The sequence below is a fragment of the Triplophysa rosa genome, linkage group LG7 (genome assembly GCF_024868665.1).
Source record: "Triplophysa rosa linkage group LG7, Trosa_1v2, whole genome shotgun sequence".
NCBI classification, from domain to species: Eukaryota; Metazoa; Chordata; class Actinopteri; order Cypriniformes; family Nemacheilidae; genus Triplophysa; species Triplophysa rosa.
In genome coordinates, this window is record NC_079896.1 from 18,877,912 (window position 1) to 18,950,000 (window position 72,089).

At 38.6% G+C, this 72,089-nt stretch overlaps 3 protein-coding genes across 7 annotated transcripts; 1 reads left to right on the forward strand and 2 right to left on the reverse strand.

Moving 5' to 3' along the window:
• Positions 1-10,489: 10,489 nt before the first annotated feature.
• On the reverse strand, positions 10,490-37,255 carry srp68 (signal recognition particle 68). Its single transcript, XM_057338217.1, has 16 exons — positions 37,114-37,255; positions 36,708-36,774; positions 29,097-29,210; positions 28,671-28,866; positions 26,855-26,937; positions 23,806-23,915; positions 23,615-23,697; positions 23,349-23,489; positions 21,520-21,618; positions 19,742-19,809; positions 18,047-18,200; positions 15,868-15,962; positions 15,649-15,778; positions 14,051-14,126; positions 13,879-13,934; positions 10,490-11,953 (listed from the first exon to the last, which is right to left on the reverse strand). Exons 1-16 carry the CDS (start codon positions 37,199-37,201, stop codon positions 11,726-11,728), a joined length of 1,788 nt encoding a protein of 595 aa, XP_057194200.1. The 5' UTR covers positions 37,202-37,255; the 3' UTR covers positions 10,490-11,725.
• Positions 37,256-38,109: 854 nt separating this feature from the next.
• Positions 38,110-47,202, forward strand: polg2 (polymerase (DNA directed), gamma 2, accessory subunit). 4 transcript variants are annotated; one of them, XM_057338714.1, is made up of 9 exons: positions 38,110-38,158; positions 38,388-38,845; positions 39,457-39,577; positions 39,706-39,838; positions 42,035-42,220; positions 42,523-42,657; positions 46,471-46,551; positions 46,680-46,780; positions 46,888-47,202. In XM_057338714.1, the coding sequence occupies exons 2-9, from the start codon at positions 38,413-38,415 to the stop codon at positions 47,051-47,053; spliced, it is 1,356 nt and encodes a 451-aa protein (XP_057194697.1). In that variant the 5' UTR covers positions 38,110-38,158; positions 38,388-38,412; the 3' UTR covers positions 47,054-47,202. The 4 variants fall into 4 exon arrangements, with proteins under 4 accessions (XP_057194697.1, XP_057194696.1, XP_057194698.1 ...); XM_057338713.1 differs by having other exon boundaries at positions 38,129-38,845; XM_057338715.1 differs by having other exon boundaries at positions 38,129-38,845; positions 39,706-39,811.
• Positions 47,203-64,841: 17,639 nt separating this feature from the next.
• znf648 (zinc finger protein 648) lies at positions 64,842-68,029 on the reverse strand. Of its 2 annotated transcripts, none has more exons than XM_057338542.1 (2): positions 67,916-68,029; positions 64,842-67,445 (listed from the first exon to the last, which is right to left on the reverse strand). In XM_057338542.1, the coding sequence occupies exon 2, from the start codon at positions 67,426-67,428 to the stop codon at positions 65,959-65,961; it is 1,470 nt and encodes a 489-aa protein (XP_057194525.1). In that variant the 5' UTR covers positions 67,429-67,445; positions 67,916-68,029; the 3' UTR covers positions 64,842-65,958. The 2 variants fall into 2 exon arrangements, with proteins under 2 accessions (XP_057194525.1, XP_057194527.1); XM_057338544.1 differs by lacking the exon at positions 67,916-68,029 and adding an exon at positions 67,754-67,855.
• Between the last annotated feature and the right edge of the window lie 4,060 nt (positions 68,030-72,089).

Genomic DNA, 72,089 nt, shown 5'->3' on the forward strand with positions numbered 1-72,089 from the left:
AGCGAAAATACGTTTAATTTCATCTTCTTTCCTCCGTTTATATCATCTGCACTGTGATTGGCTGGATTAGTTCCACGTGGTCGTTCAATCGCGCACACAACGAGATCACTAGGCGATAATATCAAACAGGTTTAAAAATATCGTAGCGTCTGGGATAGCTCGAGACAGGTCCAGATCACGTTGCACACCTGCATATACTTAACAAGCTTCGGCGACCGAAACGAGCACCGATTTGGTCGCGATCTGAAGGTTTTATCGTAGACCTTGGAAATCTGTACGCGACAGCAAAATCCAGCCAAAAGTTACGTAGTGTGAGCTTGCCATTACCGAACTGTATTGCAGCTCATTGATAATAAAAAAAGGACGCTTCCGTTCTGCGGTAGAATTTGAATTACGGACTTCCGGTTCTTCTAGTGAGAGGAAGCATTCTGTGAAATAAAGTCCTTTTCATAGGGCGCATTTAACGCTGAATTCGCAAATCGACTACAACTTCCAAGATGCATGGCAAACTAATCGTATCTGCAAAGACATCAGGGCTGCGTTCAGCCCCGACAAAACGTTGCTAAATGTTTTTTAAATGGAAACGGCGGTGCGGTTGAACACCCTGTTGTGATGACGCAAGAGTTGAACTATGGCAGCTGAGAAGCCATTCTTTGTGTTCTTTTTGAAGACTTTTCGGAGCCTGATGAAATCGGTATAAATACGTGTTGAATACTGCAAAATACATCTCTTCCAATATCTTCAATTGTTGCGTATACCGAGCTGCAGCGGACACATAACGACTTTAGTTGGACACATTGTGCGAGCTGTCTCTTTAATACCGTGTGGGTTATATACATGTTGCTGCTGATTGGGCTGACATTCTTGACACACCCACCAAACAAGAGAAAACGTATCTCAAACCCTGTTGCACACCGTTGCAAACCGTTTCCAGGAAATGTGTCGTTCAACCCGGAAACTGTAGCAAAACGTTGCGCACCGGTTTGAGCTTGAACATGCCCCAGGCTTGCTGGATTTCATGAAGCGCTTCGAATACCGGATCATTGATTAAAAAGCAGGCAAAGCAGTCGGCTCTCAATGCTCAAACTATACCATTCAGTGACAAAAAAACACCCATACAAATAATATAAAAAAATAATCTACAATCGTTCTTAATGATATACATTTTTATATAATATAATATCATATAAATATTTGCCTTCTTAAAATTAGTTGTTGTATTGCTCATTTGATATAAATTGGTTTTGATGTGTCTGCTAAGGGTTTTCGTGATAGTAATAATAGTATCATATTATAAGATATTATTATTGGCAGTTTTTGTTGGTTTTAACTTTGTGGCTAACCAAAACCGACCCAAATCTTAACCGAACTACGTTCTTTTTATGGCAAGCCTAACTCAAGCCAAGATATAGCCAAATTAATGCTTGGTTTTTTGTTTCTTCTGGCTGACCAGCCAGCCACAAAAGTTACCGTTTGGTCTGGTTTTGTTTTCGTTGTAAACACACGTGATATTTACGTTTTTAAACTAATTTAAGAAAACATACCACTTTGGTATTTTTTAACGTTTTAAAAACGTTTTATTTTGGTTGCATATTTTTTAAATATATGGTGTGGTTTTTAAAACGTTGTACTGCAACATTACCTAATTGTAACCAAAATGCAACGTTGTTAAAAGTTGTAAAAACTTTTGTGTTTGCTGGGAAAAGACCATTCAGTATCTCTACACTTCACTTCATCACTAGATGAATCCACTGCGTATTAACACATCTAAATCAACATAATTCTGTGCTTCACTACACGTGTGTCCTCGGCGTGGTGTCCAGTGTCTCGCGAAGCTTTGCCACACAGATTTACCCGTGGAGCCAGCTAGAAAGATGCGAAATACATTCATATTTGTGATATAAATATTTATATGAAATACGTTTTGGTTGCACAGAAGAAAGTGCCATCTAGGACCTGCCCTGTACACTTTGTGTACTGTTGTTTAATGAGAGAAATGAATCGTACTTTAAGATTCCGTACTGTAATGGCAGCGGAGGACTATTATTCTTTTCATTCACTGAACTGAGAGGGACAACCAAAGACTTATCGCGTGGTGGAAGCAGGGCTGCATAAACGCACGGGCTTACCGGAGCTTAAGGCCAGGGCCCGTCACTGCAAGGGGGCCTTTACACAAACAAAGATTTTTTTTAAATTACGTATTTAAAATAAATATCTTCGTCTCTGAGTTGTGACGCGCAGCCATCGGCGCAGTAGATCGTATGAAAAAAAAGTGCTGGCTCCAGGAGCAACCCAAATTGCGAAAAGAGTGGAGGTGACTGGTGGATGCGGACATCCTTAGCACGGCAATCATCCCATAGGTTTATAAGCAAGTCATTCAAAAATTAAAGCCATTTGATTGGTGAGATCAGATTGATCAGATTTCCAATGATTATGCGTCAAATTTACATTTCATTATCTTCACACATTATCTTCCTTACAAGTTCGTCAGTAGCATCTTTAGCAAGGAGAAAACTGGGACCCTTAAAGTACCTATAACAGATCTTGAGGAACACCTACGGAAAATGTATTCTGACAATCAGAGGCATGAGCCAAACTCCATTCCAGAGGACATGCCACCAATTCAGCTACCAGAACACCAGATGGACACAAGGCCACCAAAATGGAGCGAAGTTGAGAGTGCAGTAAAATGGGCAAGATCAGCTTCAGCTCCTGGACCCAACGGTATACCATACAGGCTCTACAAGAAAGCCCCTGGGGTGTTGAGGTACCTTTGGAGATTAATGGCTGGGGCATGGAAAAAGCAGGTGATACCAAAGGTCTGGAGAAGGGCAGGAGGCATAATGATCCCCAAGGAGAAAAACTCCTCAACTATTGACCAGTTTCGTCAAATTAGCCTCTTGAACATGTAAGGTAAGATTTTCTTCAGCGTTGTGACCAATAGACTCTCAGAATTTCTGAAGAGAAACAACTTAATTGACACTTCAGTGTAGAAGGCAGGTATAGGGGGTTTCTCTGGATGTTTGGAACATGCTAACATCATCTGGCACCAGTTGCAAATGGCAAAAAAGGAGAAGAAAGACCTGCATGTGGTTTTTCTAGATCTTGCCAATGCCTTTGGATCAGTGCCACATGAGCTGCTGTGGACAGCCTTTGACTTCTTTCACGTTCCAGAGCAGGTAACAAAGCTGATTAAAGCATATTGTCAGGATCTCCAATTCTGTATTACCACACAGGATAGTACCACCGCGTGGCAACAGCTGGAGGTTGGCATAATGGCAGGTTGCACAATTTCACCACTTCCTTTCACAATGGCAATGGAAATAATAATCCGGCATCGCGCTGGGTGGTTGGAGGAGAGCGTTTGAAAAATGGGTTGCGCCAACCTCCAATCAGGGCATACATGGATAACATGACAACCATTATAACAACCAAAGCATGTACAAAGCGGCTGCTGGATAAGCTCCAGGAGAACATTAGTTGGGCACAAATGGAGGTCAAACCCAGCAAATCCCGCAGCATTTCTATTGTCAAGGGCCGGGTTACCAATGACAAGTTCTGTATAAAGGGTGAGCCCATACCAACGGTCACGGAAAAGCCCATCAAAAGCCTTGGACGGTGGTACACTGCAGACCTTAAAGACGCCGAACAGGTGGAACAACTCAGGCAAGAGACAGTCAGTGGACTTAAGAAAATCAATAATACAGCTCTTCCTAGGAAGCTGAAACTCTGGTACGGGAATGGAGCTCTCTCTTTTCCCATTTCAAGCCTTGTGAAGGAATATTAAATGCACCAAAACAAGGTTAGAGATGACGCTTAAAGAATCCTGTGATCCCTGTGTAAGAGATGCTGCTCCAACAGTAGCGACAGGGAGGAAATGGAACCCAACAACAGCGGTAGGAGATGCAAAGGCAGCCCTCAGACATAAGGACATCATGGGACAAGTGCAACATGGCAGAGTGGGACTTGGTTTGGCATCAACCACACCCACGTGGCGAAATGCGACATCAAAGGAACAGCGTCACCTGGTAGTGGAGGAGGTTCGGCGTAGCAAGTAGATGCGCCAGAGCGGTCTCTCAAGCCCAGCAAGGCCGGTGGATGAGGTGGGAAGGCATTGAACGGCGCAAAATCACTTGGAGTGAGCTGTGGAGTATGGAAACAAACAGTCTAAGTTTTATCATAAGAGCTACATATGATGTGCTGCCCTCACCAACAAACCTGCATGTTTGGTGTGGACAGGATCCAGCCTGTAAGAAGAGCTTGACACAGGGGAGATACACATGGCGCCACAATCAAGTACTAAAGTGCTTGACTGCAGCAGTAGAGACCAAGAGAGTGGCAGCAAATGCCATCCCCAAAATGCCAAGGCTAACTCGCTAAAAAGGCAACCCTTTATTCGGGAGGGGCAGAAACCGCGGGCCAAGCCCTTAACCCCAGATTCAGGTCTGCTGAGTATAGCCAGGGATTGGGAAATGCGAGTTGATTTAAACCACAGACTTACTTTCCCCTTGGAAACTGCAGCAACCAACCTGTGGCCGGACATGGTCCTATGGAGCAGCTCCAATAGGACAGTCCTCATAGTTGAGTTGACTGTACCTTGGGAAGACGCCATTAACAAAGCATTTGAAAGAAAGAATCTCCGGTGTGCCAACTTGGCAGCGGAGGCTGATGATCGGGGATGGACAGCGAAAGTGTTCCCGGTGGAAGTGGGCTGCAGGGGCTTTGTTTCCAATTCCACTACAAGGCTGCTTAAGAAAGTGGGGATCAGAGGACAGGCCTAACGGAAGGTAGTCAACTTGCCACTGTCGCTGAGAGAAGTAGCCACTGGCTGTGGTTGAAACGGAAGGACGCAATATGGGCTGCCAAGTGACCACGTAATAAAATGGTGTTTGTGTTGTATTGTTATGCCATACGGGACCGGGGGAACTGAGCTTGCATTAATGGAGCCAGTGGGGCTATAACAGCCTTAGCCAACGAGTTGGTGAGTATGGTTGCGTTGATTTTTGGTAATGTGTTGTAATGTTATGCCATACAGGACCGGGGGAACTGAGCATGCATTAACGGTGCCAGTGGGGCTAGATCAGCCTTAGCCAACGGGGTGGCATGTATGGTTGCGATGAGGTTATGGTAATGCGTTGTAATGTTATGCCATACGAGACCGGGGGCACTGAGCTTGCATTCATGGAGCCAGTGGGGCTATAACAGCCTTAGCCAACGGGTTGGCGCGTATGGTTGCATTGATTTTGGTAATGTGTTGTAATGGCATGCCATACGGAACCGGGGGCACTGAGCGCGCATTAACGTGTGGGTAGTCGTGGCCTAATGGATAGAGTCGGACTCGTGACCAGAAGGTTGCTGGTTCGATTCTCAGGGCTGGCAGGTAACGACTGAGATGCCTTTGAGCTGCAGTGATAGCTGCCCACTGCTTCTGGTGTATATGTGTTGCAGTGCGTGTGTTCAATACTCACTGGACGGGTTAAATGCAGAGGTCACCATAGCTGACAAATAGGTCACTCTCAGAGGACAGGTCCAGTGGAGGATTGTCAAGAACTGGCCAGTGGTACAGAAAGAAGAAGCCAATGGCTGTGGTTTTGGCGGATGGACACAGCATGGGCTGCCATATTACCCTGTAACAATGCGACACACACCCAGGTCTGATCAACCTGCGGTGGGCCTCCCTTGGCTGAGGGTGTCTTGTGATAAAGGGCCGAAACACCCAATGAGACTGAGGTGCACAACTGACGATGTGTCGCATTGATGGGAACCATACAAAGGGCATTATCAGCAGCACCTCACCAAAAGGCATCTTTCACCCAGGATAATGGATGTGATGAAAGTGGGACACACAGCTCATGAGATGTCTCTCTGATAATGGCAAGGAAAGGTAAGTATGCTATGTATTTCTATAATCATTTAACACAGAGGATGCCTACCCAACAAACCCAGTGAAACCTCAGACCTCCTTTCCTCTATTCATGTTCTTGACTGCTTCCCCCTCTCATGCATAAGAAGTGGGAAATGTCCTATTGGGCAATTCAACTGTGCTTAAATAGTGGGATTATAACACCTAGCCCTATTAAGCGAATCACCGTGGGATGATTATGCTGTAAAGTTGAAGAGCTGCTTAAATCTGCTAAAATGTCGGGTTTTCTGCTAAATCTGCTAAAAAGTGGGGCTCAAAAAAGAAAAAACAAGACAGGAATTACTTAGTACGATTCCAAAGTTATCAAGATATTTTACAAAAGGTGATGAAGACGGAGTTGACCGGGCCCATGAAGGGTCATCCTGCCCCCCAATTTTAGGTTAGTTTGGTTGTTAACTTAATGCATTCTAATTTTGTGTTTAAACAAACTCTATTTTATATATATTCGCTATAAACAAGCCAAATTGACAGGTTAATGTCTTAATGAAATGGCTAATGCGTTGTTTTTATGGGTGCTTTTTAACGCAGATGGCCACAATGAAGCGCATTTAACTGTTTCTGGAGTTATTGAGACTGAGCAAGGAGGTACCGTTTCAGTTGAGGCTAATGAACCTGAACTCGGATCGCCTTCTGCAGTTCACTCCGAGACCAGCGGCGGCCTCCTCACTACCTGCCCTGCCGCATGCCGTTGACCTCCCACTGTTTACAAGCACTGACCCTGGGACTTCGGTAGAGATCAAAGACAAGGTTCGGGACTACTGGATTGACAGAGGACCGCAGTCTTGTCAGAATCCGACAGATGATTTCTCCGCATCAGAACAACAATATAAAAATCAAAAGAGAAGATTTTCAAAGACAATTTTTATTCGTAGACTAGAAAATGGTTAAAATGTGCAACAAAACTGGCTGCTCTATTCCCCATCTAAAGGCGCCGTGTATTTTTTTTTATTGATTTTTTTAAGATAAACAGATTTTTTTATTGGAATATTATAGAATTGATAGCTGTTATTTTGAATGCTTGAAGTAAGGTTTTGTCACTACTCATGTTGATCTCTTTGTGTAACTCGTAATTATTTTATCTTGCCATGTAGTTCGTACGGCAACTGTTTTGTTATAAAAAGCACGTCTCGAGACCCTCGCGTTCTGCGTTGCACCTTTAAAAGACATCCCTGAGCACTGAATCTTGCAGTGGTGTAAAGTATTGGAGTAAATGTTATTAGTTACTGTACTTAAGTATCTTTTTGGCTACTTTGTAGTTGTACTGAGTATTAAAGATATTAGCAACTTTTACTCTCTACTTGACTACATTTTTGAACAAGTATATGTACTCTTTACTCCACTACATTTGTAATGACTAATGCAATTGCACATTACATTTTGCATGGCACCTATCTATTTTTTGCAGCAGTTTATTTTTGCTACAGAAGAATTAATATTGCCATTTAAAGGGCATTGAAGGTACTTCTTGTGAATTTTGCCCTTACTTCTTTATGTGAATACGAGTGCATTATCAGGTAGTTGACAATCGCTGGCTTTGACTTTTTAATTTTACCTAACATTATTTTATTTATCCGTTATATTGAAGAGACATTTTTGAAGAATGTTGGCTTACTTATGAGCACTTGAGCTTAAATGAGACTTGGGTGTTTGTAATAGATGTGGGTTATGGTGTCGACCATGATTTGTTGCAATTTTGAGGTGTTCAGTCTTATTATGATTTAAGAAAATAAATGCGATTGCTCTCCTCACGAATCGACTGTTTCTTGTTTTTCACTGACAAGTCTCTTAAGTGTTGAGGACTAGTGCTGCTTTGAGCCTACATTCAGTATGAGTAAAATACTCAAGTACTGTTAAAATCAGATACTCGAAGACTTTTACTGAAGTCGTTTTGGAATTGGTGACTTGTAACTTGTAATGGAGTAATTTTCACTGCAAGGTATCTGTACTTTTACTTAAGTATGGTTTTCAGGTACTCTTTACACCTCTGGAATCTTGCATTTTTAAGCGGAGACGCGTTCCACGTTCTATGGGGGGCCTGTGGTAATTCATAGCCCTGGGGCCCATGGAGGTCTTAACACGGCCCTGGGTGGAAGGGGGGCGTTCATACCGCCCACATGTGGAAAACAAGTATTCAAGCTTTTTATTCTTTTTATTTTACCCATGAAGTTAAAAACGAAAAATCAATACGAACTCTAGTTTTCCCGTTTTTTTTAATAAACGAAAATGGCGCCATTTCTCACTCCCCTTCCCTGATAGCACACGTACATCTGGCAGACATCTATTTTTATCTGCAAGACATCTGGCAGATGCTGTTTGCTCATCTGCCCTACATCTCTGAGACGTCTGCTGTCAGATGTCATATAGACCTCTAGATGTCTGTAAGATGTGTATGATTTAGAATGGATGTACAACAGCTCTTTCTAAGATGTTTAGCAGATGTTTTTACACAGCAGATGTTTTCCAGATCTCCAGATCTTTAGCAGACATCTTACAGATGTACCTGTGCTATCTGGGTTTGTTCAATTTCAAACTGAAAAACAAATGACCAGTGGCCTGTATCACGCAGCCGGTTTCTGTTTTTACCCAGGTAAATTCGCGTTTATTTTGAGCATACTCCGAGTTTTCGGGCTCAAGAATGTGAATTGGTTTTGAGCGGGTTTCGTCGTCATGGTAACTCAGGCTACACCGCTAACCTGCTCCGGAGCAGGTTTTATTCTGGGTTAGAGACCGCAAAACCAAAAATGGACCAATCAGCTGTGAGAAAGTGACGTATATCCGACGCAGTGAAGTATCTCTTGCTCCAAATAAAAAAAAACCTTTTAAGTGAGAAGATGTTAGAGGGAAAATCTTTTGCTGCTAGGTGTTTATTTGTATTGTATATTTACATGTATTCAGAGGCGTTTAGTACTCAAGTATTTTACTCAAGTACATTTATTGAGTATCTTTATATATTTTACTGTTTTTCCTTTGGGGAAATTTTACTTTACTACATTATGAAGCATATATATAGTTTACTCCACTACATTTCATTAAAAAAAATTGTATATGTTTTTTTATCTTTAATACTTAAGTACATTAAAAATCTACTATCTTACTTTTACTCAAGTAAAACGATTGTTGAGTAAATTACTTGAGTAAAAGTAAGAAAGTAGATTTTTAATGTACTTAAGAATTAAAGATAAAAATTGCCATTTAGTTTTCAAAGGTAGTTGAGTAAAAAGCATGGCATATTGCTTTATAATGTATGGTAGTAAAACATTTCCAAAGTAAAAACACTAGTAAACAAAAGTAAAGATACTTGATCCCTGAGAGTAAAATACTCAAGTACTATACACCTCTGCATGTATTGAATATAATTATTATGAGTTGATAATATGAATTAATTAATATTAAACTTAGCATTTAAATGAATATTACTATATTCGTATAAAAGCAAACTTTTTAAAGCATTTTAAAGTAATGAAGCATACATATTATCTCTAGATATTATTGTAAACCCTACAAAATAATTTAAATTCAGTTGATTCTGTATTCATAATGATCTCATCATCTTCAACAGAAAAGTGAATTGTGCTGATACTTGCGAGAAGTCAATCAAACTGATGATGCTCTCCATGTTCCGTGTGATTGGCAGTTTGCCGCACGTCACACTTGCAGGTGCACGCGCCTCACGAACTCTGGATCAAACCGGAGTTGACAAAGTTTATACCAAACGTTGTGCTACAGCTGAACCTGATGTAATCCAGGTTGGGTTTGTCTGGTTTTGTCAACTCAAAACTTACTCTGCAACTCGGTGTTTGTTCACCTCGCTTCGTGATACAGGCCACAGAAGGTACACGGACTCATCAGGGATAGACAGATTAATAACATGGCTGATACTAATAAACTCAAACATTGCAGGCCGTGAATCATATTCATCATCACATTTCATGAATCACAATCACATCAAGGTTCAATTTAAAGGTTAAAAATTAAGGGCATAAACAAACAACTTAATTTCTATCGTTTTAACTTGAAATTAGTATCAAATTGCATTCAATTATACATTAACAGTTCATGTTTACACCCATTACAGAATATTGCTGCTTGTTTAATCCTGTAGCAACATAATAGATATTTGAACATTACATAAGACAAAATATTTCATACACTGCATTTTTTTTAAAGTACATGTTGACTTTAATTTTAACTTGCTATTTTACATTACTCCAAATCATTCAAATTAATCACTTTAAACCCAAAAGTTACAGAAACTGACCACTGGCCAAAATTAGAAAAATGAAATTTGATCGCACTTAATTTAAGGCAGCAAAAATGTTTACAGATTATTTTTTAAATATCGTGTCTCTTCAAGCATTTAAGCTTTGCCTAATAGTGCACTCATAGCACTAGGAACAGACCTCAATTGTCTTGAGTGGCAAAGCTCCATTACAGCACTGAGCCGAGTTCCTAACTGTTGCTAGTATTATGAACACACACGCACACAAAAAAGTCATACAATTTTTTCAGGGAAGTATAAAAAGCCAAACATGCAATAAACAAACTGCAAATTTTGTAAGGGGTAAGTCAACTTATAAGCACAACAGTTTATTTGTAGGGTCCATGCAAGCTGACAGAAACCATCCTATTTGTAGAGGTCAGGGTTTAGGGTAGTAAGTGTTACTTAAATCTACACAACTAAAACAACACAAACAGCAAAAAGGCTGATTCTCGTGGTCGGTTTAACATTTGATCATTCAAGTGAATATATCTACATCAATGGCAGTATCACAATGGCAGGTCTTACATCAATTCATGAAAAAGAAAATCTGACCACTGAAGTTAAAACCTTTAAAGAAATAAAATTCTGATGCGGGAAATATAATAACTCATCTGTACTGACAATGTTTTACCTGTTCAATATAATAAAGTAACCACTTTTATAATGTGGTGATATGAGATGATCTAGGAATTTATTTTTCAGACTGTAATTTGGGATTAAACAAATCACATTTCCCCTGCAATGATAGGGTGTATGGACTGTTGTGCCCCTAGCAAGATGAAAGAAACTTAAGGTTTATATTACACCCAGTTGTAGAAATAAAGATAATGGATAAACTTTATATTTCATTTCAGCGACTTAAATTTTCCACATTGCATTTATTTTTCTCAAATCTGTAATAGAAAGTTCTCAGAAATGGTATGGAACATAATAAAATTGAATAAAGCAGGGGTTATTTCACCCAAAAAAGAAAATGTTGTCATTAATTACTTGCCCTTGTGTCGTTCAAACCCATATGGATTTCTTTGTTCTTCTAAGAATTTTTAAAACTCTTTTATTCTTACATTAGTCTTATCAAGCTACATAAAAACTACTGAGTGTTCTGAAAGCATACAGATGTATTTGGTGAAAATTATATACATATTAACCCATTGTTTAAATCTTGACCTGTGCCTTTTCTGTGCAAGATTCCAATCTCAATTTACTGTTGTAACAAAACACATTAGCGATATCCACAATGCATCTGCACAGAAACGAGAATGCAACAGAAATGGCTAAAGACCTTGATATTCAAGAGGATGCCCACATCTGTATGCCATAGACCATAAGTCGTTGTTGTAATGTCATTTTTGTGTCCTGAAGTTTGAGAAGAGCTGGTCCCATTAAAAAGACAAAGGTTAAAGATAAAAAACATTGGGTTTGAACAACACAAGTGTGAATAAATAATGACTACATTTACATATTTGGTTGAATTTACCCTTCAAACTAAGAATGCTACATGGACTACAGATGCAGCCAAACAGGCCCAAATTAAACTGGAATTAGTTTCCAAAGCCAAAGAAGCCCTTGAAGTAGCCAGTGATGCCCCCTTTGCCCTTCTGCTCAACCTTGTCATCAAGAGGTGGAAAAGCAACATGGTTAAGTGCTAGGTCAAAGAAGAGAGGCTTGAATGGGACTGGATGAAATTCTGGAGGGAATTGCACTAGATTGGGCTGCTTGCTCAGGAGGATGGGGTCATGACGGAAAGTTTCCAAATGCTCAGACAGAGGCTGTGGATCAAAGAAAAAGAGATTTTATAAAGTTTAACAATATACCTGCTACCTTGCATGTTCATTCTACTCTAAAATATATTATTTGGCATGAGTGCAAATAAACAAACCACATCTGATCCTTTACGCAGGGCATTTTTGCAGGGTGTCAAATTAACAAAATTGGTAGTTTGCAGCAACTATTTTGATTTGCATTTAAAGAATCTGTGAGGACGAATTTAGAACCAAGGGGAAGCCCAGAGCTAAAGCAGAAATGAATGAATGAACATAACAGCAACAACACTGTCTTTCAGCCAATGAGTGAGGGCTAGCGTGGCAGAATACCATTATTATTAATAAGCTAGCCACATAATGAATGCAGATAGGGGATTTACATGATTTAAGTTAAAAATGTGTGTTGAGCACAGTATGATCATGAACTGTTGTTGTGAGGATAATGTCCCTGGCAACACAATTTCTATTTCAGAGTTAGAAGTCTGGAATTTTTGGGGTTGCTACATTTGCCATAGGGCTGAACGATTAATCGAAATCGAATCGCAATCGCGATGTGAGACGTTGCGATTTGCTAATCACAAGAGGCTGCGATGTGGAAACGATGTGAAATATAGGAAACGCGTCTGTTCCAAGCCTGCTTTGAGTGGCATTCTTGCTAACCAACAGAGTGAGCGCACCTCCGTTATGCCTAATGAAAAAAAACAAAGCGGGAGAGAGAGAGTGTGTGTTATTATGGCATCTGCAGAGTCAGATCGATCATATTAGGCAAATAAATACTAAAGAACCATCCAATTCAGAAGACCGCACACACAGCCTGTGTTATACTCGCTCTCTTCCCCACGTTGCGCGTCTTGCGGACGAGCCGTTTAAACTTGACGCGCACACATAGCCCGTTTCATACTCGCTCGTCTCGCGGACGAGCCGTTTAAACTTTATGCACACACAGCCTGTTTCACACTCGCGCGACTCTTCCCCGTGTTGCGCGTCTAGCGGACGAGCCGTTTAAACTTGATGCGCACACAGCCTGTTTCATACTCGCGCGACTCTTCCCCGTGTTGCGCGTCTCGCGGACGAGCCGTTTAAACTTGATGCGCACACATAGCCTGTTTCATACTCGCGCGACTCTTCCCCGCGTTGCGCGTCTCGCGGACGAGCCGTTTAAACTTGATGCGCACACATAGCCTGTTTCATACTCGCACATCTCTGCCCCGCGTTGCGCGTCTCGTGGACGAGCCATTTAAACTTGATGCGCACACACAGCCTGTTGCCTTGACGCACGCGCGCACCCTGTGTCAACTCACGCCTAGCTCCACGTTTCAAACAAATGTAAATTCTATCTAACTGTTTTGCTAATTTCACTTGGATGAAATTAAACATTCAGCACATTTTCTACTTGTTTTAAAAAATCCCACATACTTAAACAATAATAAATCAGCCTATGTAACCTATGAACTATTTTAATAATTCACTAACACAATAGAAAAGGGTTACAATGGGAGTTGTATTTGTTTTAATGGAACTATAATAGTGTACACTGGTATTTGGATTCTATTGGGGTGATGTAATCTTGAAGCTGGGAACCAATTGAACAACAGTAAGCCCGATTTGAATAATGCCCAAAACACACTACAAAAATGAATTTTGTAATGGTTTAAATGGAAACAATTAGAATTTCTGTAATGTTTTTTTTGTTGTTTTCTTTCAGCAGGGTAATTATACCCATACTGTGCTCCACACAACAATACTGAGCTGAAGCTTGAATTAGAAAAGTTAAAATCGCAAATCAAATCGCAATGTCTGTCAAAAAAAATCGCAATTAGATATTTTCCCCAAATCGCACAGCCCTAATTTGCCAAGTAAAAAAATTCCTGATTCTAAGTCTAAAATAGAAAGACCTTTACCAAATATTTCCTAACTACTCCCTCTCTTACCGAAATGTCTTTAAACTGCTGTTGTGCGGGCAACTCATCTGCAACATCGTCTTTGTCTGAAACACAAATACAATCATAATTAGTCGCTTTCAGGTAAGAGTAGGTTAACTGGTCCATTGTGAATGACTGAACTCTTTGTAACCGATACTAAATGGTATCCTTGATGACCCACCTAAGATTGCTGCGGCCTGAACGGAGAACTTTTCAGCATTGACCACAGTAATCAGCTCCTGGACATCTGGAAGATCCTGAAAAAAAGGCCAGAATAAGAGCCAAATACATTCTTTACCTAGAACACCCTCATAAGCCCTTTCACTGGTAAACTACCAGCAAATTGAGCACATTTGACCAGAGACGACATACAACGCAGGACTTGCCGACTGCTTTGGGTTAGGGGTGTGAATCGTCATTGGTCTCACAATTCGATATCCCGTTGCATCATCAATTTGAAACATTACTGCACAAGTAAGCCTGTCTGTCTCACACTTTAACAATCTGTCTACACCACACATGAGCAGCGCGATGCGACAAAAGAAACCATTAAGAACAAGTAGTTTGTCGTAGTAGTGGAGACGGAATTGCTGTGTTTACAATAAAGCAGTAACAACTGGCACATACGATGTTTAATTGCACGTTTTAATAATCGATGATTTGTTTTAATCCAGCGATGCAGCAAACGTTTACATCTGCATCGCATCGTAAAAACTATTATTTTTGACAGCCCTACTTTGGGCCAATCATCACATTAATGCATGCATACTCCGGACTGTGTATCTCTTCACTTCTCTGCATAGAAGCTGTTCAAAACACACTTCCAAACACTTTCTCATGTATTCGCCAAACTGCTCAACTTTCACACATTTTCTGTGTATCTGTATATGTAAACATTACTGTTTTAGCGTCAACATTTGTCTCTGGAAGTTCAGTAGGTCAGTTTGAAGCTTTTTAGTACAGCAGTGCTCATTTGAATCTGCATCTTATAAGCATTTAAGTATTTCAAAAGACGAAAACACTGATTATTATTCATTCTATTTATAGGTGCCTTTCATGGCACACACCCTAAATAAATTAATAGACTTCTTTCTCATCCTATCATATGCTTTCTGAACACATTGAATATACAGAGTTGCCTGGAATTATTTGAATACTTTTGCATTGTTTTTTATAGCTTGGGCAGTTTACTTCCACTGTTAAGTTTTAGTGAGAAGTTCAAATGCACAAATAATATCATTAAGAAACTCGATTCATGTGAAGTTTGGAGGCTATGACTGTTTTCTAACTCCTCCTAGACTATCACATTAAACGTGGCATAAATCATTTAATCACTAAAAAAGTTCACTCACTCATCAGATACATGACAACACAAATGTTTGTGGGGCCAATATTGTCAAATCTTTTTACCCAAACTTGAGAACTTGGCACATCTTAGCAACGTCAGGATTTTTTGTTTTTACCTACAAAACATTTTTATTAAAAAAAATTATTCACACTATCTGTTCCACAAAATGTTCTAAATCAGGAAGTTTTCCCTATTTGTCTGAAACTGCTTGGTGCCTGATAATCGCTGCTTGTGGCTATATTTAAATTTGTATAATACTTTTCGTAGTAACCACTGTTACAAAGCAGCTTTGCTTATTACCTGAACATCCTTATGTTGCCATTCCTTTTTATTGGTTATGTATTATAGCAATACAATGCTGTTTTTTGATACCTTTGTAGTCACATTACTCTTTTGTAAGGAAAGACGTGTTGATGAGTGGTGTAGGCTACCTCAAGGCTGTCATTGAGGCTCTTGGCTTTCAGTTGGACCTCTCTGGCATATTTCAGAACCCTTTCATACAGGACAAGACCTTCACTCCATTTCTTCACAAGAACATAAGACTGAGCTATATAGAAACACCTGACCAGAATAAAAGAACAGACAAACAGATTTAAACAGATTAAACAGACTGATTAAAAAAAGGCTGACAAAAGGGACTGAAAACTCACCTGTAAGCCTTGTACACCACAGTCTTAAGTGCCACCTCTTTCTGAAAGGTTTGATCCCCTTCTAGACCTTGCAAGGATGACAGCTCAGCAAGACTCTGGATAAAGAATAAATAAAACACAAACACCGTTAAACTTTGTTTCATACTCTAGGTCAGGGGTCTTCAACTACTTTTCTTTGAGGGCCAGATTCCAAAAGTATAAATAGGATGCGGGCCAGTTTTTTTTTACCATATTCTCATTTCTTCTGTTATTTTGTTTTTCTGTTATTTATTGCGTTTTGTTCCTTTTATACTGTTTTTGCTGCTGTTACTTATGGGCTATGATTAAAACATGCACACAAATATTGCATCCAGTATTTGTGCCTTTTCATGATATTAAATTAAAAGGGATATTGTCTTTTTAATTGTATTTTATATTCCTTAATGCGTTACTTTACCCAAAAATTGCTACTAATTTACACACCCACAGTCCTTCAGTACATCGAGATGTGGGTGGCATTGCTTTTTCAAGAAGATATTTATGAAGATATTTGGTTGAATTAATTAAAGTTAAATCAATAAAAGTAAAAAACGCAAATACATTCGACACAAAAGTAATCCCTGCCCCTTGTGACGTTAAATTCGCGTCTTATAAATCAGTCAATTAATCTGTTCAAAAACTGAAACTGAACGCTATTATCACATCTTCGGGTGAATTCCGATCGCATTCATGTGCCCCACGCACTTATAGGGCAGAGCCTTTGTATAGTGCGAGTTCTGGGGGGAGATTAACAGCTGTTTTTCGTAAATATAGCCGTTATACATAATGAATGCAGTAATAAAAACAACACCGTTTCCCCCTTATCGGAGACTACCGTTCACGTGGTGTGCCCTTCCTACAGTTAGCCTACTTTCAAGGGCAGAAAACGCGTTTTAGAACACAACCTATCGCGACCAAACCGATTGCCTGTGGCTGTGCAATGCATTGCTGATTATAACGTTTTAAATAACATTAAGTTTCTTGGACTGACCAATCAAATCGCTTTATAAGACGTAAATCATTATGAGCAGCGGGAATTACTTTCGTTTTGAATGTAGCAGCGTTTTGGACTTTTAAAGATGTGGCGTCTCAGGAGGACGTGCATTTAAAGCACACCGTTCTTAAAGTCTCTCAACTTATTTGAAATGTTAAGGTGGGCCAGGTAAAGATGATTGACGGGCCGCATTTGGCCCGCGGGCCACCAGTTGACTAGCCCTGCTCTAGGTACTCTCTATGTTTACTGGTAGGGCTGTCACAATTATTAAATAATCGTCTCATCGCGATTGTTTGACCTCATCGCGATGGTTTCAGATCATCGCGATTATTGCACATCTCTATAGAAGACACTAGGGGGAGCTGTAGTGTATCTGCATATTGCATATTTTAGTGTATATATTGTTACTTAAGCATGGTAATACTTGTAAAATGTACCACCACAACACAATCACTTAAAAAAAAAAAAAAAACATATACAAATTACCTGCAGTACAATTTGATATTATTTAAGCAAATCTCAGTGTGAAAACCAGTCTACCAAAATTTCACTAACACACAAGTTAAATTTTATTGTAGTCTTGCAAGTGAGAAAAAAACAGACTAGAAGCTTTTCTATGACTGATAGTATTTTAATGGTGGCTTCAATTCACACCTGATAAATTTACTTAATTTACAAGTATTTGTCGGTTGTATTATTGACAGGTAAAAGCCTAAACCTTAAATATATGATGACCCAATTTTTTCCGATGTATTTCCAAGAAAAAAACATAGTCTTGTATTCAGAACAATATGGTCGTTTCAATCGCTGAATCAAAAATGCATGAGAATTAATTGTCAAAGCTCAAAAACAGACAATTAATCATCAGAACCGGCAAAGCCCTAAAACAGACAATTAATCGCCATAACCGCAATGATTTATTAGACAATTAATTGTCAATCAAATTTCATAATCGTGACAGCCCTATTTACTGGTGTGTGAAATTCCTGCTTAGTCCTTTGACTGTTAAAAGGAGAGGTTTTAGGAAACCACTTTTTTCATTTAAAAATGTACATACAGTATAACAACAGCCTTGATTTATCTTTATTCTGTGATCTTACGTTATCTGAGATCACATCAAAGAAACTAAGGTAAATGTTCAAGGTTAAGACTGTGTGCAATCAGAACCTGCAAGATGATGTCGTAGAGTCGTATGAGGTCTTGTGGTCGTGGTCCTCTTTTGTTCTCATCTGTCTGTGGTTCTTTCAGTTTTGCCTGCAGCATGTGAGCCATGCTCTCATTTCTCTTCACTACAGTCCACAGTTTGATATATGTCAGGTAGCTGTGTAAAGATAAGCATAAAAAAAACATGTGCATGCTTGAGTGTCAAATACTACACAGCAGATCATCTATATCAACAATTTAAAGATTTGCACAAATAGCACTGATAATACATTTATAAGGTGTGTAGACCAGGGTTGTCCAATGCTGCTCCTGGGGGATCGGCTGTCTGGGAGTCAGTAGCTTCAACCCAATGAAATACACCTGAACCAGCTAATTGAGGTCTTCATGATTACACAGTAGCTGTGTCTCGTTTTGTAAGGCTGCGTCCTTGTGTCCTCCAGAGGTATCATCCTCTAAAGCAGTGGTCACCAACCCTGCTCCTGGAGATCGACCGTCCTGCAGACTGCAGCTCCAACCCTGCTTCAGCACACCTGTCTGTAATTATCAAGCAAACCTAAACACCTTGATTAGATAGTTCAGGTGTGTTTGATTGGGGTTGGAGCTGAAATCTTCAGGACGGTCGATCTCCAGGAGCAGGGTTGGTGACCACTGCTCTAAAGGATGCGGTATATGGAGGATTCTCAACTAAGAATTAAACGAGACGTCCTTCGTAGGACACACTGGCAGAAAAGGAAACAGGAAGTACCATGTTGCTATGACAGCACTTTGCACTCGAACACCTGTCAAATTAATTAAAATGATTTCTACATGATTTTAAGAGGTAAAACATTGGTTACTTTCTACCCTAAACAATGCCAAAAGAGTTAAACAAATTGTATATACTTAAATACCGTTTTAAAACATTTAAAAATCACTAAACACGTGTAAACCTATTTACTACATATGCCTGCTAAGATTAAAAAAACGTGACAAATTATAAATTGTTCACATTTAAACATCACATATTTGATTGAATGTGCAGCTGCTGCCGTTTATTCAACACACGTTTATTTAACAGACTTGGCCGACGCAAAGAATTGTGGGTTATCTCTAGCAACTAAGGATACACCTCATGTGTCCTCCGAATTCTTGTGAAAGTAGGTCGCACTAGAAGGGTGCCTACAGAGTGTCCTACCTGCTTTTACGAAACGAGACAGCCTCGATGACGTAACAAGCTTCAAATGAGACCTCCGGAGGACGCAGCCTTCCAAAACGAGACACAGCCAGTGTCATGTCCACAACAGACGCGACTCGGAAAATTTACAAAAAACAACCATAACTAATATAGCATCTATTGTAGCTCACCACATTTCACCGTCGCTGCAGGTGTGAACAAAACTTGACATAAAATATAGCTTTTCGAATGTGTTGCGACAAAAGGTCAACACCTGACACGGTGAAAAATAACAGGCAGGTGTATTTCATAAGGGTTAGAGCTGAACTTGGTCAGACAGTCGATCTCCATTAGTCACGACTGTTATACACAAAAAAGAACTGGACATATTTTAAGGCATAACTACTCAAGCCTTAAACAGAACCTTACATCAGATTTTACAATACTTGCAACCTCTGGGAATCAAACATATGACTTTGGCATTGCAAGATCTTGCTTTGCAATGCAAGAGAACAAGTGTTTTGTGAATTGAACTTGTTGCTTACCTATGCAGGTATTGAATATTGGACACCTTGCCACTTTCAGCATTCTCTGTAGCCCTCTCCCTTTGCTTCTGTTGAGGTAAAACACACATTTTAAGACAGACAGTCTTTGATACATCAGTTAGATGTTTCACAGTGAGTAAAATGTGTCAAAATAAAGTAAAGGTACATGATGTTACATTTGTGTGTCATTTTAGCATCAAAGTTGGACAATATCAGAAAATGTTAGCAACACGCTAACAACTTGCGTAAATGTGCAAAAATATGCAAACATTGTTATAACTTGTTAACAACAAGCTAAAGCACGTTGGAACATGATGTTAATTTCATTATAATATACAGTATAATGCTGTTAAATTTCTGGTTCCTATGAACACTAAATTTCTTTCTGTGTTTTGGATCACCAGTACAATCAAATCATAAATAGGTTGGATGTTGTGAGAGAATTCTTCTGCAGATCTGGGAGCACAAAAACAAGACACAGAGAGGCATCAAGCTTTTGAACTCATTTATTTTAGAAACTACAAGTCTTTATATACACGGTGCCAAAAGACATCTGGCAGGTTTCATATGTCCAGGGATTCACAGAATGACCAAATAAGGTATAGCAGTTCGGACAAAGAATGTTTAGCTTAGAAGGAATCCCCTCCTTCCATGAATAGCCAGAAGGCACCCCTTCCTCCTACCCTATATATATATAGCCGACAATGTATAGTGAGCTTAACACTTCACAATTCTTGATTTTGTGGGCTTGTATTTATTTATGCGGAAATTAAATCTAACAAATGCTAATATCATGTTTTTGACTTTCAAGTAGGGATGCACCGAATGTTCGGCCACCGAAAATGTTCGGCCGAAAATAGCAAAAAACGCAAGTTCAGTGTTCAGCCGAATATGTGAAGTGGCCACTTAAATTTTATCGAACATGACTCGTGATACGATCGAGAGAGAGAGAGAGAGAGAGAGAGAGAGAGAGAGAGAGAGAGAGAAAGAGAGAGAGATGCCGCTCGCGACATCCTTTGACATCATACAGTGGTAAACTAAACTAAACTAAACAACTTGTCAAAGTATGTTCTGTGCATCCCGGCCACGAGTGCACCTTCTGAGGGAACAGTCAGCTTTTGTGGGCGGAGTTTGGAGGAGAGACGTGAACTGAAATGGTTGTCAGTCAGTATCAGTCAGAATTGCTTGCATTGGATGTTTTTTTTTCTCAAATCATTTTGCAATGTAGCCTATAATAATCCAACAGTTTTAGTTTATTCGTATTTTTAGCTTATAGGCCTAATGTGGAATGACAGTTTTTAATGAAGTGTTTTGTTGTAGGGGTACAGAGTAACTTACATTACATTCTTTTAGCAGTCAGTTAAAGGCCTAATTAATATAGGCTATTCATGAAGGGAGAGGGCTCAATTTTTTGTTTGAATTTACTTTGTTTTGCTCAATTTTATATTAAGTTGTATTGTATTTTATTGAAAAGCGAGACAAATTATAAAAAGCACATTTTGACTATTCAGTTTGTGCAATAGTGAAAAAAAATGGGTTAATAAATAGAAGAAATGCAAAAAAACATGTTCGGTGTTCGGTATTATTCAGCCTTCGGCCAAGTGTTTCACATCATGTTCGGCTTCGGCCAAGAATTTTCGTTTCGGTGCATCCCTACTTTCAAGTCAATAATAATACTGTACAATAATGTATATATGCACACTCCTAGTAATTATTTTATATCCAGGAACTCATACAGGTAGGTAGGTAAGGTGTAAAAGATGTCAATAGTCTCTTACCACATCAGTCCTGAGTTCTTCTCTGACAGCCTGGATGGTGTCTCTACACTCCACCAACAGACTCTCATACAAACGCTCTTTTGTCTCCTCATTATCTGCCTGTAAACAGTAAGACATAGTGTATGGTAAAATAAGCAACTCTAAACATTCCTTCAAGCCTTTTATAACATTAACAGTGTTGTCACACTAAACCTCACGATAGGAGCTCAAGTTATGTTGACACACAATTTTAATTCATTTGGTTGCCAGGAATAATTGAGCAGACATGGATCACTATATAATATAGTGAAACTATCATAACTAACATTTGGTAGGGATGAAAGAACAGCGTGAAAGCAAAGAAAGAAAAAAATACGATTGTTTGTTAGCTATGCAACAGAGCAGGTTTCTGAGGCATTCTTGCTGTGGCAGAGACTCCCTATCTGAGATGTATTCTTTTATCCTAGCTTTTGCCACACTAAGTAGCAAAAACATGCATAAAGATTTTCAAAACACTAAAAAGCAGTAGATTGTAATAAGCCAGAGATAAAAAAATGATACCAAACAAGAGAAACAAACCCAAATCTAAAGATTTCACTCCATAATCCCAGAAACTGGCATTTGCCAATTTGTTTTACAGATTGTTCTCTTGTAAGAAAAAAGCTACCTGAACACAAAAGGAATAACAGACTTAACAAAAAAGGAACAGCAAACATGAACACAGACATAGACGCTGCAGTCACACCTAGACAACACCTTGCATAATTACAACTGGGTGAACCACATTTCCGAAAGAGACAGAGCAAAGCAGAAACAAAGTGTGTTCAAGTCTTAGGCCGTGTGTGTACCGGAGCATATAAAACCCCCATTAAATCAAAAATGACTATTTCTACTTTTTCATGGAATATTGCAGTGTTTATTAAAATCAGTGTGGGTCATTCTTTTTTAGAATTTACGTGCCCTCATGAACTTTAATAAAAATCTGCCAATGCACTTCCGCCCTCTAGTGGCTATCCACCTCTTATAACATCAGACAGCTTGGGCAGAATATCTGTTAAAGAAATACTTCACCAAAAAATTAAAATTCTGTCATCATTTACTCACCTTCAAGTTGTTCCAAATCTGCATAAATTTCTTTGTTCTGATGAACACAGAGAACGATATTTGGAAGAATGCTTATAACCAGACAGATTCTGCCGCCCATTGACTACCATAGTAGAGGTTATCCTCTTAGTAAATTGAATTGCATAGTAGGAAAAAATACAATGGTAGCCCAAAGTGCCTCAGAACGGTTTGCTGTCCCATATTCTTCCAAATATCTTCTTTTGTGTTCAACAGAACAAATAAATTTATAAGGGAAATTGTCACCAAGGGTAGTCTACTATGGTAGTCAATGGGGTCCAAGATCTGTTTGGTTATAAGCGTTCCTCCAAATATCTTTCTCTGTGTTCATCAGAACAAAGAAATTTATACAGATTTGAAACAACTCGAAGGGGAGTGAATGATGACAGAATTTTCATTTTTGGGTGAAGTATCCCTTTAACTCCTCCCAACTACCAGTCTGCTGCCAGTCCCAGGTCTTTACGTTGCCACAAAGTAATTTGCATTTATTCACTCAGCAAACACTTTCATCTAAGTAACTTAAAAATGAGAAAGCATTCAACATTTTGTCTAAGAGATAAACAGTAATTGCAGTTTGTTCATAATGTTTGCTACTAGGATAATAGCTGAGGCGAGGGAAAAAATGCACAACATGAAAGAAACAGACGTAGAAGTTTTGTAACCACATCAACAGAGCTAGAATGTAGACAGTTAGTCCGATCAACCCAGAGGTGAGCTTGTTTATAGACCTGTGCAATAGCAGTTTCGTTGTCCGCCAAACCCAACAGGAAAATTCTGGCTTTGTCGATTTTAACAGGAACTGTACGACCCCTCCACTCAACCTCACTCATCATAGCTGCCTGCTTGGCTCTTGTCTGAGTGATCAACGCCTGACAGACAGACAGACAGACAAAAGAACAAAGAGAGAGACACCAAGTTTACAAATCAATTTATGCTGCAGTTAAAAGCATACAAGGACCAGCACTTAAACAGCTGTGAAGGCATGACCCCTGACCTCCAATTTTTCAGCCATCATGCCACCCCCTCCTCCTGCACTCAGTCTCATCTGCATGAGGTCATTTATAGCATTCTGATCACCTACAAACCAAACACAGAAACAGGATTTAAGCAAGAAAAATAAGGTAAACAAAGACAAACGTGTGTTTGTATGTTTCGGGGAAAAAATCTGTGTATTCCATTTCTCACCAATGTTATATGCACAGTATCGGATGTTAGGTGAGATCTCCTCCACTCTCTGATGATAAAGCACTGCTTGCTCCTCAGTAAAAGCACTTGCAAGTTTTTCATATATGGTCCTGAGAAAAATAGCCAAAAAGATTATATAAGCATAGCTAAATATACAAGTAAACTAAGTAAGTGGGTAACATAAAATACTGATGCATTTGACAAAAACATGAAAAAGAAAAAAACTAAGTATTGAAACTAGATTTGTAGACAAAAGCTGATGTTGCTTGACAACACCTAGCCTAAAATTTTTGAAAGCTGTAAGTTTGAAGAAATGTTAGATTGTAGTAGTTTTTAAAAGCTTGCATCTTATAGGTATTCATGGCACCAGCTTAGAAGGACATAAAAACACAGATTTTATAAGAAGTTATTTAAACTTCACAGGAAGCATGACAATGGCCATGTATAGTCAGGTGGCTAGTTTTCACCTCAGTGTGACAGAAGGAGGTGTATTGTGGAGCGACAGAGATAAAACCCGATAACCGATATATTGGCCGATATACAGTATCTAAATATTAATATAAAATTCTCTAAGACTGACTAGTGGACAACTGCTTTTATTTGATAACATTCACTGCAGAAAAACAAAGTAACCATTAGTTCGCTTTCCCCTCTGAAAATCATGTACCAACTTTACACTAGTTAACGATTCTTTAACCTTCAAACGTTTCTGGTATATTCTTTATTGGTAACACCTTACAATAAGGTGCTATCTGTTAGCAATTAGTTTATGCATTAGCTAACATAAACTAACAAGGAACAATACTTCTAAAACATTTAATATTAATTCATGTTAATTTCAGCATTTACGAATACATTATAAAAATCAAACGTTGTCACTGTTAACATTAGTTAACGCACCATGAACTCACATGAATAACTGTATTGACATGAACAAACATTGACAAGGATTAATAATTGATAACAAATGAAATCGTTCATTGTTAGCTAATGTTGGCTAATGCATTAACTAATGTTAACTAATAGCACCTTATTGTAAAGTATCTACATACTGTACCTACATCAACAATGTTTTGCTCATATCTTTAAGTGAATGATCACGACAGAAAGACAGTACTGTACTGTATTTTAACTGTAGCAGCGTGCAGATGAAGTAGTTTAACCAGAGGAAATTATTTATGATTTATCGCCTATAAAATATTGGCCTAAATTCTATTATCGGCCGATACGATAACATTAAAATTGACCATTTATCGGCCGATACCGATATGGCCGATAATTTATCGTGAATCCCTAAAAAACAGTTTTAAGTACAAAAGCAAATCACGACGCAGCTCTTCTGACGGTGGACTCCATTCTTTTTGTGAACAAGTGTGAGATGGCAAAACATTGCACTGTCAAACCACACAATTTTGGGACTGACTCCTGTTCTGTGGACATGCGGAGCAATAGTTTAAAGAGTACATTCCTCGAGATCATAAAAAATACATTTCATGAAGTGTTTAATTTTGCCGTGTTTGAATGTAAGCAATCTGCCAAGTTGTAAATCCGAAGGTGAACGAATAACAAAGTTATTATCTTATAAAAAAGGTAATCGACTCTGAATCACGCGAACAAGCCATGACCTGTCCGAATCTTAACCACAATGTACCTACGTCACTAGAAAAATCCCCGCCTACTGACTGCGAAAACTTAACTCTCTCCTCCCCAAACACTGTACTAGCTCGTTCGTGACGTGTGCATCATGTCTAAGAGAAGCTGTGTTCTATGTAGTGAAACTAAGTCAGTCTTATTTTCACTACCAAAGGAAGAACTTCTGAGGAAAAAATGGTTACTATTTATTTTTCAAACGACACCAAAGGAGTATAAACCGAACGTTTTACTTTGCGCGCGTCATTTTACCGAAGATTGCTTCATCAATCTTGGCGCCTTTACTGCAGGATACATTAAACGTCTTTCCTTAATAGATGTTGCAATACCAACTTTATTTGGACCTGTAAGCTCCACCGAATCACAACCTGTAAGTGTGACTCTTTATTTTTGTCTTTACTTAAAATTAAATTTGTGTGACGTTATCTCATGTCTGTGTTTAGCTACCGTTACCGTTATTTTTGGGGTTGTTACTGTTTGTTTACCTAACGTTAGCTATAAACTCGTTGCGCTAATGTAAGTGTTCAACCATATTAACTCGCAAAGTCTTTATTTCAAGAACTGCGTGGTGTACTATAGTTATAATAACATCTGAAGATACGAACACCGTACACTGTATGCCGTGATAACTAACTGTTACAAGAGAAGTGTCTAAAACAGTCCTTTTTCTTACTGGCATCTGTATAAGGATTAAAGAATGATTCGTCAGACTCGGGCTCGAACTGGTAAGGTAAAATCGACGCCATCTCTCTCTATACACTGTTAATATCCAACCACCTGCAAACCGTAATACAGCAGTAATGATAGGCGGTCCATTTGCGACACATGCTGAACGCGTTTGACCAATCACAGCAGACTAGACCATTTGACCAATCACAGCAGACTAGACCATCTAACCAATCACAGCAGACTACACTATCTGACCAATCAGATCAGACTACGCTGGCGGAAAGGCGGAGATTACACAGATGAATCGCGGAACGAATCATTTGAGAGTCAGTCAAGAAGTAAGGTAATAAAAACTGCTTATTATTACGAAATAATAGTATTTTTACATCATGTATGTACATAAACTTGTTGTCGGACACTCCATAAACCAAAATAAGCCCTTAAAAATATTGAGGAATGTACTCTTTAAGAGATTCACTTTTGGATGCGGTTGTGAGAGAAAGAAATGAGTACAGTTGGAATTTCAAACTTTTGGCACAGGTGGACATTCAAAAAATTTAGGTAAATGAGATTTTTATGGGAGTCTGGAACACGAAAAATGTTAGTCTAGTTGACGTAAACGTGGTAACCATGTTTAACCATAACAGGGTGTTCAGTTTCTTCACAGTGGACCAGATGATTAATATACTGTATACTGAATCTCCACTGGGAAAAAGAACCAAATACTCACTTGCACTTGTTGAAGGCCTCCATGGCAGATGTCCACTCCTGCATTTCAAACTGAACCATTCCAGTAAGATATGAATTGTAAGCCTGCAGACAACAGCAACCAAACAATGGAGAGGAGCTCAGTCAAGCCAGCATTAAGATTTATCACAAGTCCAATTTACACCTGGTATAAATGTGTTTTAGTGTTGCAAACAGAACATATACATTCTGCATGCAAAAGCTCAGGTTGAAAGTCTACTCTTGTTTAAGATTGTTCAGTTTTATTCCATTTTGTTCTATAATATTTTTCGTAAAATGTAGCTTTTGAATGTTAATCAATGAATAGGCTGTTTATCATGTTGGTGAATCTGATATTGTGTTTTCTTGTTAATTATATTGTACAAACTGAGTGTCGTATGAAAGCTTTTTTCAGTATTTTTCCGTAATTAAAGAGTGGAGGATTCAGCACCGTTTCTTGCATTCTGACGTCTTTATAATGACTACGTTTACATGCACCCTCAAAATGCGATTATAGGATTTTGGCAATACTGCGATTACACTTTACCTCATGTAAACGCAATCATTCGATCTAAATAATGCGATTAAGCTAATAATCCCAGTAGGCATAACAGTAGGCCGGTTTTAATCGCAATAAGAATGCACGTAAACACATTAATCGCATTTATGTTTATTTAAATTTATACGACCGCTGTGGGAGTGTACCGAGCACAGAAATACTACGTCATAGGCCCAACTTCTTTTTTGACAAGTTGACCATGTTATGTTTCTTTTTAACATGAAATTCCGTTACGTAACAACTTTTCTTAGTCCCTTAATGGACAATTCTCCCAGAAAAGCACGCCCACGTGCCAACCAGCAAGAGTAAGAGAAAGAGCACGCCCATCAATGTGCTTCGTTCGTTGTACAGAAGTTCAGCTGTGTTTGTTTGTTCACTGCATTTCGGTGACGAATGTTATATACATGGTGGATATAACGCTGGATTTGCAGATCGTTTGAAACTGATAGATGGAGCGGTCCCAGCGCAAAAAGATGCCGGACATGAACCGCACGCGGTAAGTGAACCCGAATCAAATGACTGTGTTTTGTTGGCAATAAGACAACACAAATTTATAGTGAATCAACAGTTATGCAAGAATAATGCAATGATGTATTGTGTGCTCGTGCTTTAGTACCGCCCACTGCACGCCTTCAGGAGCTCGACTGTTTTCGGAAATAATCGTGCAGCTGTATCTGTCTTTTATAAATGTGATCAAGCTCAAGATTCTTCAAAGATACTAAGTATGCAATACTACTCTATAGGTACTCAAGGTTAATATGAGATTGGCAGAAACTGTGTGTGGTACCTCCGCTTTAACAAACGTACATCAATAAACACTACTGCTGTCAATCAATTGCAGTGGATTTGGCAACAATGCAAAATGCAGCAAATCGCACTGTAATTAGAAAGCTTTGACTATCTTCACACAGAAATGAACAAACAAGTGTCTACCAAAAATAAGTCGAAAAATTCTAGACTATTCGACCAGCAGTCACCCAAGCCTATTGATTGCCACACCGCAAAGGACAAGCAAATCATATTCTACCCTTTACAAGGAATTGCTTACATTATTAAAGCTAGGCGTGGGGGAATAATCTAAACTATGTGCAACCCCACGCTGAAATTCAAGTGCCGATCAAGCCCTGAAAGTGAAAATGGGTACATGATTGAACTGTTGTACAAATCTTTCATCTGAAGCATCAGTAAATGAGCTCAACATACAGCCACTCCAGGAAATCTACTGAGGCACACAAGAATGCTTAACAAACGTCAGTTGCACCTGAGCTTCCAGTTTGGTCTTGGCATCCACACAAGGACTTTCACACAGCTTTGCTAGCTGCTCTCCGTGTTTCGCAGCCTTCCGCAAACGAGCCAGAAGGTGGAATCGCTTCCTGGGCTCAGTGTTTGCTTCCTGTTTCAGCTGCATGGCATAACTCCATGCTCTTTCTGCTTCTATTAATACTATTAACAGATATCTAGGGTAAAAAATAAAATAAGAGTGAGCAGGATACAAGTGAGTATCTGAGTCATTTGAAAATGTAATTGTGAATCATTAACATTTATTTTCAAGATTTTATTTTTTGCCATATCACCCAGCCCTAAGACAATTTTAAAGATTTCACTAACATCTACCACCTATGTTGCCTTGTCATGTAGGTTGTTCACAAATTAACATTTTTATTTAAATTGTACCAGAAAGACTTACCTGTTGTCTTTAAGCATCTCCACTGTCACTTTCTTCCCAGAAAACTTGTGCCGATTGCCCATTTTAAAGCCCAGAGTCTTCCTTAATCGACGCAGACGTCTAGAGCAGTAGCCCCTTTGGTGAAAGAAAGAATGAACAAGATTCAAGTTGAAGTCATTGCTCACAACAGGTTCTGTCACATGTGTGATATTAACCAATATGAAAACACAGATGCCAAATGTACCTTTTGCAAGCTACAATCTAAAAAACACAAACAGCTGGGTCATTTTATTGGGTTATTTTCACAGTGTTGGGTAGTTTTTTTTCTAACCCAGTTAGTTGGGTTAAAGGGTGGGTCATTTTAACTGACAGCTAAAACAGCGCACCCCTTACCCCACCCCGATGCATTAAATGGTTATGGTCACGCATCTTCTGCCTCAAATTAACCTCACAGTGCGGTTACCCGACACCTGTGTTTTTAATCACCTGAGGATAGAGTGGTTTTCAGTGAGTATTATTGGGGAAAAAAGGTTTGTATCAATGTTTTTTTTTAATCTATAATCCATTGCTGTCTGCAAGAAAATGTTAAATTATGCAAAATATGATGGTTCACATGACTGTTATAAGTAACAAGTTTTGTCAGCTTTGAACTGTTGAACCTTTAACCTTAATGCACTTTGGATCATGGACATTGTTGTTGTCTTTTTCCTGCATTTTCGACTAATTAAAATTACATTTTGTTCAACGTTTATATGAATACATGACTTTTATCAGTCAATGGGTCTCATTCACTAAGCATACGCACATTTTCACGAACAATCATGATTCACTAAAACATTCGCACTACAATTTATTCTAAATTTAAGAGAAAATAATCACTCTTTATTGTTAAGGGAAAAAGTATGTGTCATCGTAGGATAATAGTTATATAGCTACTATATATAATTATATTTATTATTAAGCTAAAACGTATATTTAATTTTAAAATGATTTCATCATATAAAGTGAAAGAGTAAGAAAAGCTGAGTTAGACTATAGCACGAGCGGCCAGGTTTCTCTGAATGACAGCGCTTTACGAGAGAGCTCTGTAAACTGTGTGTCAGTATGAAAGGTGTTTTATTGTAAATGAACTGATTTTGAGGACTGCGCACTTGGAATTACTCAAAGATCTGGTGGGGTTGCGTGGAGTATCTTTGACTTAAGTGGTGACAGGCGGTAAAGGAACGTTATGCGGAAAGCCCTAATATGGATATGGTATGGGCGTGATTTTTATGCAAATGAATAAACACATGTGCGCGGCCGCTCATTTAGAATACTCCAAATTCACTAACATCAGGACGAGGTTTAGAAGAAATTCATGTGCATACGCATGTGTTGTGAATTAGATGGAAATAAATACAAATAATCTACGCAAATATTAGTGAATGAGACCCATTGTTACTGTTAATTATTATTGCTTAAATAATTGAATTTAAGTTTCTATGAATGCTTGACTGTTAGAAGGGACCTCTTATTATCATGTTCGAAAAAACATCTTCAGTTAGCACGCACTATAGCCTTGAGGGCCTTTGTGTGTGTGATTGTAGTGAGAACGAGTGGAAAATCCCAAGACGGACATAACAACCGGAGACCTAGTGGCCTATAGTTCTATAGAGCTCCTGAGGTTGACGTCATGCAATCTGAACTCAGCCATTTTGGCAGGCATTCAGGAGAGTGCTAGAGCAGCTGTAGCATTGGTATTGACAGTGGTCAAACAATAATTTAAAACTAGGCTGTATAGACTTTACAAAATCGTACTATTTTAACATGATGGACAGCTGCTGTGCACCAGGATGTCGAAACAGGCGGGGGAAAGCAAAGAGAAAATCATTTTATCATTTGCAGACTCCAAAGTTGAATATCCATTACAAAATTCACGTCAATTTTTACCACTTCAGGCTTTTAAAGAGTCAAGAGACAAGTGAGTTTAACCTCAAAGTTAGATTGCAGAAAGTAAGTGTGATCAAAATGATTATAAGCATGAATGCCTCATATACATTTAATTTCACTTCATATCCGTTAAATATCCACATTAGGGCTGGGCGGTATGACGGAATATTCTGTTACCGCGGAATAAAATGTCAACCGTACGAGATTTTTCTCTTCCGTGTATTCCGCAGAATGTAAATAAGTAGGTGTGGTTAACTCAGCGATCTGCAAATTGGGCGTTATTCTGAAAAAACAAGTAAATGAATGCACCAATAACAAATTAACGTTATCAAATATTCTTTCAGTCTGTAGTTTTGTGATCCGCCCAGTCCGGCGCTTTCTCCTGTTCCGCAGTGCTCCTGCAGGGATCTGTGCTCTCGCACAATCGTTTCGCTTTATGTCCTTGTTATCAGTCCTCCTTACTATAATGGTGTTCATAACAAAACAGGAATGAAGAAACATTCGTCTTTTACAATCACGTCTTCAAATTTGATATAAGGTGAAGGACACCACCAATTAATGATGTGATTTTAATGCGGTGTTAATGATCAGTCTAAATGCTGTAAACATAAATGCTACAAAGACCTTCTGCTTTAATATAATTACAATTATTATTAATAATTATAACAATTATTAATTTGTAAATCGCAGTGAATCTCATGTGTGGCCATTTGTGATTTTGTTACGGAGATAAAGGACGATATCAGGGATTTTTGGCAGTTTTACACCATTTTTGTGTTATTTTCCTATGGCATCTGATAGCGGTTGGACCCGGAAACTGTATATGTTCATTATAGGTGCGTTTACACTTGGCATTAACATGCGATCTCGGTGATCCGAACAAGCAGATCGGATCTTCAGACAATCAGGACACAGCGCGTTTACACTTGTCAACAAGTGGCTTTCACATCTGGATAATGTGATCGGATCTCTATAGTTTCCCGCCCATTATTTGAATAAGCCTGCTTTTTGAAAATAGCCCCGGTGCGGGGAGATTTCACACAACACGTATAACGGGGAGGATGAGCATGTTACAGATTTGATACGCAGCCATGTTGAACTCGAGGCAGCGGTGGGAAGTAAACCATGGTTAAAACGATTAATGATCATATATGTGAAAGTATAAGCAGAGGACGTTTGTAAAATGACACAAGCTTTTGTACTTGAGCTGTGGCGGGTTTCACTCTCGCGCGCGCACGCACACACACACACACACACACACACACACACACACACACACACACACACACACACACACAGGCTTTGGTTGACTATCCCCGTGGGGACAGTCCATAGGCGTAATGTTTTTATACTGTACAAACTGTATATTCTATCCCCTATCCCTAACCCTATCCCTAAACCTAAAGATCATAGAACAGTTTTTGCATTTTTAGATTTGTAAAAAATATTGTTCTGTACAATTTATTAGCTTTTTTGCCCCTGGGGACCTCAATTTTGGTCCCCACGGTGACACGAGTCCCCATGTGTTGGTGTGTATTCAGGTTTAGGTCCCCACCGGGATATACAAACATGAACACACACACACACACACACACACACACACACACAGACTCTAATGGTGTTTTTAAACACATCATTTGTTTATTCATGTCACAGACACATAAAATAATCACATAAGTAGGCCGACGTTCCTATGATCAAAAGCGACCACTTACATCGTTCTCGTCTATTTGGGTTGGTTCGGCTGAAAGTGACAGCGCGTCGTTTCTTTGGTCTGCACCCTAAATAGCGTGCTTACTGACATCAGCTATTAGCAACACTATACAATCTTGTTTCTGTGTGTAAATGATATACGGTGTATTCAGAACTCCGTTTCAAGCTGCCCATCTGCCACTTAATCTGTCTTCCGTCAGATCCGTGGGCGTGGCTTGTTGGTTTTGACTAAATCTTTGGTGTTTCAAGTCTTACGAAACCTTTACCCTAACCCACACCCTAACCCTAACCTTACTCTAACCATCTAAACTACCTATGATTGTTAAAATTGATGAAAAAACACATTAGGGTGATGACGTCAGACTCAAAACACCAAGGATTTAGTGAGAGCCGTACGAGACAAGCGGCAGCAGCCCTCGGGGAACCGGAGAGTTGATTACGCCGTATAGGCTACAGTAAACACACACACGTATGTTAGAAACAAGCTGGTATAGTGTTGCCATTTGTGTCTGTGACATGAAAATAAACAAATGATGCGTTTTAAGATGGCGCTGTGTGTGCGCGCGAGTCAACGCCATTCATGGCAGTCACAAATACAGCGATGATACAGCTGAAGTGGTCAAGTAAAACATCTCGTGTGATTTGACATAAATCCTCTGTAGGTTAAAGTATCCATGATAATTTCGTGGGAAAATGAACGACTGTGCAACGTTTGGGAGCAAGAGTAAAGTTTCCGCTGCATTTGTCAGCTGCTCCGCAGTCTGACAGGTTTCGGACAGACGAGAGAATAATGACAGCCGGCGGGGTTTTCTGTGAAATTGTACCGGTAAATGTAGATAAACTGTCTGGATTGCGTTTACATTACACTGAGATCCGATCACAATGCGTCCTTGACTACCTCTGGACAGGGGCGGAGCCAGGGGGTGGCCAATGGTGGCCAAGGCCACCATAAATTAATCTTTGGCCACCCCCCGGTCCCCCATCACCGCTTTGCCGGCAACTTTTTTGCGGAACCATTTTTGTACACAGTTGTTCCCATATGGACGCATTTCAACAGCGCACCTCAAACAAGTACTTCTCCACCCAAACTGAAGGTGGCTGTAATACACTCAACTTGAATTTCAACCACCAACCAGTGTTGCCAACTTGGCGACTTTGTCGCTAGATTTAGCGACTTTTCAGACCCCGTTAGAGACTTATTTTTCAAAAAGCGACTAATGACAAATCTAGCTACTTTCTGAATAAGCCTTGGCGGCTTATTCAGAAAACATTCTGCTTCACGTCTATTGCCCCGCGAGAGTGAGCTTTTGCCTTCCCAGCAGCACCGCCTCTCTGTGTCTACTCTGTTCAGTGCGCGGCAGGAGAAGCAGCACATTCAGTTCAGACCGCACTGACACGTGAATGAGAGAGGCATGTACAAACAGTGTTTCCAAGAACTAATCACTTATTGACCTTGTTAGAGCATTTATGATTTAAAACGCGATGACTGTATGGACGCAAAAACAAGAACACAGACGGATTTTAGCTGTTCAACGAAAGTGACTGCTGGTGTGTAGTTTTAATTGGTTGAGTTCACTCACTATTACATGCGTTTTTGTTGTCTGCCAACAGAAACAGAAAAATAAGTCATTAAGAACCTATTTATTGTGCATTTGGGTGTATTGTTTTAATATAATACTGTATACAACCGCTCAGAGAGTAGAGATGTGAAGCAGACCTGAAGCACTTAGCTGTCAGATACTACGTGATGACGTCACTGATATGCGCGTGACGTCATCTGGCGACATTTAGCTACTTTCCATTGAAAAGAGTTGGCAACACCGCCACCAACACAATTACAGAAGAAGTAGTGTTGTTGTTGTTCACGTGTGCTCCAACGGACTTTGTGCGTGCAGTAGGAGGACTGTCTGTTTCCCGCCGCGAGAGAAGAGGTCACAGGTAAGTTAACAAGAAGAATCAAGTTTATTCACTATGTTTGAAATGTTTCATGTCTTAATGTATGTATATTATGGCTGGCGTGCTGAAGTTGAAACAGACATGGTAAAGTTTGCTAAATTAATTTAGGCTGTTAATTTAGCAGTATGAAAGTTTCACTGTGTCAGTGTCATTTAAAAGAGCGTTGTAGAAGGCAGCAAAAGTAAAGTCAACTTTCAGTGCTGATTTAGCTTAATGGTGGTGGTCTGTCCGTGTCATATCTTTGAAAGAGAATTAAAATGTTTTGTGGGCAGCCAAATGATAATATGCAAAGTATTGCAAAGGTATATTTTTGAAATGCTTGCCCATAATGTTAAGGTTACTATATTTTGGTTTTTCTGTGATATTGTAATGTTTGGTTGATAAAAGTGCATTCTGGTATATTCTTATGTCGTGTAAATTGTCACTATGGTGTGAGCTTTATCACCAATTAAAAAGACACCACCTTCTGCAATGCCACACTGTTTCAGATCTTTTTTTTTAAATCAGTTTAGTAATACATTAAAAAGCTTATGTGGATCTTCATGATGTAATTCTACATGGCTATCACTGCCTGTTTAAGTAAATGAGTGAGTGACTAAGAAACACTATTAGATCCACAGTGACTTGCCACATAGGAAAAAAAAAGATGATATCAGTTTCTGTGCTGCTACCCCTGTGTGAGCTATGGTCTCAGTCTGGCCACCCATATGAAAATTGTCTGGCTCCGCCACTGCCTCTGGATCAGGACACGCTGATCGGATGACATTCCGATCAGAAGTGCGTTTACACTTGTCTTTTCAATGTGTATGTGGACAACATCCAGATACAGATCGCCAAGTGTAAACGCACCCGGTGCGTGACGTCAGGCTTAACAAGCAGATTGGATGCCAGGCCTATTAATATATGAATCAGTATTCATGAGGTGCTTGCATTGACTATTTATGGGTGAAAATGGGCGTGTACAGGGCGGGATATGAGGCTGATTCACTCTCCTTGACGCCCTCAACGGCCAAGACGCGCTGCGCCGCGGTTCGGCGGCAACCAATCGGAACGTAGAAGTCCATCTCTTGAGATGATTCCAGAGAAAGCAGCCCTGTAAACTTTGGTTCCGACCACATTAGTTCCCAAGCAAAATGGAGGAGAAGTTGATAACTGCTGTGGCGGGTTTCCCAATCCTATACGACGCGTCCCTGTTTGCGTACAGGGACATAAATAAAAAAAATGATGCGTGTCTGAGATTGTTTGTGTTCCTGGTGAGTTGCTGATGATTTTACGTCATTAACGTTATACATTTTCTGCAAATAAGCGGAAATTTTATGCTACCTTTAGCTCCAGAGAATGCAAAACAGTGTTACTGCTGCAGAATATTATTTCGTTAGCAAACGTGTAACTACAATAAAGTTTTTTCCACCGATCAATTTCTTGTGGTCAGTCTGCACAAGATCAACAAGCTTGTTTGCTTTGAGGCCCCTTTAAATACAAGATAAGATTTCGATCTACGTCAGAGCGTCAGCGCGCCCAAGACTCTTTCTACAGCGTTGTTGGCAGGGCAGCCAGAGCGATTTTTGACGCGCTCAACGGCGGCGGTCTGAACGCACAATTAGGCGGAGCGCTCTGAGCGCCAGAAGTTGAAAAACTCAACTCTGAGCAGAAAAGCGCTTGACGTCATGAGCCGTTTTTTCCATTGTCCAATCGGATGAGTGGAGAGGCGGGGCTTCCCTTGTCGCAATGCTCGGAACGCTTGAAGACACGGAGAAACTTGTTGTGGCTGTTTCGGGTTATTTAGCAACATACAAAAAAAATCTTTTCAAAGAGTCACCAATAGAGCAGCGCGGCGCGCCTCGCGTTTTCGAACATGAAAAGCGCGTTCTGTGTGATTGTACCCTAAATCAGTTTTTTATCTACTATAGTTTTTTAACTATCGAGTTAAACTGTAATAAATAGAATGTGATTAATTCCAGCTATTTTAAAATTAGATTGTGACATATGGTTTATACTTTATTAATTTCAATTAGAAGTGCTAATTTGTAGTACCTGTAGCGCTGATAATCCCCATGCCTGAGTCCATGCTGCTGCTGAGAATCCTTGATGATCTGCAAGACTGAATCCAGAACTAAGGAATTTCTTAGCCTGGAAATGTCACTTTACCCTATGCGTTAGCCTATAGCATAATGGATAATAAATGTGTAACGTTGCACTACAAATATTCAGACTACAATTAGAGAAGACCTCACAATGTGAAGTATATCATGCCTTTGCCTTAGAAAAGTACATGTTGGTTTCCATAAATATTACCTCTCACAATTAAATCACTTAATTATAAAGTGACACGTATGCCATTACATCTCAACACAACCGCCCGATGTTCTGCTGTAAAGACTGCTGTTATATTGTACCAATGCACTAATAACGGACTCTGTCGCTTTAACAATAAGGATACTCTCCAAGCCCAGACTCCCGTCAACGTTGTTCTCTTTATTTTCGTCCATAGCCGGTGTTTTCACCTCATTTTGTAGCTCTGAAGCCATTTCTCAGTAAGCACACGTCTGACAACTACCCAGGCCTGCGGATGAAGAACTCTCTTTTTCCGCTGCTGTGTTCGCAAAACCAAGGGGTGTATTACCGCCACCTATTGTGGCGTAGTACAAACGAGCTGCGGATCGCATAGTTAAAAAGTGCAGTACATTACTACCATCTACTGGGGTACTCAGTGACTCGCAGTCTGGCAACAGAAAAAGGCAGACAGACAAACATGGCTTTAAAAGATCTGTGTCCACTGGGACACTGGTGAGGTCGAGATAGAGACACACTTTCTCCTTCACTGTGCTAAATTTAAAGAGGTGAGACTTTCACAAAATTTCAAACCTCATGTCAGAGTTTAAGAGCTCTTCCGAAATAGAGCAAATGCAGACATTACTGTGGGAAAACGCACTCATCAACAGCTGCTAAATTCATACAGCAGCTACACACCCTGTGAAACAAACTACTTTAATCTGTAACAGTTTCTTCCCTTTCACATTACATATTTAACTTTTTATCCTTTGCATGCCACCTTTTTTACTTCTGCTTTAATATTTATAGTGTTGTATGTATATTTTGTATTATAGTAAGTATAGTTTTATATAGGTATTATAGTAAGTATATTATTTTATAAGTATTATAGTATACAAGATCATGCCAGTAAAGTACCTTTTAAATTTAAAAGTGCTGATGAGGTGAAGATCTGAGAAAAACAAAAGTTAAAAGATGAACTAGTTGCTAGTATATTAACATCGCAGTATGTTATGGCTCATATAAAGGTTCTTTAAAAACAATTTATTTATCTAAAAAGAACAGGTTTATAAAAATATAATTTTTGGTCCGACATAAACACTTTACACTCCTTACCAGTAGGTGGCGGAAATGCACTTACATCTGATTTGCCAACTGTCATTACACTAAAAGAAGAAGCAAACTTCTGGGTGGATGTGAGCGGCATGTCTATGGTGAGCGGTATAGTTCTTTGAAGTTAACTGATTATTTTATTATAGACAAACGCACTTACGGAACACATTGATAAAGTACAAGTTGCAAATTTTCAGACCCATGATTCTTTTATAGTCTTATTGGCCACCTTTGTTGATGTTAGTAGACAGTTCGAGAAACTTTGACATTTAACGTAATCTGAACACACTGGATAAATCATGTTTCTGTCTTTTCCTTCGTACTTGCCAGGTTTGGCGTTTGATCTCTCAGGAAAATGTTGCCGCTCTACTGTAGAAAGCGTATTTTACTTTTAGGTGAAAATCTTTCTCGATACCTGCAGCATAGCTCTAAGCACAATGCTACAACTGGCGATGGCTGCGATCAAGTCAGTCTTTTATTGCGACTTTGTGAAGAACGACATTTCATTTCTCCGGATGCTTTCCACACTAGAACTTGTGTATACGGACCTTTAGGTACTGAACTAAAGAAAAACATTCTTGAACAGTGGTGGACTGCAGCAACACGATCACGAGCACGGGTGTTTGGGATTAATACGTCAGTGCACACAAGAACATGTAAGGAATCTGTCATGATTGTCAACTATAGGACTGTTCAAGAAAACTTACAACAGGACAGTTTCACTACAGAAGAAGCATTGAGATTGTTTTTTCAAAACAGTATGTCTGTTCGGTCGAATCTTCTTCAGGGTGAGTGCAGAAAACCCATCTACAGTGATATGAGTTAAAGGGATACTCCAACCAAAAATCAAAATTCTGTCATGAATTACCCCCCCCCCAAGTTGTTCCAAACCTGAATAAATGTATTTGTTCTATTGAACAAAGAAAGATATTTGGAAAAATGTTAGCAACAAGACATTTCTGTCAAAAAAGTATACAATAATTTTTCCTACTATGGTAGTGAATAATGTCCCAGAAATATCAGTTGCTAACATTCTTCAAATTGACCATGTCAAGCATGAGAAGCCAGCATGTTTAACATGGTAAAGAAGTCAGAATGCATGAAACACTGTTGCACATCCTCTTTAAGGAGCCATTGGCTCCTGTTGGAGAAACAGGCGCCAAATTTTTTTTTTTATGAGCCACATTAACTCAAATTTTTTAAATCACATACTTAACCTGGCTCGAAATTAGGCAGAGGTGGTGCCATCCTGATTTTGTACACACACTCACGTGTAGGCCTACCGTACCATTAAGTTACACAAAATTGAATTAAAAAATGACAATTATTAAGTTTAAAAGCATTAAGATTTATTCAAGCAAACAGAAAAGTTTATTTAAATTTGTGTTTGTCCCTCAAGGTGCTTTGCAGCAGTATATTCAGGCTTTGGAACTTGTGAGTAGGAAATTACCCTTTGGATTGGCAGAGATAGGCCTGTGTCATCAGTCTAATGATCAGTCTTTTGGACATTCACCTGGTTGGTAAGTCTCTTATCATTTCTGTTATTTTAAATGTGTGGCTATTGTAATGAACCCCTTTGTAAGATTAAATCAATCCAGTTGTTTATTATTATTTATTTAACTTTAACTTATTGGTCAATTTCTTCCAGTTTATCTGAGGTAACAGAATCATCTTTGGTTTGGTTTTGTTCACCCCGGACCTCTTCACAGTGGATGGATTATTGGGCTCGTCAGCGATTGCAGTGGTGGAGGAAGGTACAGCCTGATGCAGACATAGATTGTGTAAAGTTGCATTAATAACTATTTTATTTAAGGAATTAAAATCAGTTGGTTAAATTGTATTTTAAAGGTATTATATAGAAATTGTACAAATGTAAAATATAGCTGCAAGCACCAAAAGAGCAAAAGCTCAATGCAGAGCCACATAGGGATGGGACGATATGTATCGCGATTCACACGAATTATACCTGTCTAGGGTGATTCTGAAATCGCAAAGGCTTCGATTCTGTGTTTTATGCACAGCTCTTCCGTGAACTACGGCTCTTTGATCAGTAGGAAGTACTGCTTGATCTAAAATCACTATGAGATTGAGTTGTTTATAACGTGCATTTGAAGAAGGAAAACTCGTCAAACATCATCATTAAAAATATACTTTATTATCATGAAAATACCTGGAAAGGTTTGAAGAAGAGCGATAGAATATGCCCATAGGCATTTCCTGGAACTACGTGTGTAAATGTGTTTTGGCTAAAAGGAATACAGCTACCTCCACAGGGCATGCGCACTTCATTACTTCATACTGCATCATTTTTGTCACACTGACAACAGTTAATTACTATTTTTTAAATTATTGTAAGGTTAGGGTTGAGGTAGGTGTAGGCATTAGCCAATATAATTCATTGTAATTTGATGGTGAGATTTTGCATCACTTCTTGCCGTAGCTGTATCCCTTCTAGCCACAGCCGTGTAAATGGTACTTCTGCGGCCCATATTTGAAGTTTCTGCAGGAACTCTGGCTTTCGAATGTGGCAGCATTTAACCGTAATTCATTGAGAAAATGAGCATAAGAACCGCACAATTAATCATCCCATCCCTAGAGCCAAAAGAATATGCAAGAGAAAGATGCAGCATCGTAGACATGTTGGAGAAATTGCAGCACACAGGATTCAGAGATTATTTACGTCCTAAAAGGTTTATATATGACTGCATTGCTGGAAAGGCAATTGAAAGAAACACAACAATAACAAACACACTTTCATGAAATCACACCTCACTTGAATAGAACCTGCAACCTTTTTGATCAGGCGTATGCTCCTTATCACAGTGCATATACTGTATTTGACTATATATTTGTTTATCTTACAAGCAGAGAGTAAACACACTAAAACCTTTTTGGGATGTTAAAAGGTTTTAAAAGTACATGTACCTGTATGCATTTAGCAGACACTTATTTACAATACCTATTAGAAGAGAGAAAGGTTATTTATTTATTTTTTTTACAGAGAAGAGCACTTAGGATGTTGCTGTCAAGTTTTCATGTAAAATATTTGTTTTGTTTTCGACACTCCCGAAGCTTCGAATCTTTTCTCGAAACAGTCAGGGGAAAGTCTTGGTGATTCATGAGGCTTAATTTTCCCATCACTACCTATAAGCTCTTGCACTGCAACTAGCCCCTGCTGCCTCACTGGGTTGATAACGAAATTGCGAATCCTTTGCGGCGCAATGCCGCAACTGTACAAATGACAGTGACGCAGTGTTTTTTGCACTGCAAAAGTGCAAAAAACTTTAGTTTTTAGTAAAAATATCTAAAACTTCTTAGATCAATATACAATTACTTGACAAGAAAAGTGACCTAAGATGTTTAGTCTAGTTTTATGAAAAATAATATAAGAATTAAGTAAGTTTATGGTAAAAACAAGCAAAAAAATCTGCCAATGGGGTGAGAAGAATAAACTTGAGTTTAGTTGGACCTTTTTCTCAAGTACCTAATTCAAGTTTATTTTTCTCATCCCATTGGCAGATTTTTTTTGCTTGTTTTTACCATAAACTTACTTAATTCTTATATTTTTCTTCTTAAAAAGAGACTAAATATCATTTTTCTTGTCAAGAAAGTGCATCTTGATATAAGAATTTTATTAAGAATATATTTGCACTACAAAACAAGACAAAGACACTTAGTAAGAAATGAATGTCCTTTTTGCAGTGTGTGAAGACACCCGACATAATTTTGTCGAGAGTCTGAGGTGGCACGAAATTTGACTGAACATTTTGTCGCCTCCAATTTTTCTATGCAGGAAAAACCCTGGTTTCACAAGACTGATTTAGCATCTTCAGTGTAGTCACCTTTTGCAGAAAGGTTATAGGTTTCACTCAGAGAGATGCTTTTTAATCATTTTTATGTTGTGTTCAGCCGCTGATTATGCTGATTATGGGTATTGGCGTAGCATAGGCCTGGATTCACAGAAATACCTGCTGTAGTTTGCTTTAGGCCCATCTGATTTCAGCCTGTGTGATGTGGTGGATAAAGACCTAAAAGACGGGACATTACGTGGCATCAAAGTTCTCTATAAGTTTCCCTGGGGCTTAGAGACTCTGGAGACACTGTGGAGCCTGGGGAACACTGAACTGCAAAAGACGTACCAGGGAACACATTCCAAACTACAGGTCAGAGTGAACTGTGCATGTATTGTTTGTGCATGTAACAGTGCAATGTGTTTTTCAATAGGTTTGATGATGTAGTTTACTTGAACACAATTATGATTATTGTTAAATTAAACGAAATATTTTTTTCCAATAACAGGGATGCAAACTTGTCACCTTTTGTGGAAATGTAGTGTTTTGGTGTAATGTGTGAATAGAATACATGCTGCTTACTTATACTATGCCTTAAACATATGTATCGTTTTTATGTACTGTAATTTAAAACTTGCATGTTAAAGAAATACATGTTGTTATTTATCTTTCAGTGCAGAGATGGAAGGAAGGTTGTAGTTCCTCATGTCATCTCTATCAGTGGAGATATGGACAAAGGCATGCTGGCTTACCTGTTTAATTCACTTAAACAGCTGAAGAAAACTGACAGCAAACAGAAACAGCAGACAGTAAGCAAGCCCCATCCTCTTATTAACTGAGTGAATAAAATCATGGAAGGTGACATTCACACAGAATGCCTGATGGCAATTCAATACTTTTTACACAAGCACACTTTCATACACTAGCAGACCTCTGACCGCTTGAGAAAAAAAGCTTCTGATCGATCCCATTGTTGAACTGATTCGGTAAAACTGATGCCATTGTTACTGTTTATACCTAAGAGCTGAAGCTCGCGGATATGGTAAAGGGGGCCCGTCTCCGACACATGCTCCAATAACAACAGACTGGGTCAGCTCGACCAATCAGAGCGTTCATAGAAACAGGAACTCAAAAGCCCATTTTTCTTAAAATGGAGACACTTAAAATAATGCATAACGGCCAAAACAACAGTGATATACACAACCCTAGAGTAGCAGAGTGAACTGTGTTGTTTGCGTCTGCTCTTGCACGAAGAGGCACAGGTCCTAGACTTCGATCAAATAATAGATTGTGTCTGGTTTCCTTCCCATTAAACAAAATATAAAAACAGAGAATAAACAAAGATGTTTTGTCAACTAGGTGCTTTAGTAATTTTGTCAGTCGCTTTGGATAGAAGCGTTTGCTAAAGGATTAATTAAGTGTATGTAATTAATAATGAAGTAGATTATTGCTTCTATTTGTTTTTATCATAAGTGAGTCTCTGTACTTTCACTGAGTGAGTGAAAGCCCGGCTCTGTCACTTAAACCAGCAACACGTAAGAGAACACGTGGTCCCTTTCATGTTTAAACCCCAATTACACTCGCAAACTGATGTGTCAGACATTAATATACAGGTTATTAAGTGTTTTTGGTTTCTTGTGGTCATTTAGGCACATTATGTCAGTCTGAGAGAACTAATCCCTGTGGTAAACATGTAAAAAGTGTCTCCGTGTCTCTCAGTTTTTTTTAAACATGGCTGTACTATATTTTCTCCCTTATAGTCAGTTTAATAATGTAAAATAATCAGTGCTAGAATGAAATCTGGCTAACTACAAGTAGTGGTAACTTAAAGTGATAGTTCACCCAAAGATAAAACTTCTTCTTTTGTGTTCTGTGGAAGAAAGAAAGTCAAGAAGGTTTGAAATGACGTAAATGATGACAAGAATTTTCTTTTTTGGGTGATCATTTTTGGGATCACTTTAACTCAGTGCTTGAAGTGGGCTGGAGCACGGTACTTAAAGAGGTGATTTAACGCTGTTTCATGCATTCTGACTTCTTTACAATGTTGAACGTGCTGGCTTCTCATGCTTAACATGGTCAACTTGTCAAAAAACGAGTTGGATGTATTACGTAGTATTTCAGTGCTCGATACACTCCCCCAAGGTTCGTATAGGTTTCGGAAAGTGTTTTTTGAACTTGAAAAACCATTACGTAACAACTTTTCTTAGTCCCTTATTGGGCAATTCTCCTGGAAAAGCAAGCATCAAGATTGCATCAAGATTGGCTGCGCTGTGGGATCATACTCTTGCGATAGTGAGAAAAGTTGAGGTGTGTTTGTTTGTTCACGGCATTTCAGTGATGGATGTTATATACAGGGTGGATATAACACTGGATTTGCAGATTGTTTGAAACTGATAGAGCGGTCCCAGTGCTGAAAGATTCCAGACATGAACCACACTCAGTAAGTGAAACTCATATGTCTGTGTTTTGTTGGCAATCGTGCGTCCATAATGTAAACAACACAAACTTATTGTGAATCAACAGCTATGCAGGGATAATGCAATGATGTATTGTGTGTTTGTGATTTAGTTCCAACCCCCCCCCCGCACACCCCCAGGTGGTCGTATGTTTTCAGAAATAATCGTACAGCTGTGTCTATCTTTTATAAATGTGATCAAACTATAGGTACTCAAGATTAATATGAGATTGGCAGAAACTGCGCGTTCAACCTGACCTTTAATCTTTAGCGTACCTTCAATTTTTCTTGCGTACCTTTACTTCTCACATGTTGCCGGTATTTTGCCACTCTGAGTCAAAGTGTCATTGTATGGGTGATTCGCTGTTACGGTTTGTTGGCTAAAGATCGCAGGCTTTCTATCTTGGGTCTTTGGCACAGAGCTAAACAATTTCAACAGATTGACCAATCAAACATTGTTTATGGAATTCCAGCCAATCAAATTACAGAGGCCAAGCAGCAGTTCAGCCAATAAAACTAAAGATGACAGAACGTTCAGCCAATCAAATTGAAGCAAAATGGCACTAATGACTGTGACTGTATATTGAGATGTGAGAAGGCAAAAATAACAAAAACAAATTAAAATGGTTTTACATTAAAAATAATAAATGGTAAGATTTCAGAGATGCAACCTATTTATCTTTTTGCGAATTCATTTTAAATGAAAGTGTTTTGTCACATAATGTAACGTGTGTTTGACTTGACATGTCTGAAAACATCACATAGGTTTATAGCATATAAGGCATAATTATGTCTGTGTAAGTTATATGATGAATTTAATTAACAGAAGAATTAAATAGACTGCAGAACTATTATCACAGGTAATGAAATGGCTATTTTTGGTCAAATTTGTATTTAACATTATTAAATAAGTTGTTTGGCAAATGGTTCCTTTACTAAATAAATATGATGTATCAGCAATGTCCAAATACCATTTTTTTATCGTTCTAGAAATTTCAAATGTGGTGGCAATTTGGATATGGCGATGTGCACAAGAGAGTACTGGAACCTTTTTTCCCCACTTCAAGCACTGCTTTAACTACATTTTTCAGCAATTTACTTTTCAGCAACTCTTACTTTATCCAGCAAGTAATGCTGGTGTAGTGTGACCAAAAGCCACATTAAGTTTTTCCTTTTGACGAACATACATCAGTGCTGCAAGTGTGCAGTTTTCTAGCTAGTTGAGCTGCCGTTAGGCTGGTTTTGTCACAGTTCTGGGAATCCTGCCTGCAACACATTAAACTGTAATGAATTATGTAGTGTGCAGGACTTTTCACCAGTTTGCTATTGTAAATACCAATATATACTACAGTATTTTTCTTGCGAGGTACAGTGTCAAAAATTTAGTTTCAATGTAGACATCTACTTTTTGATGGAAACTTGTAGTGTCTTAACTACACTTATGGTGTAGTGATTAATGGAAATTACATTGTTTTTATTTTATTGTTATACACCAATAGGCATAGTTGTAACACTGTGCTACAACTAACCCCACTGTGTGAAGAAGTATTCAAGCTAGCCAAAAAGCTGCTAGGTGTTGCAAAAAATGGTGTTATGCTTGGTTGGTATTTGGTGACTTATACACCAAACTAATAAACAAAATTCTTTCTCTAGTATCTTAACAAAAACACAAAAACATTCCACAAATTTACAGGAGAGTGTCTTCTGGTTTCTGTGTTACAACAATAAACCCATGTTAGGTTGTGCCCCACTCAGCACTTACCCCTACTTGGAGAACTGTAAATTTGAGTCTTGAAAAGTGTAGGATTTTGAAATGGAAAGATGGAACTATGAATTATCTAACTAAGCTTTTGTGTCATTTTAAAAACTTGAGAACGGAATCCCAATCCACTCTCATTTTAAACAGAAACACTAAACTCCTAAAGGAGCCGGGTGCAATGCAAAATATAACAATTGCCTAAAATACATATGCTGCACTTGTGTGAGATGCTGAAAAAGGAGCAAGGTGTGAGTAAGCGGTCAACAGTCGTCTATCTAATCCATGTTTGCAATGGAAAAAAAACGGCGTAGTAACCCTTAAAGTGTTACCCAGCCCTCCGTCTGAAATATATTTTTGGATAGAAAAAAAGATGGAGAGGCATACCAATGTTTTCTTTGCTTTGTTTAGGTTCTGAAGCTGCATCCCACTTTAACTCCTGTGAAAGTGGCATTGGATATGGGACGAGGCTCTAATTCAGAACTTAGACAGGTGCAAAACGATTTTTAAAATATTAAGAAAATTGGTATAATGACATACAGTCTGCCAACGAGAATGTATCAGATTGATACTTTTTAAGCATTTGTGGATTTATTTTGTGTTCAAATGTGTCTCTCAAGGTTTGTGAGGGGTTGCTCCAAGAATTTCTTGAAGAAGGAATTCCCACATGGCCAGGATACTTGGACACATTGCCATTGTCTTTGGAAAATTTACACACAAAGTTAGAGCATCTTTTTTTTTTACTAAATAATACTGTTTGTAAGCCTCTGTAAACAATGTTTTTACTACTGAAATCAATACTAAGAGAATGTCTTCTGTTTGCTGCAGGTATGATGAAATGGGTGTCCTCTTCACAGTGCTGGTCAGTGAGACCACACTAAAGAATGGCCTTCTGCTGGTTCGTAACAGAGATACCACCATCAGAGAGACAATGCATATCACGGAGATCAAAGGGTTCCTGCTCAGATACATGTATGCCTCAGAGAATCTCTGACTTTTTTAATCCAAGTATCAGTGGTATACATTAGTGTATTATAGTAGGGAAAGTTTTTTTATATACAACTATTACCAGAATGTTATTCTATTGGTGTATTGTTTTTTGGGGATGGGGGGAGAATGACATAAAGCGCTCTTTATAAAGTCTTTCTGAAATATTTTTTAAGCAAAATTCTTTTACTGAATTTACTGAATGGAAAAAAAAAAAAAATCTAACAAAATTCCCTCCAAATTCAAGATAAAAGGGGACAAACGGTCCCCCTTTTATCTTGAATTTGGAGGGAATTTTGTTCACCTTGTTGTCATTTTTTTCCAAAGCCTCTGTTAATTTCCGACCCTGATGTAATCAATGTATTGGAACCGATACTATCTAAGGTTAGAAAACACTGGGAAACTTTACATTTACGCAACATAAAGGTGTAACGTTAGAAAGTAGGTAAATAACACTATAATGGTATGGTTCAACAAAAAAACCTAACTGGCTGAGTCTGACTTGATATGGCTGGCAAGCGTGTACGTTTTAATATTCCATTTGTTTAGCAAATTGCAGCGAGTCATTTGCTAATTTTCTATCTATCGTCAGTCTTTAAAAAGAAATCTCTGATTTCGCGCTGTACAATCCATCACACAACAAATTTTTTTCATTCTAAACAGAGGAAAGATAGCGGTAAACGATGCTGTTACAGTGACTCTCATGACTTTCGTGTGCGGTGACTGCACTGCTGCCGAACATCAAAATAAAACCTTTGTTCAACGAGAGGTGAAATCAGATGTCAATCAACATAAGTAGTGAATCAAATTTTGGGGTGGCACCCAGGGTGGCCAATTGGATGTCAGGGGTGTTCAGTGCCACCTTGCACCCCCCTCTGGCTCCGCCACTGCATCTGGCTACTTTTTTGACAGGACAAAAGCTGTCCTGTCGTTCGATGATAATTAATTAATTTAATGTGACTTAATTCGTGTTTTTCATCTTGACATAAAGAGAACGCAGTGCTGCTGCTTTTGGGTGGGTCACATGATGATAACAGGGGCATGTGGACTGATATATCTGACGGGATTTTAACTCGGCCTCACACAAGGTTTAACTTTTTAACTTGTTCACTACCTGTTTCATTTAATCAGCATGAATGTAGGCAAACAGGGCCTTTGCCACTGGCTTTTTATTTCCTGAGTAGATACACGTAGAGATAGTTCACCCAAAAATGAAAATTATGTCATAATTTACTCATTTGGTTACTGACATTCCTCCAAATATCTTCCGTTGTGATCAGCAGATCAAATAATTTTATACAGGGTTGGAACAATCTGAGGGTAAGTAAATGATGATAGAATTTTCATTTTTGGGTGAGCTATCCCTTTATTAGAATTCTGTCATGAATTGATTTATTTAAAAGTGTGATGAACTGGGCTTGTTTATTGTTTTATACTGTTGTATGAGGTCTACTTATGACGTTCGCATGGTTTTTACATTCAAAAACATCAAAATCAATAAGTAATAGGCTATTTTCTACCCGGGTTTTGAGGCCAGCTCGACAAACGATCGGTTTGAATGGGCATTCCACCATGAAGACTTGGAAGTAAACGCCCACTGCTATGATTGGATAGCAGTTTGCGTAGTAAACTTAGTTGGAGCCTTCTGTGAATAACGTTAGGTTACATATTAGCACCATTCGCAGTTTTTGCACGGTATTGGTATTATCTGGAGACCTCCTGTGATTTATAAATGACCGCCCCACATCTGTATTTCATGTGATGCATTCGCACGGGATAAGTGAAGCCTCTGATTTACTCAAATTTACTGACTTATTTCCCAGATGTGATGGCAAGGCTTGGCGTATAGTTTGTATAGCTTAGGTTACACATTCATCCTATTCGCACAGGATTAGTATTATCTGGGGACCTTGTGTGATTTATAAATGACCTCCCCGCATCTGTATTTCAGGGCATATCAAGCAATCTCTAACAAAGCAATAGTGACGCATAGTACAAAAATGTTGTACTCATAAGATTGCTGCGCCATTCCTATCGTATCCAATATTGACGGCACAGCGCTGCTTTTTAATTTGAGTCTTTTCGCAAATCCATTGTCGACCTCTGCCTTGTTCACAAAGGAATCCGTGGTAATGTTTTACCCACGTGAGCTGGAACATCTTTAAAAATAAACTTGAGCCACGCATTAATGTCGGAATCCGAAGGAAGGGTTATGCAGCGACTGTGTTCTTCCACAACCAGGCACTGACTCCACAATATTTTGGCATGTTTATTGCTTGCTTGCTCTATCTGGTTCCATGCAACTTGTGTTACTTCAGTACTGTCATGCGCGAACCAGTGGGCAGGGCTAGAGAAGTAGTCGTTGATATTCTCTTGTGGAGGCTGTGTTCAACCTATCAATGATGTCATAGATAGGTGCATTCCAGAACCTGCTGTTCGCTGGGCCTGGTGTCAATAAGAGATGTAATCTCAGTAACAAGGGCGTTTTCAGTTCTGACACTTACATGATGTTCGCATGAATACGATTCCCTCTGATATAACAAAAGCTCAATTAAAATTGTGGTTTTAATTCATGGCACCTTTAAACCAAAGTTGTTCCAAACCTGTTACATTTCTTTGTTCTATTGAACACAAAGACAAAATGTCAGCAACTGACATTTCTGGGACATCATTGATAGCAAAAATTTTAAAGGTAGTCAGAGGTGCCCTAGAACTGCTTGCTTTTCTAAATTCTTCAAAATATATATTTTTGTGTTCAACAGAACAAAACAAATAAGAAACTCCTACTATGGTATTCAGTGATGTCCCAGAAATGTCAGTTGCTAACATTTTTCCAAATATCTTTCTTTGTGTTCGACAGAACAAAAAAGTTTATACAGATTTGGAACGAATTGAGAGTAAATGATGACAGAATTTTTATTTTTAGGTGGACTATCCTTATAACTCACACTGAGTGATTAGATAAAGTATTCCTTAAATGAATGCTGTGTGGTAATTGTGACAAGATGGCAGTGTGAGTTCCCTTGTTTGTGTGGCCTGATTCATTTCCACAGTTTTCCCTGGTTTAAATTCTTGATGACTGTGTAAAATGTGTAATGATTAAAGTGATATTCTTTAAATAAATTCTGTGTGGTAATTGTGTGCGGTAAATGAATCTACACTGCATGGGAAATAAAAAGGTTGGTGACATAGTTCCCAGGGTGTTCAATTTTGAAATGTTTGGAATCGATTCCGAAATGGGCCAAGGTTGAATCTTTCAACAGGACAATGACCTGAAAACAAACATAAAAAATGGGTCACTGAGCAAAAAACTAAGCTTCTGCCATGGCCATCCCAGGTTCAAGACCTGAACCCTGTTGAAAATGTGTGGGGAAAATTGAAGAGGAGAAGCACCAACATAGAGCTGGAAATCTATGGTCTTGAGCAACTCTCGATTTCTTGTCAGGGGTGTTCTCCAAACTATCTTGGCAAAATTAAGAGGTTTTAAAAAGAGATTTAATAATCATGAGCAATATGTATTAGAGAAAAACATTTATTTCATAAAAATCTTATACTCCAATGAAAGCTTAGATTTTTGTACATTGTTTCAATAAAAGATCCAAAGGATTAACAATGCTGATTTATTTTCACAGCCTTCAACTGTCACATACGGCTGGAGTTCCTGTCACATACACCCAGGTGTTGAGGATCCAAATGCAGCTTTTTTAGATAAATCCAGAATTGTAATCCATATACCAAGCAATGGGCTATATGCATGCGTGACTTCCGCGTTTCACAGGAAGAACACTAGGCAGTTGCTGGTGGGGGAGACTTAAAGCAGAGAGAAATGGAAAAATGAGAAAATATTTAAATTTAGCAGATTCTGTACATTGCGGCACACAGCAGTGATATATAGAAGTGCTGTTCTACCGTATTTGAAATGATACTTTCCATTACATTTACATTTACGAGAAGCTTTTATTTATCCAAAGCGACTAGTAGGAGAGCATATAACACACACTGGATCCGGCACGACATGACGCATTCAATTCAATTTTATTTATATAGCGCTTTTCACAATGTGCATTGTTCCAAAGCAGCTTTACAGGAGAAAATAAGAAAAACTAAAAAACACAAAAAAGGTCAAAAACAGCACAGTGCATGGTGTTTATAGAACAATCAAGATTATTCTAGTAAATACCGGTTAAGGCTTTATAAGTGATTAAAAGAACTTTAAAGTCAATACGATACTTAATGGGCGCTGCAGTGATAGCTGCCCACTGCTCCGGGGGTACGTGTGTTCACTACTCTCTGGATGGGTTAAATGCAGAGGTCACATTTCGTTGCCTTGTACCTTCGTACATGTGCAATGACAATAAATTGAATCTAAATCTAAAAAAATTAATGGGTAACCAGTGAAGGCTTGATAACATTGGGGTTATGTGATCGTATTTTCTGGACCTGGTTAGAACTCTGGCAGCTGCATTCTGAACTAACTGTAGTTTGTTTATTGATGATGCAGGACAACCACTAAGTAGTGCATTACAGTAGTCAAGTCTTGATGTCACAAATGCATGAATAAGCTTCTCTGCGTCAGCCACATAAAATATTTTGTAATTTGGCAACATTTCTAAGGTGGAAGAAGGCTGTTTTTGTGACATTTGAGATGTGATTTTTAAATGACAGGTTGCTGTATGATATAACGCCTAGGTCTTTAACTGTATTTGTTGGAGTGACAAATTTAACAAGTAACAACTTGCAGGTTATAATCCGAAATATTCTGCTCACGTGTCTTTGGTCCGATAAGTAATATTTCTGTTTTATTAGAATTTAATAGAAGGAAATTACAAGTCATCCAATGTTTTATATCTCCGCACTCTGCCAATTTGGATAGCTGGAGTGTATCATCTGGTCTTCATGAGATATATAGCTGAGTATCATCTGCATAACAGTGGAAGCTAATTCCATGTTTTCTAATAATGTTTCCAAGGGGCAGCATGTATATGGAGAATAGCAAGGGTCCTAAAACCGATCCCTGGGGCAATTCATAATTCATACACATCACATGCCTCATTCTTAACAGGTTCTATTGTCTTTTGTTGTGTCGTTTGATTGCATTGCTCGTATCCAGTGAAGATGCGGCATTAGGTCAAATCATAACGTAGAAATTCGTTAGTGTGATTCATGTAATCATGACATAACACATACGGTGTGTGTTTGAAAAAAAGGAAGTAATTGCCCTCTAATTTTTTCTGGGGTGCATTTTACCCCCAAACTGGCAAAAGAGTAAATAAGTGAATGATATAAATCGCGAGATTTGAAGTTTATGGCAGACACGCCCAAGATATGATTCACCTTCTGATTGGTTGAATGTTAGTTCACTCAAATCTAAGTAACGAACCAGAGAACATGGACAGAAATATCGGTGGTGGGTAAAAAAAAGTGGGGGGACAGAATCACCTTTTTTTCTAACAGTGTGGGGGATGTGTCTCCCTGTCCCCTGCAATTGCTACACCCCTAGATATAGGTCTAGGTATAGTTATAGGTCTCGTTCCATTCTCAGGGAACCATGATTACTGTTGTAACCTGCTACATTCCCATTCGAGAGAACTCCATGCTGTGTTGATGACGACACTACGGGCACCAAAATGCTCACTATGCTATTCTGAAATGTGACTGTCCTGGAGTAATGTGAAGCACAACTCCAGACAGAAGTACCTGAGAACCAGGAGTTGAACGGTGTGGGGAGGGGAACAGTCTGCCGCATCATGTACAATACTTCTTGCCGGGAAACCCCTAATAAGAATGCCTTAAAAGAAACCATACTTCTAGCAGAATGTGCCATAAACTGAGATATAGGGTTTCCACATACCTCACATGCCAAAGAAATAGCTTCCACAATCCATTTGCTAATAGTTGTTTTAGAAGCTTTTTTAAAAACAGACCATAAGCTGGTCTGACTTCCTCCACATGTTCATCAGAACAAAGAAATGTATACATATTTGGAACAACTCGAAGGTGAGTAAATGATGACAGAATTTTTGGGTGAAGTATCCCTTTAAGACAAAGACGTTTCTCAGAAAAAAGTCAATAGGTAGAAGGGTGCAACGAAAAGCCCTTTGAGAACCCTTGCCAAATCCCAAGCCAGAACTCTGACATGAGCCGCAGGGCTCATCCTCAATGCACCATGAAGGAAACAAATAATAAGTAGATGTCTCCCCAGGGACACCATCCCAAGGTTCGTAGAACACCACTATGGTCACACAGACTTTGAGTGTAGAGGGGAAGAGCCCACCTGAGAATCTTGGAGGAACTCCAGCACTGAAGCCACAGGCCAGTTAACTAGGTTAAAATTCCTTTGTACCATAAAGTGAACACAAACCATTTTAAGTCATCACATTTTCTTTTAGAAGGAGCTCTAAACTTCAGAATGGTCTCAACAAGAGGATCAGGGACCAAACCCACAGTTTCCATAATTCCAGCATATTGAACCCCCAACTTCCTGAGAAGAATCTCCCATGGAGGCCTGCCAGGAGATGGATTTGGTCCTAAAACTAAATTCGTGCCAGCCAGTACAGGGCTACTAACAGAAGGCTGACCCAGCTAAGGTCAACTAGTCGTCTATAATTTAGAATATGGATGCCTTAAAGCCTCAGAGTCGGATGGATCTATCATGAAAGATCAGTCCTCGGATCTGATTTGACTCACAATCACCTGCATAGTTAAAATTTTGAACCTAAATGTCCTCGGAGCATGGTTCAGAAGGCTGAGATCTAAAATTGGACGTAACCCTCCATCTTTCTTGGGAACTATCAAGTACTGACTGTAGAACCCGGTTTCTCTTGAGAGGGAAGGAATATAATTGGCCTCCTTCCTGATTGTGAAGGGGCTGCCCCCTGGTGGTAGCCCACTGAGATTGCGAGCGATGAGGAATATACTATATTTAGGAATATACTACTATACCATCTTAAATGCTGCCACCTGCCATTTTTCTTCCTAGAAGTGCTCAACAACAGTGTTAACAGCCCTACCGAAAAGGTCAGCAGGCAACAGCGCAGCATCAAGGAGGACAGACATACTTTTCTCCTTGATGCCTGACAGATTTAGCCAAAGACTCCGGCTCTAACTCCTCGCATTCAACAATCTCACTCTGCAGGTGAGGCTGATATGCCTCAAAATACCCACCGTATGCTCCGGCCCAACCGGCAGCCATATAAACTTTGCCCACCAAACTAGATGTAATTCTACACGTTTTGGTGGGCAGCGTTGGGTGCTTCAGTGATGCCGCATCAGGTGAAAAATTAAGAGACCATTGCACATTTTAATTTCATACTTTCATACTGTACTATTGATGTATTTCTAAGACCCATGAAAACTGATAAAAAGTCATGTCATCACATAAAAAATCATTTTGGAACTTTTCCTAAATACATGTAGAAATAATACTGTTGTATTGTTTAAATGTGAATATGAACTTGTTTTCTTTGCAGTATTTGAGGTCTGAAAAAAAATAGAGCGCATCTTTGAACAGAGCATTTTGACCTGTTTCTCCAGGGGACCTTTTTTGCAAATAAATGCAAAAAGGAACAATATTTTTATTAGAAAATTTGGGAGTGATGTTATTAGAAGTACACTGAATAAAAGAAAAACTATCATTTTATCTAAACACATACCTATAAATAGTAAATTTTAAAATCAGAAAAACGTCTCTGAAATGGTCTCTTAATTATTTCCGCGGCTGTATACACAGCCAAAGTATCCTCCCCCTGTGGCTCCACCCCACAGCCGTTCTCCAAGACAGATGAAAAACTAAAGAATGACTAAACAGATATTCTGGAGGAGAATTCCACGATTTAGCCACCTCAGTATGCCAGTTGGGAAAAAAATGGAAGCTCCAAAAACGGAGATTGCACTTGCAGTAAGCATTCATTCAGTCTACTGGCCACACGGGTGACAAGCTCAAGCAGGTCCTAATACTCAGAGGAAGGAGGTGGAGAGTCCTCAAAATCCTCCGCTCACACATTGATAATATCTTCTCAGAGCTAGAATAACAGAGAGCTTGATGTCAGGACCTGGATGTCGAAAAAGGGCCGAAAGTGCCTCAAGCTCATCAGCCAGGTCCATATGCAAACCCCATAACTGAAGACCAAGTCCCAAGCACTGAGGATTGCGAGCCTGGCCATCTTCTCCGAATATGGCCAGACTTGAGTGGAGCACTCTAGCAGGGATGCAGACAAGCTCTATACCTGTCAATAATGCCATTCGGCATTAACCAAATACTAAGCCTATCAGACAAGAAAACACAAGACATACCCTTCACACAGAGCGCTTGCTGAAGAACAGAAGCTAATGCTGTTGTGTTCTGTCTTATTTTTTGTGGCTTCTGGCATCCACCGTCACACAACACATGGTGACGTCATAGTGTTGTCATCGATGCAGCATGGAGTTCACCCTAAAGGGAACATTTGCAGACTCACACCTTTAAGTAAATGTGGTTGTCAGTCCTAAACATTGAGGGGTGGTTTCCTGGACAGGGATTATTTTAAACCAGGACTACCTTAGTTAAATTAGGATATTTAGGTAGTTTTTGCAAACATTCCTTCAAACAAACATTAATAGTGTGCATCTTGAGACAAAGCAATGGCACTGATATATTTTAAGATCTGTCAGTGCAAGCAGTTTTCAGTTAAGACAGCTCAAAAATTTATTTTAGTCTGAGACTAGTCTAAACCCTGTCCGGGAAACAACCCCTGACTGTTTAGTGAATTATGTGTATGTATTTGGTTTCATTTATTTATTATTTATTAGGGGTTGGACTGTCTCTGTTTGAAAGAAGCTGAATATGGAGGTTGTTTTATTTGGCTGTTTTCAGCAAATCCACTTTAATCTACTCTACCTAATGTCTTTGCAACGTGACATGTACAGTGTAGTCTACATAATGATATGTATCTATATCATGGTCATTTAATGCTGTATGGTACGTTTACATGTAAGGGTCAGACGAGCGGTATCTAAATTTTCAACTTAAATTTAAGAGAAAGGGAAAAAAAAGCCTCCACATTTAAACTAAGTCTGTTATGACTATTGATTTTAAACTGAAATGTGTGTGAAACGAACCAAAACATTTAAATCTGTTTACGTTGAATCAAAGATTTCTTTTAACATATTGTTTTTGCAGGATTTCCGTATTACAACCAATCACAGATGTGTCTGTGGGTGCATGATTGTGACAACCTATTAGAGGAGTTTGTATTTTAAATGAACATCAAAATCAATCCTCTGACTAACTAATTAACTCTAACTAATCAATTTCTTTCATTCTGTTTAACTAATGTATTAGCTTTGAATATCAATAATTTGAACAATCCATAATAAGTTATAATCCTTATCTAGTCAGTTTTAGTTCTTCATACATCATTTCACGCAAATAAAGGACTCTAATAACTTGTCTTTTTTTGATAGGACAAAAATGGTCTGGGACAGTGAGTCAGAATCGAGGGTTTATTTTACAGGTAGATTTTTTTCTGGTTCTCCTCAACATACACTGCCCATCCAAAAAAAACACCTGGATTTAACTAAGCAAATAGGTAAGAGCCTCCCATTGGATTGGAGGTCTAGGTTCAGCAATGTTATGTGCCCAAAGAATGGGGTCAGCTGACTGCCTGAATATACTGAATGACCAGGTTAATGGGTTCTTTCTTCCCTGATGGTACGGGCATATTCCAAGATGAAAATGCCAGGATTCATGAGGCTCAAATTGTGCAAGCGTGGTTCAGGGAGCATGAGACATCATTTTCACACATGGATTGGACACCACAGAGTCCAGACCTTAACCCCATCGAGAATCTTTGGGATGTGCTGGAGAAGACTTTGCGCAGATCTTGGCGAAAAATGTATTCAACTCTGAACGGGAAAAAGTGGACATTCTGGACATTGCAGAAGCATATCGAAACGATGCCACAGCGAATGCGTGCTGTAATCAAAGCTTAAGGCGGTCCAACAAAATATTAGAGTGCGTGACTTTTTTTGGACGGGCAGTGTATAAACATAACATATATAATGTATATACACATAAGGTAGGAGCTGTCCATAGTTAAGGTTTGCATTAGTAAATGTTTGGTAAATTTGGAGACTTTAGGATTTTCAGTCTAGTGTTCATGACTGAATCATATCATATTTGTTAATGGGACCCCTCAGGCCAAAGACACCATTGACATTTGTTTTGGCCTAGAGATTTCATATAACATGTGAAGTCCAAAAATACTCAGAGGACATGAGGTTCTTGAAATGATCCTTTAACGGTTTGGTGATCCTCTTCTTTGAATGAAGACATTGAACAGCTGAAGCACAGGTCCTGGAGCTGACTCTAAGGATTTCTTCCAAGGCCCTTGGGGTGGGGAAATGATGGGAATGGGTGATGGGCAAAGGTGCTGTGACTGACGGAAACATACGCTTAAAATGTTGCCACAGTTGGTAACGTCAGATTGTATTACTGTTTAACATGTACCCCCACACCCCCATGCCAGCAGTGACACTTGAAAAAGCAAAACAGTTTTAGCTGCAAGTTCTCAAACATGTGCAATACACTTTAATCAGTTCATAAGCCTACATAAAACTACATAAAACCATAGGAGAATGTCAATGCATCATTTTCCCAGAAATTCACTTTTGTTATTTAATCTCCGTCATTTATGCTGTAATGATAGAATAAGTACCCCATATGAAAAAAACAGGAGGCTATGTTTATGGGTATACAATTATTAGAAAAATATATGCAGTGTATGTTCTTGCTAAGTTGCTTCCAGTCGTAAGATTGTTGTCTAGCATCTTATCCTTTTATTCCCCAAACTTCTCTATAAGTACTGTAGACATACTTTATTGTTACAAAAAGCAACACTGTACATTTGGTATATTGTGGGCTATAATTTCAAGAGAGAACCACAACTTTTGACTTGTAAGGTTGTGTAGAAGATAAGAGATTATATTTATTTATTTACTTTTGATTGGGGTTGGTCTATATCTTGCAAATGCAACTTTAGTCATTGACTGCATGACAGTCAGAGGAAGCATGCTGAACTTCATCAATTTGGAGATATACAGTTGATTTTCAAATTAACTCAACTCAACTTTATTTATATAGCGCTTTTACAATTTTCATTGTTACAAAGCAGCTGCACATGAGACACATTGACTACAAGCAAAACAAAAAAAAATTAATATCCAAGTCAGTCATTCATGTTTGTTCTTTCATAATTCAGTGTTTTCCTTATAATGCTTGAAAACTTTGTCTTATAGAATCATGAGGATGGTTTTCTTAGATTCCTTGGGACATACCAAGTCGAATGTATGTGATGTGTCTTGGCTGCCCACTTTGTGTGTGACACCCCATCCTAACCAAACGTGTATGGGATCAGAATTGTTGCAATATTCTGAATAAATAAACTATGATCCGCAAATAAATATAGAGAGCTTCACAAACATTTTTTAAATCCACATATGCACAAAAAGCGAACCATAAATATATGTTAGACGTTCCACAAAAAGAAATGGAATTCACAAATAAATACAATGAGATTTGCAAATAAAAAATATTTGCAAATTTATTTCAATGGCATTTATTTCTAGATCACTTTCTGCACATTTGTGGATCGCTTTCTGTGCATTTGTGAATCGCTACACGCATTTGTGGATCAGTCCGCGCATTTGTGGATGGCTCTCTGTGCATTTGTTGATTTTGAAACATTTCTAACGTCAAAACGCGAGCACAATCCACAAATAGATGGACTCCGCCCACTATCTACGCAAGCCAATCGGGTAACTTCCGCTTTCGTTGTCCAATAGGGCACGTTCTAACTTCAGCCAATCACGTTTTGTTCTGCTATATTGTATGCATGTGCAGTTGTGGCCTAATGGTTAGAGAGTCGGACTCATGACCAGAAGGTTGCCGGTTCGATTCCAAGGGCCGGCGGGTAACAACTGAGGTGCCCTTGAGCAAGGCACCTTACCCCTACTTGCTCCCCGGGCGCTGTAGTGATAGCTGCCCACTGCTCCGGGGGTACGTGTGTTCACTACTCTCTGGATGGGTTAAATGCAGAGGTCACATTTCGTTGCCTTGTACTTGTACATGTGCAATGACAATAAATTGAATCTAAATCTAAAATCTAAAAATCTAAAATAATAAATAAATATGAGTATAAGTGAGTAGTTTAGTACTGGACATATTTATTGAACAGTGGGGAGTAGGGATGGGCGATATGGCCCTAAAACTTTATCACGATAATTCCTGGTATTTCTTGCGATAACGATAAAAATGACGATATATCCATAATGTCATCCACCGCTGTTTTTTGCGTCAAGTGATAGTAGCTGCATGTAGTCTAGACCCTCAGAAAAACAAATATTATCAAAAAGTAAAACTTACCCCAAATCAAACAGCTCCTAAAATATACCTACAGTGTTTTTGTAAATATAAAATGTAATAGTGAGATTCGACTTCAGAAGGTTGTAGTAAAGAAAAGTTAAATGAACTAAAGCTCAATAAACACATCATGTCATACCTAAAACTGTATATATTCTATTGTTGGGTGGAAACAATCGATCGCATCACGCTGTCAATCACTCTCTCTTGAACTGTGTGAACCTTCTCTTCTCACAGCAACATACACTGAATCTGTCTATGACTCGCGCTACAGAAAGAGAACAGAAAAATGCGGTTAAAAGAAATCTAATTAAATAATCCATGCTTTTATACGCTCATAAACGTATTTAAAATAACGTAATACAAACTCGCATGGTACCGTATGTAAACAGGCAGCAGTGCTGTGCGCGCTGTGTCGCTATGAAAGCACATGTGGGCGCGAGCTGCGCACGGGACGCTCCGTTCATCCTGTATATAACAGGCAAGAAATCATACTAAACTATTTGCGCACGCGCGCATAACATCTAACGAATGTTTAAATAAATACTTTTAGCCAAACTAAATGTTGTGGTGTAACGCATTATGACTATCAACGAATACTTAACAAACGAATTAAATAAAACGAAAGTGAAACTAAACATTAACTCGGACGCATCTACAGTGCCAACCTAAACGAGATTTAGAGCTTTAGTGCAAACTCTTTCTCAGCTTCACGTCCGCCCTCCGCTATACCCGTTTTCACTTCACATGTGAGCTGTGAATGGGTCTCACAAAGATATCTACAAAGAGAGGGGATGACGTCATCAACTAGAATTTATCGTTTATATCGCGGGAAGACTAATTCCTATCGTGTGGGGAATTTCTACCGGTATATCGCAAACGATATAATATCGCCCATCCCTAGTGGGGAGAACATTGTTCAACTGTTCATGGGGTAGATGGCCTGAGGGAAGAACTTTATTTGGCTGTTTAGCGCTCAGTGCTCTGTAGCGCCGACCAGACGGCAGCAGTTCAAAGAGAAAGTGTGCTGGGTGTGAGGGGTCCAGAGAGATTTTGCGAGCCCTTTTACTCGCTCACTCTGGATGAGTACAGTTCTTGCAGTGGGAAGGGTAGTACCAGTGATTCGCTCAACAGTCCGAAATATCCGCTGTAGTCTTCGGAGGTCTCGAGTGTTTGTATGTGTCCCGAGCATGTAAACTAAAATTGAGAGAGAATATGTCGCCTCTAAATAGGGCTGTGCAATTAATCGAAAATTAATTGTAATCGTCAATTTTGGCTTCAACAATTACAAAAACAAAATAATCGAGGTAAAACGATTATTGTGCCACATTCCATTTTGCAAGGATCCTCTCTTTTCTCGTGGTATAAATCCACAGCGCACCCCCTTCTTTTACAGTGGTTCAGCTGTGCTATTTCTTTACATTTATTTTTCAATTGAATTCACAGTTTAAAAGCAAAGTTATTTATTTGCTATGTTGTTTTAAAAGTTAATGAGTAATCGTGTTAAATAATCGGGATCTCAATATTGGCCAAAATATTCGTGATTATGTTTTTTGTCATAATCGAGCAGCCCTACCTCTAAATGCAGCAAGTTTTAAATGACTTCATCGATCAACACAAAGTTACAATGGTAGAGAACTTTAATAAACTTGATCGCTTAGCAACCTTCAAAACAAGTCTTGTATGTCTCTTGATGTACACGACGTGGAGGAGCGATTTTTTTATTAACAGACTGATTTGACCCTACCTGAGCATGCTTGTTTTTTCTAAACAAAAACATGTAAAACAAAATAATTGCCTTTTGTATTGCAGTTAAAGTAGCCTAGTAAAAACAGACTACTGACACATTTTTTATTAAAACTGCGCATCGTTCTGTTATCATTTTTATTGAGGTTCTGTAAATTTGCACCAACAAGCCCAAACAATTTGCTTTTGTTTTCATATGTTCATATTTTTCTTATATTTAACTTTAGCTGTTTGGGCTATACCTTGGTTCTTGCGTCTCATTCTTCAGTATTCTGCATTTACCAATAAATAGACTACATAAAAAGTACTTATTTTGTTTTAAATTTATATCTTTATCATTTAAAAACCAACAATGTATGCTAACCCCATTTAGGAGCTTTTTTAGGCCTATTTGGCACTAAATATAGAAAGAATGCGGTTATAATATAGCAAACCGCGCTATTGAACTATAAAAAAGCCTATATCACTGCAAGGAAAATTCCTTCACCGTGACAGCGCTACGTTCCCGACTACATTACACGTCACATGTCTTTAGGATGTGTGTGAACGCACGCACAGGTTCCAGAAAATCACTGGCAGTGTGAACCAAAATCAACCGATCCCGTCATCCCGGGACACATCTTCCGCATATTTTCCGGGATCTATGTATGAAAAGGGCTTTACTGAAATTCCATGTAATATGCAGTGCCTTTTGTGCATTTGGATGGAGAACCCATTAATTTGTACAATTAGCTTCAATTCATTTTTATTTGGCAATTTCATATTTTGCTTCATGCTTTTTTCATCGAAGAGAAAAGTTGTTTTGCCTCCCTTGCGTCTTATTGCCCCCGTTGTTGTTTTTTTGCCAATAAATAAATGAAATAAACAGTATTTTAAAGCGGTCCTATGTGTCATTTAAAAGGCAGCAATATATACATAATTATAACCCAACAACCCAGCACCAGGAAAAATGGAGACGTATATCATATAACACGCTATAAGAGCACTGCCACAACCCTTTTTATTAACTACAGTAAATTGATTATCTGCAGTTGTATACCAATATTTACTATCATAAGGTTCGAAAACACAAATTTTACTAGGCCTACATCGTTTACTTTTGGGGTTGCTGTGTGAATTTGAGAATATATTGTGTGCACAAGATCATAGTCAAAGGATCGACATCCTTTGTTGTGGCAAGAGTTAAGACAGTATACAGAACAGTTAAACCACAGCAGAGATCATTCAGGAATGGGATAAACAGAGATGACTGATTAAATTACATTTTATTTTGAATTATGAATGACGTAGAAATTCACAGTTCTGATGATTTCCCCCACGTTAATTCTGCCATCGTTATACTGGTAGTAGCCTACACCGACAGCTGCAGTGCGCATTGCAATGCAAACGCTGTGCACCTCGAAACTCCACGCCACGCTGAGTGTGCGGCGTGAACTAGCTGCTTACCCATGCAGTATCGGGGAAACAGATTATATTTTATCGAATGCCAAAATCGGAATTTATCACTTTGGTACATAAAGACAATAAAACGGCTGGCTTGCAGCAGACCAAATCAGTACCCAGTCACCGGGATTGTCCACCCCAGTCCGTGCACGCTGTTATCAAGTCATAAACATTTCAGTCGTTTGTTACTAACATACGGACAATGCATATAAACACAAACAATCATTACTGAATAGTATAAAGAAGAGGCCATTCACATTTCTTAGTATATCACGCATTTTAGACCGCCACTAGCCGCCATGTTAGCTCCCTGAATCTTAGTGCAGAACAAAACGTGATTGGCTGAAGTTAGAACGTGCCCTATTGGACAACGAAAGCGGAAGTTACCCGATTGGCTTGCGTAGATAGTGGGCGGAGTCCATCTATTTGTGGATTGTGCTCGCGTTTTGACGTTAGAAATGTTTCAAAATCAACAAATGCACAGAGAGCCATCCACAAATGCGTGCACTGACCCACAAATGCGTGCAGCGATTCACAAATGCACAGAAAGCGATCCACAAATGTGCAGAAAGTGATCTACAAATAAATGCCATTGAAATAAATTAGTAAATATTTTTTATTTGCAAATCTCATTGTATTTATTTGTGAATTCCATTTCTTTTTGTGGAACGTCTAACATATATTTATGGTTCGCCTTTTGTGCATATGTGGATTTAAAAAATGTTTGTGAAACTCTCTATATTTATTTGCGGATCATAGTTTATTTATTCAGAATATTGCAACAATTCTGATCCCATAAACGTGACGCGATAAGATTCCAGCGATAAGCAATTTGTCTGTCCACACTGAACATGAAAAAGGAGTGTGACGTGACAATCACTCATAAAGCACAGCCAATAACAACAGTTTTTCTCTGTTTGTACACCCCCTCGTACTGCAGCTGAAGAGTGTGCACATAAAGGGATGCATGTGATTGGTAAGGACATGGTATGATTTGGCAAAACGTTACAAATAAAAAACTGCACTGTAATTCTAACAAATTATATTAGCTCCAACAATACTAACAATTTAATTTTAATAACAGATATTTAGTTTCAATAACTATCACAAGCATTTTTTTTAAAGTTTTTTAATGGTTAATATGATTATGTAAATGTGTTTGATTTGTAAAACAAATACAAATAAAGCCAATTTACTTGACAAGGAATTTGACAAGATCTCTTTACATTCTGGGAATGTAGGTCAATGAGGAGAGGGACAAATATTATCAGCAGTGTGGCAGACATACAGAGGAAGCAACCAGTGTTTATTACTGTTCTAAAACCCCCACATGTGTGCAACATAATTTTAAATGAAGATGAAAGGCATGGGTTGGTATTAAACAACAGGATCTAATCAAAATACGTATTTTGTATTTTGTTTAAAATTACTAAACACAAAAGAGTTCTGAGTATTTCTACCTCGAACTGCCATGGCAGTCAAATTGACCGTATGCATTACAGACATTGTATAATTTCAGCGCCATTGAAGATTTGCGCCACTGTTGCCTAGCAATTTATTATCTGGTGGTTTTTTGTTATTGCTAAGCTACACTGCAAAAAATGACTTTTGTCTTGTTTTCCAGTACAAATGTCAAAAAATTCTTGAATCAAGATGCATCTTTTTGATGAGCAAAATGACCCAAGAAAATAAGTCTTGTTTTTAGACAAAAAATATGAAATTTCAGTGAATCTGTGCTTAAAACAAGCAAAAAAATCTGCCAATGGGGTAAGAAAAATAATCTTGAATTTAGTGACTAAGAAAAATGTAAACCTTAATTCAAGATTATGTTTCTTGCACAAAAACAAGATTTATTTTCTAGGTGATTTTGCTCATCAAGAAAATGCATCTTGATTCAAGAATTTTTAGACATTTGTATTGGAAGACAAGACAAAAATACTAACTAAGAAAATCATTTTTTGCAGTGTAAAACATAGTTTACCCTCAAAATGTCAGCAAAAATGAAATACAGCTTTCTAAATCAGTTCGTTTTCCCACAGATTAGCGAATACTCTTTATAACTATTTTGATCTTGCTAATTTTGCCATATGTCCATACATGTCTACCATACATGTGCAATGAATTGCATATTGTAATATTTTATTACTTATTATATTCAAAAAATTGTTTTTATTTTACATCATTTTATCTACTTCGAATATCTGTAATTAGCAGGCTACCCAATAAGTACTGTGGTTGACGATGAAATAATAAATATTTACGTAAGAATTTCCATTTCGTGTCCTTATGTTTATTATTACCTATCCTAACAAAACACATCAATTTATTCATACATTTTGATTTCAGTGGTGGGTGCGATTCGTGTGATACAAATGTAGAGAAAAAAGGTTAGATATTATAATTTCTAAAATTCACAACATGTTTTTATCTAACAAAATATTCTGCATCAATCCATATTTGTTGCCGTTTAGCCTTTCAAAAACAACATTTTCACTGCGCTGAAAAACTTGCCGGTTTCCTAAAACAGAACACCAGACACAAAGCGAGACACACACCTCCGGGTGCAGTCTCTTAGCTTTGGCAAAATTATGTACAAAAATTAAACATCAATTATTCATTTTATTTTAAACAATCGTATTATGTATGCCCGTCTGAGTTCGCTTGGCACTTGGGGATGTGGTTGAGGATTTTGACAATTTTTAGTGTGATAACATTATAATATATGACAACAGACATTCAAAGCTTCATTCTATAATCTCAATAGAAGCTTTGAATGTAAATATTGCATGGCAAAAATGAAATTCAGTACAGTCTAATATGAGTGGTCAAAATGACCATATTCTCGTAGTGATAGATTTCCGGGAGTTCTCGTGTTAAACAATAAACAAAACATTTCATTTTAGAAAAGAACAAACCGTAAACACATCTTCCTTTTGCTTGGAAAATCTTTAACAAAGTGAAATAGCACTGTACCTGTATTTTGACAGCACATTCAGCATTTACACTATTGCGCTTCATGTTTTCTGGTTCTCTCCCACACATACACACAGAATCTGCTTTATAGGCAAGAGGCTATCATGTGCCATGAACATATTGTAAATGTGTAACTTGTGTGTTTCCATGTTAGCAATATACACAGCGATGTACTTGAAATCAAAATCGTTTGGTCCGTGCATTTTCCTGTCATTTGTCAGATTAAGACCAGTTAAAATGGGTATGCGGAGCTTATTGATGTTTTTTTCTTGAACAATTCATTGTCAGGTTATGTATTGTTGTTAAGGCTATAAAATTGTAGTATGCTGTGTTGCTTTACAGTTCACTTCGGGCTACTTCAGAGATAAAAGGGCATTGCAGGTTTCAGTGTCTGTATGGCTCTGCATGTGTTCTTTGAGCAAAGCATCCTTGGGGAAGGACTTAGAGCACTGCCCACAAACAAAGATCATGCTCTCAGTATGCTGCTCCTGATGCGTCTCCAGTGCCACTAGGTGGCTAAATGACACATTACAACCTTGGCATTGATTAGGCTGCATGGTTGCATGGATACGCTGGTGGCGCATCAGCCGGGATGCCATGGCAAATGCCACGCCACACTCGGAGCATTTGTGAGGCCGTACTCCAGTATGAACTGTAAGATGTTCTGTAAGGTTGGAGGACTTGGTGAATGCTTTGGAGCAAACTTGGCAGGTATAGGGGCGCACGCCACTATGGATCTTCCTGTGCTCTGTCATGCGGCTGGCTAGAGCGAATGACTTCCCACACTCTGGGCATATGAAGGGCCTCTCACCCAAATGCGTGCGCTCGTGACGGAGAAGAGACAGTGGCTTGTTGAAGGTTTTGCCACACTGCTTGCAGAGAAAGGGCTTGTTGTTGGTGTGCATGTTCCGCTCGTGTTTCCGCAGGTCGGAGGAGCGCACAAAGTCTTTGCCACATTCCTCGCAGATGTAGGGCTTCTCCCCTGTGTGTGTTCGAATATGTTTGCGGAAGTCTGAGGACCAGATGTAGGTTTTTTTGCAGAAAGGACATTGGTACGGTCTTTCACCAGTGTGTAGCCGTTTGTGTTGCTGAAGAGTACCCTGGTGTGAGTAGGCCTTCCCACACATGTCACAAACATGCGGTCTCAGGCCACGGTGAGTTTTAATATGGCTCAACAGGTTGCTGGACTTTTTAAAAGCCCAGTTACAGTAAGGGCACTTGTACGGACGGTTTTCTGTGTCTCCCTCCATTCCTCGCTTTTTCATAGTAGCAAACAAAAACTGACTTTTCAAAACCTGCTTTTGTGGAGCTGTTGGTCTCTCCATCTCTTCTTCCTCTACCTCATATTTGTCTAGCACATCACTCTTCTGCTCACTTGGAAACTCTCCCTGTGAGCATGGCTTAGTGATGTCCACCTCTTGTTTCACATTCACTCTGGGAAAACTGGCCTCCTGCCATCTTTCATGAGTCAAGATTTGGGATTTAGGTTCAGATCCAGGTGCCGTTTCCATATCAGCCTCATCAACTCTTCCACCCTTCAGAGAAGATTGTTCAGATCTTTCAGTGAATGAGCATGTAGCTTGAGTTGTTGGATTTAAGTAAATCATCTCTTGAACACTTGGTTCCTTGGTTTCTCTTTTTTCACATGTTGTCTCCTCACCACTAGATTGATAAAAATTCTCTGTCTTGGTTTCATGGACAGTAATGTTATTCTCTGCCCGTACATAATGCCTCTTGCTGATGAGAATCTTTCTAATGCTTCTTTTTGATATGTAGACATTGTCTGTAAATGCTGAATTCCACTGGTCATTCATTTCAGCCATTGTAGATGATCCCTTTACTATAAAAAAGTTTAATTTAAAATTTTAGTTAGATAAACAGCTAAAACAACAATTTAATAGAAAAAAACGGATGAAAATATGACCAGAAAAGTGAAACTCACAGACTTGAGCTTAACATGTAGATGACATCAAATTTTAGAAATCATCAAATTCTGCTACACTCATTTGAACTTTAGATAAACATCCAAATTATTAATGAGTGAATATTACAAGCTAAAATTCAAAATAATGTTAGTAATCATCCTGGTATTTTTAAAGATTTTTTAGCGAGTAGTGACACCATAAGCTATTAAGGTATACAGCATACATTATACCAACTGGGAGTCCATCCAGAAGATCTCCATGGAACAGTTGCAAACTCTTGAGCCAGCAAACTACAAGTTTTCATTCTCAACTGCCACATGAGCCAATACTTATCTGCACTCTCAAGAAACATTCAACTATCCCACACATGCAAACAGTTTCTTACTTTGGCACTGCCAGTCCACCAATGCTGATTTCACAGAGAGCAAATAAATCCTCTTTCTCTTCGTAGATTTAGACAGATATTTAAAATACTATAGGAGGAGTCAGAGCAAAGTGTAGCTCTTACTTCACATGGGGGAGTGCAACATCATTCTGGCAATGATCAGCACTTTAGCAAAACCATTTGCTGTCATGACCATTTACCCAGTTCAGCCCTGCCAGGCATAAGGTCTTTGAGAGATTTTCAGAGATACAAACACTTTAACATTATAGTTTTGAACCTGGATCATGTCATCAGTCAATGTAAAGGTGTATAGCTATTTTTCTTTAGTAGGCTAATTCAGATGTAGGAATTCAGTAGGAATTCTGCATATTGATGATGAAAGCTGGTTAAATAAACTAACTGCTCATATTACAAACATTTTGTCCTAGGTTTACGGTTGTCACATTTTCTTTTCTGTATGACTGTATGGCTTTTTGATTCATGAGAGATGTCAGTGTTCTACATTCTGTAGTTAATTACATTAGCATCTAAATATTTATCCTTATTTACTTTTCTGAGTAAGGGAATTAGGAACAGGAATAACCTGCTGATGCCACACATAACTAACAACGTGATACCCCTTCAGCTGTCCTACTAATAGAACTAGAAAATAAGTGTCAGAGGAAATATGAGAGGAAGAAAAGTGTTGATTAGCAAGTACATTACTCCTGTTTCATACTGGCTTTAATCTTGTCTTGTGTAAATACTAATAGCAGGGTCCTAATTTAGAGACACAGTCTCTTTATTCACCAATACGATTTTACTTGAATACTTCATTGTGCTTTATATGGAAATGGTTTGTACTGTACTTAAAATGAATGATATTTCTATAAAAAAATAAGGTCATACTTTTTACTTCACACAATTCTTTTAAACCAATGTAAAAATTTTACTTATGATTTTATTGAAAATGTATACTATTGTGATGTCTAGTAAATGCATACTGTTGTTTTTTAAACTGTCTTTGGTAAACTGCAGTTTCATGGAGAAAATAATGAGCAATGGTTTAAAATTATAAATTTGCACATGGTTTGTCTTAAAGAATATTAAAAACACCACATAACCCAATACACAACATTAAAAACTTTCACCACATGGGGGTCTTTAAATAAATCATGACATGTTTCTGCAAGTAACAGTTTGTACTTAGTATTTTTTAAAGAGAAGATACTCCTCACAATGTTTAAATATTTATATAGCTTCATTGATGTCTTATTTTGCCCCGTTACCTTATTGGATTTATCATTGTGACCTGGATTGGTTTTGGATATGCTTCTCCTTGCTGTCTGCCCTGACCATTGCCTTTTATATCATTTGTGAGTGTTGCTGCCTGCCCTGACCATTGCCTGTTTAACCGTTTTCCATTCTGAACCGCCTGCCTTGTTATTGCTTTTGGGTAAAAGTCAGGAAAATTAAATATATATTTATACTGTAAATATTTTAAAAATAGGGGGTACCTATTTAAATTTTACATGCATGCATGACCTAGACAATCTTTTGGGACCGTGAACATGCACTACATTGTACCTGTTCCCAAAATATAAGCTATTGTGCATATTTTTTAAACTATGGGGTACTTATTTTATTATTATAGCAAACATAAATAATGGGAAAATGTGTTGAGTTGATTTATATTTTATTGATTTTAGGATTTTTGGTCACACATAATTCCTGTCAATTATGAGTTATTCCTGTTATTATGAGTTATCAGTTTTGATGAGTTTTAGGGCCAGATTTATTTGCGGCAGAGCAAACACCTCTTGTGGTGTAAAATAACTACTGTTAGTATTTACTGAAGACACGCAGTAAAAATGAGCACTGAAAAGATGTGGACACGGATGTTTTGCAACTGACCTTATTGCATATGCATTTGTGGGTGTTTCTTCTTTAGACACAAACTTTATGGGAGGAGAGTATTTAAATGAATCACGCAACTCGATTTACTAAAGTTTGTACTCGTCATTGTACTTGTATTTGCAGCTTTATTTAACGCCAAAAAAAAGCTCGTCTTAAACCCTGTGCTAATTTGCGCTGCTCTTGGTAGATTGCATTGGTCATTATGGGAATGAGATATTGTGCCTGTGTTTTTTAATGTGTGCCATGTTAGTAAATCACATGCAGAAATTTCCACTCCCATTGGTGCTTTTTTAAAATTGCACTCTCTCGCTATTTTGCCAGACTAACACCCTTCTTACCCATTTATTCCCCAAACTTTGCATACTGTTCACTTTTATCGTATTGTTAATACGGTCCATAGTCTGGTTTGAAAACGTCTATTGATAATAGTTTTCTGTACAACTGAAGCTATACAGAGGTTGACCTTCACTGAAATAGAACAGATGTTCACCTTATCAGTAAAACTGGATAAATCGTATTTGATTAGTATTTTTAAAACAATTGAAATAATATTTGGTCAGTGGAAAAGAATGAGATCACTATTCTAAAATCTTTATCTGAGTACTATTAAACAGCTTTATGGATATTTTGGTATATTTATTCTAAAACATAACAATGATACTAGATGATTTTTAGAAATGTAATATTTATGGCATAAATGGCATTTATAGGCTAATCCATATCTCATATTTTCTTAATGTCTTGTGTCATGATTCTGCCCTCTCTTGTCATGCTTTTTGAGCCTTGAGGCAGAATCATGACAGACCCACATGTTATGTGTGGAGAGAAGCATATTATTGTCTGTCACGACATAATATGCGTTCTCTCCGGTGTCTCGTCTCTAAGTCCCGCCCCCTCATTCCCTCGTTATCTTCCCCTTAGTGTTTGATCTCAGTCACCTGCCCGTCACCCTCCCTGTGTAATTATCCCTGGTTAATGTTCCCCTATATTAAGCCCTAGTTCCCTCTGTCCTGTGCCTGTTCGTTTTGTAACCTTTGTTAGCAACCTAGTGTGTACGTTGTAATCTTTGTGACTTCGTATAGATTCTACGTTCTAGTTCCCTAGCCTTGTTTTGTCTGCCGTGTTATTTGGTTTATTCATTTGAGATATTTTTTACCCTCTCTGTTTTTGCCCCCTTGCGGGAAGTGTTTTGTTTAAGTCTTGTTTATAGTTCGTTTTTGCTCCCCATCGTGGGTTTTTGTTTGTTTTGTTAAATAAGTCTTTTTCGTTAACCCCTTGCTGTCTGCACCTGGGTTCTGCCTCCGATCGTGACAGTCTTGTACCTTTGACAGTGTCAAACATTGTGTCACGTGGATTGGATTATGCATGGAAATTATATGCAGATGGGGTAATGCATAATAAAACTTAGTGCCTTAACTCAGTGTTCCAGGTCTACATCCCCTCCCGTCATCTTCGGTCTGAAAATGAGCGACGCCTGGTTGTTCCATCACAGCGAGGCACCAAATCACTCGCCAAAACCTTTACTCATTCGCAGAGGTGGACAGTAACGAAGTAAATTTGCCTGAGTACTGTACTTAAGTACACTTTTTGAGTATCTGTACTTTACTTGAGTATTATTTTTTCTGAGTACTTGTACTTTAACTTGACTACATTTGAAAGACAAATATCATACTTTTTACTCCACTACATTTATAAAAAGGTCCAAAAGTAGAAAATGGTTTCTATGCAGCGGGGTTTCCTGTGTGCGCAATTTATCTGGCTTGCGATCTGCCAGGACCTTTTACTGTTGCCAAGTATTTCAGTTTGTCTAAGCTCGCGGTTTTCCGGCAAGCTTTGAATGGCCATTTGGCAGATTTTTTTAACGCAAATCTGGCAACTCTGGGATCTTCCCCGCTAAACTAATGTAAACGCAGNCACACACACACACTTGACTCTAAACTGGACGGTATAGTTATTTGGTATGTAATCTCAGTTTTTAAAGGTCCAGTGTGTCATTTTTTGGAGGATCTATTGACAGAAATGCAATATAATAATCATAACCATGTGTTCAGAGGTGTATATGTATTGTGATTAATTAAAAAAAATGTATATATATTCTTGTTGTTCATTTTCTCCTTTGCTAACTCCAGCTTTAATCCTCCTAGTAGCATGGCCTTGTAAAGGAACGGTACTGTTTAGCGTGTTGACAAAATGTTTATATGCTCTCCTACTTGTTAGTCGCTTTGGATAAAAGCCTCTGCTAAATGAATAAATGTAAATGTAAAACTAGGCGTTGTAA

Coding starts and splice junctions, on each gene's coding strand:
- srp68 (XM_057338217.1), bottom strand. CDS start 37,201: ATGGCTTCAGAGCTACAAAATGAGGTGAAAACACCGGCTATGGACGAA. Junction 18,201..19,741: donor AATATTCAATACCTGCATAG/GTAAGCAACAAG, acceptor ATCTTTACACAG/CTACCTGACATATATCAAAC. Junction 14,127..15,648: donor GCCTCAATGACAGCCTTGAG/GTAGCCTACACC, acceptor CCTTTTTTTCAG/GATCTTCCAGATGTCCAGGA.
- polg2 (XM_057338714.1), top strand. CDS start 38,413: ATGTTGCCGCTCTACTGTAGAAAGCGTATTTTACTTTTAGGTGAAAAT. Junction 38,846..39,456: donor TCGGTCGAATCTTCTTCAGG/GTGAGTGCAGAA, acceptor TTGTCCCTCAAG/GTGCTTTGCAGCAGTATATT. Junction 42,221..42,522: donor GAACACATTCCAAACTACAG/GTCAGAGTGAAC, acceptor TTTATCTTTCAG/TGCAGAGATGGAAGGAAGGT.
- znf648 (XM_057338542.1), bottom strand. CDS start 67,428: ATGGCTGAAATGAATGACCAGTGGAATTCAGCATTTACAGACAATGTC.